General features: G+C 37.2%; 1 protein-coding gene and 1 long non-coding RNA gene across 5 annotated transcripts; one reads left to right on the forward strand and one right to left on the reverse strand.

The window, feature by feature from the left end:
- Positions 1 to 12,984: 12,984 nt before the first annotated feature.
- Positions 12,985 to 27,222, reverse strand: LOC139827145 (uncharacterized). The gene is made up of 4 exons (XR_011737393.1): positions 24,805 to 27,222; positions 20,661 to 20,735; positions 19,955 to 20,017; positions 12,985 to 13,107 (listed from the first exon to the last, which is right to left on the reverse strand). It is a non-coding gene; the product is annotated as an uncharacterized lncRNA (long non-coding RNA).
- Positions 27,223 to 27,489: 267 nt separating this feature from the next.
- Positions 27,490 to 49,020, forward strand: PEX2 (peroxisomal biogenesis factor 2). 4 transcript variants are annotated; one of them, XM_065831200.2, is made up of 2 exons: positions 27,490 to 27,621; positions 44,233 to 49,020. In XM_065831200.2, the coding sequence occupies exon 2, from the start codon at positions 44,252 to 44,254 to the stop codon at positions 45,164 to 45,166; it is 915 nt and encodes a 304-aa protein (XP_065687272.1). In that variant the 5' UTR covers positions 27,490 to 27,621; positions 44,233 to 44,251; the 3' UTR covers positions 45,167 to 49,020. The 4 variants fall into 4 exon arrangements, with proteins under 4 accessions (XP_065687272.1, XP_071660092.1, XP_065687271.1 ...); XM_071803991.1 differs by having other exon boundaries at positions 27,612 to 27,876; XM_065831199.2 differs by having other exon boundaries at positions 27,614 to 27,827.
- Positions 49,021 to 72,089: the final 23,069 nt, after the last annotated feature.

Here is a 72,089-nt window from a genome sequence, read left to right on the forward strand (position 1 = left end):
GAAACACTATGATACAGGTGGATCACTCACCTTTCTTTGTTCTTGACTTGTTTGAGCATTACTGACCAGGAATCACCTTTTGGGTTTATATTCCTGCATTAGCTTTAGAGCAGAAACCTGATCCATTACTACAAATTATTTTATAATAATCCACACCAATAATTTATCGTTTGTTATTCCTAAGAAGAGATGTCCCTTGCTGCTGATCTGGGGAGGATAGGAATTACTTCAGTTCTACTGAAGAGATAAGCTCATTAGCACTATCATTTCTCAGTCCTGTGCTAGGTAATGTCTCCTATCACTCTGATCAAGCTCTCTTGAAAGGATACCATCTTTCTCAGATGGTAGGGAAGTGCTGGTGCACTTTAAAACGACTGTGTTTTTATTGGAAATCCCTACAAACAATGTGGAAATGTTTTAACTAAGAAAGAACAATTACAGTTCATCATAGGTCAAAAGGCCACATATTATAGGTGTTCAATATTCCTATTCATTTAATCCTTTCCAAATCCAGTAAACATCATTGAAGAAAATTATAAATATTTATGCTTTCAACAGTGAAAGGTCAAATTATTTTTTCTGCTTTTCAACTCTCAGTATTAATGCATACTCAAAAGGAAAATATATTAGTTTAAAAATAAAATTTAAAAGAATAAATAAAAGAAACCACCTCAGCAGAAATGGAAACTTGCAGAGAAATTACTCTATGGATTTCTTCACCAAACCATATTAAAATAACTATTTTAACCTTTACAGTAACCACCAGCCATCAACAACTCCAGTAACAGTAAGCAGAGTCTGTCAAAACGTTGTATATTAATCACTTGCAAAGCCACACATGCTCATGTATCCTAAGTCATCATTACTGAAAATCCCAGCAGTCTCTGTAAACACAAGAAATTCTAGTTTCATTTTCATGTTCATCCACTGGAAATTAGACCTATCAAATTCCATCTTTGGAAAAAGATACCAAGATTTACAAAAGTCAACCATGAATGATGTGAACAGCATAGTTATGAAAAAGAGGTGTTGGGCAAATTCTCTCAGGTGAAAAAAGAATTCAACAGAGTTTGATGCAAAATATGATAACTCAATGTGAATATGTGAGAAATGTCTCTTTTTAGCCCATTTGCTCTTCTTAATAACAGAAATATTTAACAGCAGATCACGACCTAAATTATGCAAATGATACAACCACATACCTGAGAATTTTGCCAGACATAAGTTATGAGGATGGAGCAGAGGGATGGGGCTCAAATACACTTCAGCCTCCAGGGTGTGGACTGCAAGGTGCAAACAAACTGATTTCTGGATGCCAGGCTATTCCATATATATGCGTGTGGAACTTTAACACTTCCCTACTAAACCAAAAAGCTAAAAAAAAAGAAAGAAAAAAAGTGGGAGGAGGAGTATAGACATATACTTCAGGGATTTTCTCCCTCTTTGGCCCTCAATTCAGAAAATGTACAAAGATTAACAATATCCAAAGGGTGCTAGATGTGTTATTTGTAGATGTGGAGGGAGGGCATGAGTATGCGGGGCAGTATTTTTGTATGAGTAACAATGAATACCTTGTACTTACAGATTTTAAGTACCAGATATCAAGAATGGAGATTGTGGTTTTCATATAAAAGGTTTATTTGATTTAGTCAAGCACAGGAATCCCTCTAAGACCCCCAACAATCACAGCATCTAAAAGCATTGTATTTGCTGACATGCATAGTCAGAGACATTAACTCTACTGCTCTAATATTTCAGATTATACTATGAAAAGCAAACACATGAGTTTCTCAAATCTCAACGAATTTGACAAACAGCAGAAATAAACATAATACTCTGTTTTATTCACCATGCATTTACACATAATTTATAACCAGTGCTTTTCTCCAGTGTCTAAGACAGGGCACAGAGGAGTTGCAAGGACATGGCTGAATGTAACCTAGAGCAAAAAATTTAGCTAAGTGAGTAATAACACTAATCCAGAGGCAGCTATTGCAAGTAGTAGCTAGTTGGGTATTTTCCCCAAAATCAAAACTGATAAATGCTGTAGGAGGGGACACGCTGAGAATATATACATGGTAGATTAAACCAATCAAAGATATGCTGCCTTAAAACAAACGTAATCCTCATGTTCTAAGTGGTATTCCAGAAAGCCCTTGTGCTGCAGTAGCGAGCATGTGCCAACATGAAGAACACTTATTTTTATTTTCCTGGACTCTTAGCCAAGTAAGCAAGCTTCTCTGCATTACTTTGTAGAAAGGAAAGAAAGAGAACAAGCAATGTTTAAAGCTAACTATGAAATTACACCCTTAAATTGTTTTCCTTATTGTTAAAGAAAATGGTCCTGTTGTTTACAGCAGGCCTGTTTCCTGCAGATGAAGAGAAAAAGGCTATGCATGTGACACAAATATTTTGCACTGGACATCAGTATTCTATACTTAGATGACTGTGTTAAATTGGAAAGGGATGGAACCAGCTCTGTCCTTAAATAAAGCACAAGAAGACTATTATGAAGAATTGTAGTTCATGCAGGACCACAAATCAAGTCCACTATGACATGGAACTTCAAGAAGTGCACCTGAGTGTAATTAAGGACCCTAAGTATAATTAAGGTTAATAATTGTGCCCCATTAAATAAAAATGACAGATAGACAGGCTTTTGCATCAAGAAAAACACCTAGTATTTGAAGCTGGTAGCTTGCTGCTCACTTAGAAGGAACACAGTGGATGTGCGAAGTCAATGTGTCAGAACAGGAAAAGGTAAAATTGCAAAGAAAAACTGCAACAGTTCAAAGCAGGATTGACAGATATGACTGTTGCACCATCAAAGTCTTTTTTAAAACTTGTAGTATAAGAAAGCAATGCATCATACCTGTTCACGGAAACTGTTGGTGGCGAGTCAATTCATTTTTTCTTGATACACCTCTGCAATTTTTACTTCAGAATTCTAAGGGTGGTTCATTGTTTGGGTTTTTTTTTAAATCTTTCAAACAAGACTCACATAACATAGACTTTTCATTTATTTCTCCATATTAAAATGTATATTGCTGGTACATATGGTTGCTCAGGAATTGGGTCTGCCTCAGATAGCCCAGTATTCAATGACTTCCAGCTTGTGGGTGGGTTTGAGATCAGACAGATAGGTAAAATCAAGTCAGTTATGGCGGCACCGGAAATCTAAAGGAATAACACGAAGACCGGGTCCAGAACTGATTGTATGTTTTGGAATAACTGGATACACTTACAGGTCATGCGTCCAACAAGACAAACCAGAATCATGATTTCTAGGAGGCAAAGGAGACAGGAAAGCATCACTGAAGTGATGAAGCTGTATTTTGCATTCGAATGTGCATGGTGCATGCACACATTTCTGACAGAAGAATAATGCCCAATTACTACCAATTGCCATTTAATTAAAAATTACAGAGTAATGGGAGGAGGACATGGACATACAAAATTCTTTGCTGGGTCATTGCACCCTTTTCAGCATCAGGATGCAAGGGAAATTCCAATTATAGTCCAATGTAACCAGAGTACTGAACTGCAGCATGTATTTGGAAGAGAAATTACATACTTAATATTGGCTAAATCACTGAAAATTAGGATGTAATGAGTAATCAGTTTAATAATAATAATAATCTTGCTGTCAACATCAAACAGAAAACTAAGTCCTTTAAACTTAATGAGGACCTTCAAACTTGCTTTCTGTGCCATAACATCCCTTTTTCAAGTAATATCGGTATTATAATGGAGTTCTGGCCTGGAAGATGCAAGGTAACATCCAGGTAAATGTTTACTTGATTTAGGGAAGGCATAGAAAAGACCCGTTCTCCAGCAGCAAAACCCCTCTCTTTTCTGAGGCTTCAGGGGGTAGAAAGAAATTAAACACACACATACACAATCAGTTGCAAAGATGTCATACTGGTCCTGAAAAGGTAACAGATGTATGATAACAGCTACCATTTCCAAGGACATATTCGCCCATGCAGTGAGAACACTCCAGGACATCCAAAGTTCAAGAGAGGTCTTACTTGTTTTTACAGTGTTGCATTACAGGTTTTTTTCATACAGGTTGAGTGAGCTGGTGGCCTTATCTTCATCAGAGATACTGAACACAACCACTGTGACAGCAAATACAGAAGCTATCCTGGAAAGAGTGAAAACCTTCCTGAAGAAGTGCACAACAGCCAATAAAAAGGGGTTTTCTCAATCGGTTTGATGGAGCAGATAGAATATGCTACATGCTGCCAGCATTTTGGTGCTCTGCTAGGTATCTCCTATTTGCACACATGACAAAACCCTTCAAAGTGACTACCATTTCCAGCATGGAAAAAAAGACCCATATTGTGCTGGCTGAAATTATAGTGATTTTAATCTTACTTTTTGGACAGCACAAGCTTCTTCAAGGGCATGAATGGAGCAGAGTCTGATCTAGGTGACTATGAAATGGAGGTCTAGCTAGTATTACCATTAACATCTGCCTCATGATTAACAACTCCTTTTCTAAATAAACACAGCTGAATTTATTTTCTGTTTAACAGGAAGAAGTCAGCAGTAAATACTGTGCTCCAAATTCAGTGGCTACAAAGAGTGTTCAGAAGGCTAATTAGACTGCATGCAAGAAATATACTCTTTGCTGTATCAGAAGCAGTATAATTGTTAGCATGTCTCATACTTACCATCTCCTTCAGGGTAGCCACAGCTATCCAGTGTTCTGGGTCACTTGAGAACTCCAGAGCATGGAATTAAAGGTACACACAGATATTCTTGGTTACCTTCTAAACTTGTGTTTAATAAAAACACCGTCTTATCTCTCCAGTGATGGGCTGGGTATGCTACTCAACATGAACAACAAATTAACTTTTTGCCTTTTTTTTTTTTTAAGGAAAATTGCATGAAATAAGGCTGATATAGCACCATGGTTATTGCTCATGGAATAGTACAATGCACACTGGTAGAGAAGTTCACAAATTATAGTATTTCATTATTGGATTTGGGGTATGATCTTTGAGCAACTTTGTGAATCTAATACCATGTAAACCCTGAATAACATGTATTGGAAAGTGCAGCCATGCTTCATGTTACATCCTGAGGAATGGTCAAATGTGTTGAGTCCTGAATTTCAATAAAGGTTTGTTCCTAGTCAACTAAAAAGACTTCCTCTCAGCTGAAAATCAGACTAAAGACTCCAGTGTTCCCAATTAAATTAGATTAGGCTCTGTACATATGAACTGGAGATATACAAAATTAGTGACTGTCATTTAAACCATATATTTCACTATTTGTGTCATCATTTGTGCCTAGGTGAGAGAATTTAAGATAGCTAACTCACTAATAAAGAATTCACAACGATCAATGACATCAGGTCAGTAGCATCATAGGGTTAATTTAGACTCTCTCTTGAAATACGGGTTTGGTTGGTAGAATCCTTGTAAGCCAACTTTGCACAGCAAGTTCATTTTTTGCACAAAGAATATGAAAACAAGTTTAGTATTAGGATCCTCAATCATATCAAACTCAAACCTGACTAGAGCAAAATGTAAACAACATCTCAATAAACAGAAAACAACTGAGAAATGTAATGCTAAGCTGCATCAAGAAACGAATGTACACAAGGACATCCACCTTTCAGAACAGACTAATGCACAGCTCTGGAAAACAGTTTTGCAAGAACAAAAAGTCCAAGAACTGTTGAAGGAGACAGACCCTTCATTCCTTCTGCCTTCTTGATTTTTAGCTGTTAAATGTGGCAATGAAAGAAGAGAGATTTTTTTATCTGACTTCTGAGAAAAGGTTTCGTAAATCTCAAATTGGCCTGACCACCACTCCCTAATGACACTTCATACCAAAACATTTATACAGTTCTTAATGCCACATAACGGCCAACAGTATTTCAAGAGCCACATAGTAACTGGTCAAACTGCTGATTGAGCCTGAAGAACTAATCACTTGTTCAAATAATAAATGCATGTGGGAATTGGTGTCTCTACTAGTTTAAAGACAAAACACAGCTACCCTCCCTTATGAGTTACTATACTTGACGCCAGCATCACCAAAAAAATGTGGGAAAAGAGCTAATTATCAGGAAACACTCTGACTCACAAATTAGTGCAACAACCTACATCTGTACGCTGTAACCGTAAAGTACCTGAAGCTGTTCAACAAAAAGTCATCTATTTATTCAAGAATTACTTCCACATTGTTTATATATTGTCACAGAGGAATAGCACTAATGTATGCACATGAACAGTCATGACTACTTCTTCTTCCCTTTGTTGCTCTGTTACTATGCACCTTTGAAATAATATGGAAACTCTAATCACAGGTCCATGCCAATGCATCCGAAGTATTTCCTAACATTTCATTTGTTCGCTAGTAAATGGTAAAAGGTTAGCTATGAAGAGGTGTTTACATGCACTGACAAGTGTAAGTAAGTGTACTGAGAAGGCCAATGGAAGGGATTAGAGATCTGGCAATGTTGACATGTAAAGAAAAACACTTGAAAATTAAAAATATACAATTTTACTACAGAGGATTAACAGAAAACATAGACAGCCATGGTGATACTAATAATTACGCATAATATTTATGACTGATTTTTATTAAATAATTATTTTTGAAAAGAAAAATAAATTCCAAGGAGTAATAACAAAAACAAGTAAAGAAAAAACTGCAGCTTAGTATTATGAAAAACTACTTGGCAGTGAGATCTGCAAAGCAGTACAAAAGCATCCCAAGGGAAGTAGTGGAATCTCCATCATTTGGGACATTTAAAACCAAACTGGACAAAATGTTGGAAAATGTTCTGTAGGGAATAGTCCTGAATTGTAAGGAGACAAGCTGGATGACCTAACAGGTCTTTTTCCATCTGCAACGTCTATTACTCTGTAATTGTCTCATGTCCTCAATCCACACATTAAGCAATCCTCACATAGCTCCAGTGCCAAATGGGTTGGTTCCAAAGCTCCCACTCTTTCTTTACTCATCATTTAAGACTAGCAGAGCAAATTCTACTTAGCAACAAAAATGTTCATAGTAAGATCAACAAGGAAAATAAATAATTCTGAGGCCCAACCATGTAATTTCTCTCATACCAGCAGTTTTCAAGATGTGCTAGTGTGTACCATTCATAAAAGGGCACCATTAGGCAAACACAAATGGCTCCAAAATGCTACGCAACTCACCTCAATGCTTCTGCTTTTTAGTATGACTTGTATTTGTCAAATCAGCATTTCTTAAATCCTGTTGCAAACTACGCACATCTCAGAAACTGACAAAAGATAAATCTGTGAAATCTCCAGCCAGTTTTCTCAGGTTGTACACTAATGACAGCTTCTTTCAGCTGCAATAATAATAATAATAATAATAATAATAATCATAATATAGGCAGTACCTACCTCTGTCTTATCCTCATCATCCAATCTGATTCTAGGCTGTTTACCAGTCTTATTTACATATTGCAGGAAGCAACAGGGAAGAGAGAGTATGTTCATTATTACGGACTTTTCCTCTAAAGCTTCATAATCCACAGAATTACTTAAATTTGGAAAAGTCATTATTTGATCAGGGACAGCTATTGAGTTTTCATAATGGAGAAACAGCATCAGGTTGCACATTTTCAAATGCACGTGTTTCTGAGCATTAGTTTGATAAAGTTGGAGAAAGACTTTCAGACATTTCTATCCTGCACACAGAACTCTACAGCTTTAAGAAAATGAGCAGAGTTGTCAGATCAGTCACACATTGCTGAACATGTGCAAGATTCTTGGGTTTTCTTTTTTGTTTATCCAGAGGTGGTACTTCAAATGTTCATTTTTAAGTGCCCTCTTATTCCCCATGATTGCTCTATTTTATTTTTCATCAAAAAGAACACAACAGATTAAGAAAATCTAAAAGCAAGAAATTTACTTGTTTTGAATCACATTTTATTTAATAATCATTCAAATCTATTGATTTTGAATTTATTGATTTCAATTTCCTAAATACAAAGGCTTTACTATGAAAAGGTTTCAAAATATTTAATTATGTACTATAAAATCAAGGCATGATTTTATTGTCTTTTTGCAGACCAGGTAAAATTTAAAAAATAACTGATGCTTTTTGCTTTTTATAGTAATGTTAACATGTTTTTTACATTGTTTTCCACTTTGCTTCCCTTTATATCCACAGAGGGAGAATTAACCTGTTAGCACAGCCCGACTTAGATCCTTTTGTGGTGTAGTGCACAGAAGTTTGTACATGGCACATGTAATTCCAGCTTATTTACGCAATGTAATTTACCAACAGATTTATATCACTAGAAGTTTGTCCATGGCCATGCTTATTCCAGAATAAAAATACTCATACATAGTAATAGTTATAAATTTAGGATATATTTCCCAGTATAGCCACAGTGTTGATCTAAATTCCACATTTCTAAAACAGTGATTTTTCCACACATATCAAGACACCGTGTTTTCACTGTAAGTATGAATTAATGTTATATATTCCTCTCAAAAAGTACAAAGCAGCCCCCCCCCCAAATCTAAACAGTATGGCACACTTAACTAAATACCTAAAACATTCAACTTAATTACATACATATCATATAAATCTAAGTGGAAATAATGAAAACATATTTCCTACTTCCATTTGAAAGCTTGAAAGCACTATGTTAAAAAATGTTTCAAAACGACTGAGAGGTGTGACAACTGAAAAAGATTCAGAACAAAATCTCAAGTTAATATTTAAAAACTGACAAAAGAGGTATACAATGAGGTCGTCTCTACTGTCATGTTTGAAATAAACAGAAACATTAGATCTCCCAAAACAAATCTTCTGATTTTCCTAAAAGAAGAGCAATATAGGTAGAAGAGGTTTTACTATCTGCACAAAAACAAATTTACTAAATCAAACTGAAATGAAAACACCAAATAAACTAAAGTTGAATAAAAAATAAAATCCAAAATAAACTTAATCTATAGTTTCTGTATTACAGTTTTTCAGTGGATGAAGAACTGGCTGAGTGGTCTCACACACAGAATAGTGGTCAATGGCACAATGTCTGGATGGACACCGGTAACAAGCGGTATCCCTCAGGGGTCCATACTGGGACCAGAACTGTTTAATACCTTCATCAATGACATAGACAGTGGGATCGAGTGCACTTTCAGCAGGTTTGTGAATGACACCAAACTGAGTGGTGCAGTTGACACACCTGAGGAACGGGATGCCATCCAGAGGGATCTGGACAAGCTCAAGAAGTGGGCCCATGTGAACCTCATGAGGTTCAGTAAGGCCAAGTGCAAGGCCTTGCATCTGGGTCAGGGCAACCCCTGGTATCAATACAGGCTGGGGGATGAAGGAGTTGAGAGCAGCCCTGCAAAAAAGGACTTGAGGGTACCACTGCATGAAAGACTGGACATGAGCTGGCAATGTGCACTTGCAGCCCAGAAGGACAATTGTATCTTGGGCTGCATCAAAAGAAGTATGGCCAGCAGATCGAGGGAGGTGATTCTGGCCCTCTACTCTGCTCTGGTGAGACCCCACCTGGAGTCCTGTGTCCAGCTCTGGAGCCCTGAGCATAGGAAAGACATGGACCTGTTGGAGAGAAGCCAGAAGTGGCCACCAAGACAACCAGAGGGCTGGAACTCCTCTCCTATGAGGACAGGCTGAGAGAGTTGGGGTTGTTCAGCCTGGAGAAGAGAAGGCTCCAGAGAGACTTTATTGAGGCCTTTCAGCACTTAAAAGGGGCCTATAAGAAAGATGGGGACAGACTTTTTAGAAGGGCCTGTTATGACAGGACAAGGGGTAACAGTTTTAAACTAAAACAGGGGAGATTCAGCCTAGATGTGAGGAAGAAATTTTTTACAATGAGGGTGGTGAAACACTGGCACGGGTTGCCCAGAGAGGTGGTAGATGCCCCATTCCTGAAGACATTCAAAGTCAGGCTGGATAGGGCTCTGAGCAATCTGACCTTGTTGAAAATGTCCCTGCTCATTGCAGGGCAGGTGAACTAGATGAGCTTTGAAGATCCCTTCCAACACAAACTGTTCTATGATTCTATGACCTGTGAAGAGTAAAAGAAAACAAAATAACTGGGATGTTATACTGCTTTTTTAACAGGACTTACACCCAATCACTGCATACTGCTAATTATGTGCCCTGGGAATCATTCTGAGAGAAACATCATGTAATATGGCAATGATGGCTTAAAAAGATGAGTAAAACAAAATAAATAAATATTTAACTACTCACAACATACAGCAACATGTAGCAGAAAGTCCATGGCTTCACAGCCCTTAGCTGAAGTACTTATTGATTTTTTAATCTTATTTTTAGCACATAAGGAAGAATAACAAATGTCATCATTTGAAACACAGAAATTATAATAAATTCACTCCCCGTATCTGGTTTTGACACTAGAGAATAAAAATATAGTGCTGTATAGTGCCTTATTTTCCACTCTTGATTTTGCTTGATAGAAAGAAATACAATCTCTGACAGTATCTCATTGATACATCCTAAATCCCAAGTATAAATCACAGAAATAATGTATTCATATAAGACAATGTATATATGTATGTTACTTATACATGTATAACTTAACTGGTAAATTCAAAATGTATTTAAACGAAAAATTTAACCTTGAGTATTCAAGCTATTTGTCCTTTAAACAGAAGGACATAAAAGAAGTTTGGGTTGGGGTCTTTTTTTTGACACTTTTTACATATTAAATTTTTCCAGACTTCAGGGTTAAAACAGGTGAACTGTTTATTTATGTGGTGCATTATTTTTCTAAATCCACCACCAACACCTCTCCACCTGCCCCAACATTACAACACATTAGTGGCGAAAAGCATCAACAGCTAATATTAGAAGTGCACCTTGTGATTGTGTGGAGAAAATATTAAACAGCACCGAAGGTAAGCACTGGATATCACTAAGTAAACAGTAAATTAAGAACAAGAAAAAATTAACTACCTTGTGACTTCAAAATGTAAGCCATCTCACAAATCCAACTTTAAACACGCAGATCAACACACGTACGCAAGGGCATTAGAGGAGTGTCAGCTGTCCCTATCAGCGCAAAGCCATCTCCTACAGCTCTAGAAAATGGTTCCAGGGGAGAAAAATGAGACATGCCCAAGATTGATGATGCTACTTGTTAGCTCAGCTGGACTTTACACAACACAGAGTTATAGCTAAAGAAAAGTCTCAACAAATGATATGGCACATGAATAGCATACTCTATCTAGTAATTCATAAGCATGATAAAATTTGTTTCAGGTGAAGAACAATTTGCCCATTCATGGTATTTCAGTTACTTTTCAGATGCCTGCTTTTTTAGCTCTTCATTTTGAAAGTTTCATTTGAGAAAATCACATCAGAATTAGATGCAGAGGTAAGCAATACTACCTGCAAACAAATGCATGTCAAGACTTTTTATTCTTTTTGAGAAGACTGTTCTAGAAACACCATTCATCCCCTATTCACTTTCTGTTTTATGCAGGTATACATGGGTTGAGAAACTGCAGGGCTTGGCTGACTTTCAACTCTTGCTGCCTCCAAAAGGAGGAAGCGGTTGTTTCAAAAGATGCTGCTTCTTGCAGCTGACAGCTGCTTCCTCTTCTAGGGCTCGGATGGCTGCCTCTCATCTCTGCTGTCACTGATTTCCATTTCAGGAGAATGAAACAGCTTCCATGGAGGACAGGGGCATTTCTCTCTTTCTCAGTATAGAAGGATGATACAGGATGAAGATGAAGCACTGTTCAACGATGCCAGTACTTAGCACCAACTTCTTTTCCCTTCCTTCACATCTGTTGTTGCACTGTGAACTGACAGACCAGGTTCCCCATTTTTCAATAAGGTGGTCACTTTTCTATGCCTATCCACAGGAAACAAGGCAAAGATTCCATGACACCATGGGAATGCCCTGATAAAAGCAGACACACTCAGACTGCAAATGAAGGATGAAGCAAGTGCTTTCTTTACATCTGTAGCCCATATACTCTGCTTTTTTATTAGAGAAGGACATACTAAAGGGGCTGAAGAGGTACCGAATTGGTCACCTTAGAATTCACAGTCAAACCGTTTCCCTCTAGAAAGAAAATGTATGGTTAGCTACACTGCTGGCCTGTGCATCTACCAGCTGCACACAAGACAAATTATGAGAGGGAAAGTCATAAGAACTAATCTGAGAATCATAGAATAGTTTGGGTTGGAAGGGACCTTTAATAGTCATCTGGTCCAACCCCCCTGCAATAAGCAGGGACATCTTCAACTACATGAGGTTGCTCAGAGCCCCATCCAGCCTTGCCTTGAATGTCTCCAGGGATGGGGCATCTACCACCTCTCTGGGCAACCCGTGCCAGTGTTTCACCACCCTCATTGTAAAAAAAAATTCTTTATTCTGAATCTCCCCTCTTTTAGTTTAGTTTTAGTTACATTATCCCTTGTCCTATCACAAAAGGTCTTTCTTAAAAGTCTGTTCCCACCTTTCTAATAAGCCCCTTTAAAGTATTGAACAATCCCAACTCCCTCAGCCTGTCCTCATAGGAGAGGAGTCCCAGCCCTCTGGTTGTCTTGGTGGCCACTTCTGGCTTCTCTCCAACAGGTCCATGTCTTTCCTATGCTCAGGGCTCCAGAGCTGGACACAGGACTCCAGGTGGGGTCTCACCAGAGCAGAGTAGAGGGCCAGAATCACCTCCCTCGATCTGCTGGCCATACTTCTTTTGATGCAGCCCAAGATACAATTGTCCTTCTGGGCTGCAAGTGCACATTGCCAGCTCATGTCCAGTCTTTCATGCAGTGGTACCCTCAAGTCCTTTTTTGCAGGGCTGCTCTCAACTCCTTCATCCCCCAGCCTGTATTGATACCAGGGGTTGCCCCGACCCAGATGCAAGGCCTTGCACTTGGCCTTACTAAACCTCATGAGGTTCACATGGGCCCACTTCTTGAGCTTGTCCAGATCCCTCTGGATGGCATCCCGTTCCTCAGGTGTGTCAACTGCACCACTCAGTTTGGTGTCTTCTCCTTCATTTTTAGCTGGTTACTCTTTTTTATTGACTTGATGAGCAGTAATTAAAGTGAATTTGTCCATCACAGCCAACATAGGCAGAAAGCCTACTAAGAGATAGATGAATAAAATCCATTAAGAAACTAAACTAATGAACTCTAGTTAAAAGCAAGAATACCCTAGCAAAATAATAATGCAGTTACTCCAAAAGTAATCTAAATGCATTATACATTTAATTGGCATTTCTTCCTTGCATGAACAGGAGAAATTCCTCAAAAATAAAATCCTTCCAAGAAAGCCAACTGCAACTCCAATGGCACAGTGAGGCCATACAATGCAGTGTTAACATTAGACACAACTGAACTAGCACTAAGTCAGCTAGCGTATTTACATGGCAAATTAAAATACTATACAGAAACATTACTTTCACTCTTAACAACAGAAAACTTTATCAGTAGCATGCTGCACATAGGCTAATTACTTTTGCATTGCAAGGTGCAAATAGGCTTTTATAATCCCCACCCACATGCTATTTTGAACGGGAACATTTTCCTCCCATTAGCTAATTGAGCGCCATACCTATGGCACATCATTCTGAGTAGATATCAAATGAATGACAGGTCTTCTGTCACAGTATCATACAAGTTTAGGTTCACTGTGTTCTTCCTTTACCTTCCTTTCTAATCCAACGTTTTGCCCTTTCTCACACAGATAAGAGCTCAAACTGTAGATTTATAGAACCTAAATCGATGAAAAATATTCTGATCACCGATGCTGACCTCCTGAATAACACAGACAACAGAATTATATGATTCCAAATTAAATCTATAAACTTCTGCTTAAGCCACAGTTTATTGTATTAAATGACCTCCAATTCCAATTTAAAAGACTTCAGGCTCTAAAGAGCCCATCATATTCCTATACCATTTGTTCCACTGGTTAAGTACTCTCACTATAAAATTAAACCTTATCTAAATCTGCCTAACTTCACCTACCATGCATTGATCTGCTTAGTCTTCTACCAGACGCAACAGCCTACTATCAGAAATCTCCTCTAGGTTTCTGTAAGTTTTAATTAACTCTTTTCCTAAACTTCTTTCATTAAATCAGCTTTCTAGTTTCTCTCAGTTACGGTGGACTGAAGAAGATAATATTAATCCAATTTAGCAAATATTTCTGAGAATTAGTAAACCCAAAGCCTAGGCAGAAATATAATAGCAAAATAGACACTGCACACAGGACTTGAAAGACAGAAGAACGAGTAACCATAAAGCTGAAAAAAAAAATGCTACAATGAAATTTACATTTATAATAATTCAGTAGTAATGATCTTACATGAGTCACCCAGTCTGCTTTCAAAAAGATATCCTCAGACTAAGCAATTTTATCATTGGATTCTTTCAAAATATTCAGCTCTTTGAAGCAAAGTTCTATTTTGATTACTCAGATCATTTATACAGAACTGAAATAGTCTAATTTGCACATGAATTGAAAAGAAAAGAAAAATTAAGACCATAATATTAAAGAGGGATCACCTCATTCAAAATTTTGGCATTTACCACAGGTTAAAATACTAAGTTGTTCCTCATCTTTCAGTGTTATTTCATCACTTTTTTTTTCCTAATTGTCATAATAAGCATGCCCATGTAAGTTAATATGTATTGAAATAAAAGCAACTAAACAGAATCAAAATGTTTAAAATGTAGCCCCAAGGAACTGCTGCAGGAAAGGGCAAACTTTCTTACTTTCATTAGACGTTTAGACTGAGCTACAGGTTAAAGGTTCTGTAACACACTAACAACACAGTTTCCTTTAGGATATAGCTTTTGGAAGCTTACCAAGACAAATTTCAACTCCTTGTACAATTCTAACTGTGTTTGCTACACAAACTTCTTTGCCTCATTCAACTCCTTTCATAAACTCGTGACTGCCACAAAGACTGGAAAAAGTGAAATTATTTTTCTAACCCACAGTGAAAATATATTTATAATTTTCTGCAGCTCCATCTTTTTCCCCATGTGAGCAGGATTTTGTCTTCTTTGCAAAACACTAACACAGTTTAAACTAAATAATGAATAATTATTACATGAATGCTTTAAAAAGTCAAGGTTCTATACAACATAGAAGTCAATCAATTTACTATAAGTGAGCTAAAACAGTATCATGTTTGATCAAACCAGATTTCACATGAAACTGATAATTATACAGTTATGCTTAAAGATTAAATCACTGAAAAAAATGTTGAAACCTTACAAAAATCAACAGAAAAAAACACTTTCAACGAGGTATGGAACCAGGAAATTCTTTTCCAAAACAAGAAGAAAAATGCTACTAGGATAAAAATATAAAAGCAAAGTGACCTAACCAAATGTAACCAATGTAAAAATGAGACACGCTATTCAGAGAGAGCGAGGACATTTTCTGAAGTGTTGCCATACTCAGAATAAAATAAGCCATTTGAGAGAATGCTGAATGAATAGAAAACCGGAATTTTAATAAGAAAATTCACATGTTGATCAGATCCTCATAATTTTTTATTTCTTTTACCCAATGAGTACAGTTAATTGCTTCATTAACAATTGTAACAGCTGTACTGTAAGGAAGAAGAACCACTAATTAAAAATACAAGAGAGACAGGATCTCAAATCCAATTGCTCTGCTAGTCTTTCCTATATAATACCACTCTAAAAGGAACACCCCTATTAGATGCCCATATAAAACTAAAGTTCACTGAAAAATTCTTCCTTGGTAGTAAGCATCTCATTTATTCCATGAATGAAAATGTGAATATCTTGCCTTCTATGTAAAAAACAGCAGAAGAAAAGTTAGTGCCCTCCTTTTTTTCCTCCATAGTTTTGTATGGAAACAAGAGGTATCTATTATGTTATCTATGTATCCATTAATCTTGTTTTAGTTAGCTGTAAATGAGCATATTTTAAAGGCCTTAAGTAGCAGGAGTTGCAGTGGTAACCTATACAGGAGCAGGTTATGAATTGTCATGTGCCAGTCAAAACTGGCTCCAACCTGTCCCACAAGAGATAAAAATGGTGGAAAAAAACTCCAGTCTACCAGAGGAGCATGCAGCATTCCTCCACAGACATATTTAAGACAGAGGCAGGTGTGAGGGGCTGAAGACACACTTGGTGAGGACGGGACACTCCAAGCCCAAAGGCAGTAGGGACATCCCTAAGAGATTGTGACTGTGGGAAAGACACAGCAGGGCAGGGACCCACCTGAAGGTCTGTAGCCACTAGTGACCCACAGCAGTGCAGGGACACCCCAGGCTTACAGGTGACCCACACAGGAACCACTGACATGGATTAGCAGACAGAAGCCATAACACAGACCACCTCAACCTCCTGGCTGCTCATCACCCTACCAGCAGTGTTTGCGTGGACTGAGTACAACTCAGGGCAAAATACGTGCAGTTGGACTGGGGCAAGGGGGACACAAATGTTTATGTAAATGTGCATCTAATTGTTCGTCATTTTCTTCTCAACACTCAAAACAGTGATCAGAGATTCATGTTGGTTTGCAATAAATTATCTCAAGTAATATTCCCCAGCTCTAGATTGTCTCACTGACTATATTACCTTAAATTTTAATCCAGGGACCTAGTTCTACCAAATTCGAGAGTGACTGAGTTCCTAAAGATACTACAGCTCTTGTGGTACTCAGCAAATGGGGAGGGCCAGGGGACAGAAAGGTGGGAATAACCTCTATTAATTCCCTGACTAATGGTAGAACATGGAGACTTTAGACGTTATTCACTTTGACAACAGTCAGCAGGCCATTCAGCACATGCATTCTTTGGAATAAGCACAAGCTTTGTTTGGAATAAGCCAGACCACATTATGCCTTTTTCCCAGCTAACAGAGGTAAAAGGAAGTTGCAGGTACTACAAGCATATGTTTTCAAAAGGACATGAGAAAGAAATGTGAAAAACTGCAGTGGGATTCAAAGGATATCAGAGGATGAAATGTATAAGGATATTATAAGGGGTATTGTTTTAGAAAGCCATAGGGAAATCCAGAGGCAGCACTAAAAGATGCCAAAGAAAGAGGGAGGTTGATTTTACAGTGACAGGATATAGCGGACATACAACTAAAAAAAAAAAAAAAAAAAAAAACCAAAAAACCACACACACAAAAAACCCCAACCAAAACAAATGAAACTAGTTCATTACTTCTCACTAAACAAAGTATTGCACTATTCCAGCAATACAGCATTAACATGGAAAATGAGAGATACGCGTTATCTTCTCAATGTGAAGACAGGCTTTAATTCCATGTCGCTCTGCCCACCAAGGATGGGTAGAGATCAGGGTACCACTCACCCTTCCTGCAGCTGCTGCTGCAAGTACTCAGGAATGCAAGACACCTGGGGCCCAGTGTGCCACCGTGACAAGTTTGCCTGCATATCCTTGTTCCCAAGAATGCTTACTTTCTCTGAAAGATCCACTCCTACACTTCCAAATTTTGCTGTAAAATGACAGAAAGTTATCTTTGATGCCAGTTATGGCAGCTTCCTTCATCACTCGCTAATTACTTTTTTCTAACAATTCTGATGCTACTTCTCATTTTGCCCTTTTTATTGACAAGATGGTATCTATAAGACTGTGCTACATTTTTAACTTTTACTGGGGGAAAAAAAAAGTATTTGACCAATAGAATATTTTAACAAACTAATTAGTATGAACTCGAAAGCTATTAACTTATTGAAAAAGCTATTAATATATTTTCATTAAGCTATCTTGCAAATTAAATATTATCTACGAGACTCTAGACTCAGGTCTTTATTCTGAGAGGAAATGTCTCTGCTAAGAAAATTAGGGGGTTTTTAATTAGAAAAATAAGGTAACTTGACAAATGTGTGTGTTTCCCCTGCGCATATTTTTAAGTGATGTTCATTGTACAGCAAATATTTACAAACATCAGACTTCACCCAATTATAAAACCTAGTATTTCAGTTCCTCAAGTGACAAATCATTATTTTTGGCTGGCATCTCTTTATGCTTGTCCCAGATGGCACTCTTCATTTTCATTAAACTGGGAAAGAATTACACACATGGATGTCAAGAAAAATGTTGCATCCACTTCAAAAATAAAGTATGAAGGAAGTGCTTTGTCCTTATTGAAAGTGAGGAAATACGTTGCTGAGAAGCATAAACTTCATTACAATTTAACAGCAAGATTTGAAATAGCGCATATGGGATGAATTATCTCAATACCATGCTTTCATAAACCCTGCAGAAATTCTCCCACCTTTGGCCAAGTTGTGAATCTCTGCAAATTATATTTTGCATATGCTCAGCAGAAAGTTCATTCCAAATCAAAAGTCTATTAAAAAAATATCCCTACTGAGTATTCTCCAAGCTAGAGATGAAGGAGCTAATCCAGCCCTTTGTAGTTGCCTCTGTTCCACGCTGTTACAATGCCAAAGACAAGAATAGACAGCAAGGGAACATTTCCTTCTGTCCTTTTTGTTCCTTCACTAATTGAGCACTGAAAGTTCACAGATGAGAGAAGCATAAAAGAGAGAAGACCAAAGACAATTAGGTAGATTAGACAGACAACCGCTACTGGAACAACGATACAAAAGGTCAGAGAGATAAAAAAAAAAAAAAACCCAAACGCACCACCACAGCAAAATGGGGAGAAAAACTAAGATGAGACACTTTTAGACATACATTTGCTCATGGAGAACAACAAGCAAAGTCAGGACAGAAAGTAAGGTTAAGTAAGAAAGAAACATTTTGTTAAACAAGAGGGACACAGACAGATGTGGTCAGCTGAGAGGATTTAGAGTACAATTCTGTACCTATATAACGCATCCTGCTCAGAAACTAGAACACAGAGTTTACAATCTCAACAGTCTCAGTGGTCAGCAAAGCATGTGCTTTAACAATCTCTACAAGTTGGCCCATGTACAGATGATTATCATTAGTATTCTCTCAAATTAAGTAGCAGATGTTTGCATTATCACAATGAACTATGTGAAGATCAATATAATTCCAGATAATGGAATTCTTTTTTAGTTTGCTTCACTTAAAAACTTAGTAGCTTATATTGATAAAACTACAATTTTTTCTGAATGATCGTTTTCTAACTGGATAATATTATTTCCCAAATTACTTTTATCCCTTCCTTCATTTCATAAATCACTACTGGAGAAGCACTGGTATTACATCTAAAACTGACAAAGAGTTAACCTGGCACCACCAGTAACAGGGCAAATATTTTTTAAAGATCTTTTTAGTGCTTTGCAGGAAATATTACTGTCACTGCCCCAAGCTAATAAATAACCCTGTCGTTGGATAAAACATTTACTGAGTTTGTCCTTCCACAGAAAAATAAAATTTTACTGAACAAATCTGAGATACAAAGATTTCTCTGTTTGTACATAATGAGGTGAAAATATTAATCTACTTAATTCCCTTACAAATAGTCATTTAAGAAAAATATCCTTCACAGTAAGGCAGTTAAAAAAACCAAACCAAAATAGAAACACAATATGGCAAAAAGAATCTTTTTATTTATAACATATTTATAATGCCTAGATAATCAGTAAGATAAGAAAGAGGCTTGTTTTGATGAATGTGGCCCCATTTATTTCATTCAATTTTTTTTAATATTATTTTTAATTGGGAGGGTCGTAGAAGAGCATGCTACACTAAACTGAAGTTTGTGGAGAAGTCTAGATTTTAATGTTTATCTTTGTATCATCATCAAATATAATACAGACACACCGTAGGGCCCTTGCTCTCAGGAAAACCTACACAAAGTAGGAGACACCTATGCTCTGAGAATCAAGTTAGTGTATACAGTGCTGCAGAGATCTAAAGGGACAAAGGATGCCAAGAATCTGAAGTGTGGATCTCAAAATGAGAAGGATACTACTAAAAGATGGTTCCCCTAAATGAAAATGATGGAGAGACACAAATAAGAGAAACTGTACCTTCTTTATCTCTGGCTATTGCTCCAAAGAAGAATCTTAGGTCTCGTATCAGAGAAATGTTGACTGTAAAGCACAGAAAGCAAATTTGTTGCATTAATAGGTACCATTTTAAACAGTTACTTTTCAGATTTAAATTGCATTTCGCAGCGATGCAAAGCACTTCAAAGCTAAAAAGAGGGATTATAGAACAGGAAGGGTAGTCTTCAGTTTAAGAAATACTTCTATTGCTCTCCAAGGAGATTTATTTCATCCACCATACAGCATGTGTCAAGAGTTATGCTGATCCTTCACTAGGAGCCAAGTACCCAATAGTTTTTACATTACCATGCACCACAATAGCAATCCTTGACATTGGTTATAAGTGTCAGACTGAGCCTTCACTAATTGTCATCCTCTTTAAGATATAAAAGAAACCCTCTCTTCTTGAACGTTATTACATAAAAAGTGTACAAGTGTACATGTTATATATATTCAGCAAGTGCAAAAATGTTTTGTACTGTAATAATAATCATTTAGAGTATATGGGATAGAAAGTGTACTATTGTTAAACTGTCAGTCAAACCCCTTGTTATACAAGGATAGAACACCACATCCATCTATAACAGCCTTTCCTGTCAGTCAAATGTGTTGTTCTATACAAATCTAACATCAATTTGATTTTTAAATTGGCAGAGGCTGTAAAACATTATTCTGATGTGATACCAACGTGATCTAGGTTGCTCTTGATATCAGCATACAGCACAGGTTTCCTCTCAAATCCAGTTCTCCTGCTTTCAAGCATCTGCATAACATAGATTATTTTGTATATATAAGTACGTGAACAGTCTTTTTTTTTTCATTACAAGGCAAATGACATGTCTGATGATAATAGCCTCCAATTTGAAATAAACCATAGTTTGAAAAGTATACATCATGGTGATGAAATCATCAATAATGTGTTCTGTAAAAAACCTACAACAAATACTCCTGTTTATCTATCATACACCTTCATTTAGAAACAGTTTAGTTCCTTTATCCCAGCTATGAACAACTGTGGCTTACAAAAATGGAGTTAAAGACCACTGAATTCTGCAGTGTTTTTCTGTGGCATTAGCTGCAGAGTTAAACAAATAGGACAAACTCTTCACTCATAAAAGAACGCAGAGTTGAACTCTCCTCTTTGTTCCACTTCAAAACTGAATACAAAGGACCGACAAAATTTAAATTTTATTATTAGAAAAAAAAGAAAAAGTCAAGACAAGCTCTGGCCCTTTTTAGCGTATTTCCATGCACACCCTGATGTCTGCAATTTTTGTACTAATATACCCATTCTTGTACCTGGCTTCAACATGACCTACAGAAACCCTACCAAATCAACCTCTCCATAGACCACTAACAAATTTAACCCTCCATTTTCTTCTTTTCATCCATTTTCCTCTTTTCTTCAATCTTTGAAGTGTGCAAGTAGAGGTAATAAAAAGTGCAGGTTACCAAAAGCAATGCTAGGTTTTAATATTTTTTATTTTATTTTTTCTTTATTAATTTCACATAGGAATAATTAATCTAGAGTGATTTATTAGCATCCTTACAATTATTTGGACATATTCAAGGTTGTAGATAATTGTCATGGATATAATCAGTGACTTTTAATATTCTTGGCATACCCAACAACTTTAGGCAATACTGTCTAATGAACGACAAGATTTCAAAATCCTCAAGTGCTCTGGAGGCAAGTTCAAACAAATTGCTACGGACATGGTATCGCCAACCTGTTTTCCACTTGCACCGTTTCAGTAACCCCTACAATCAAAAGTCAAGGGTGCCAATGCCTAAATCATCCCACTTTTCAGCGCACTAAAGCTTACAGCTGTTAGTGAAGGCACAGCACTATGAAACTGAGAGGCTAAAATTGAAGACCATGCTTTCGTTTACCAGGTCAGCTACCTTTTTACTGAACTGAGGTAAATAGCTGGCTACAGTAAATATTAGTGAATCAGAATTAGAGCTAAGTTATATACATAACTACTCAATAGCAGTTTTCAAAATCAGCTATAACTCAAAAACATCCCACTACCTTGCTTTTGTTCTCAGCTTCAACACCTTAACTTCCCAGTAAAACAACTAATATTTCTATTAGTTAAAACGTAACTATTTTACCTCAAAAAATCTCTTATAAGGTCAAACTAGTTCACTCATGTTAAAACAATGAATATTTAATATAAAATCAATTTGTAAGGTAATCAAGAGTTTACACACAAAAATTAAGCATAGGTAATTAATGCAATTAATATTTATTGCTATACTTACTTAGGTATTTGTCAAGTGAGGCTGAAAAATGGGCAGCTTGCATATTGGTACTGTGTTCAGTCCTTCCATTCTGAGAAAAGTGTAATTTACTCACAGTGCATTGTATATATTCAACCGTCCAGTCTTATGACTTTCCATGTGGCCAATCATGTTATGCTAACTGCTTCTGTTTATGTGCTTTTAACATAGGGGCAAAAACTACTCAATCTCAATTACGATTTTAAATATTTGAACTGGTATTTGAAAACTGGTCTACATTGAAAAGTTCTTGACAAGGTAGCTACACAAATTACAGAATCACAGAGTTGGTTGAGGTTAGGGCAAAACTCTAGAGGTTGCCTTGTCCAAACCCACCACCCAAAGCAGCTTTTTAAGAGCTGTGTCCACTTGAGTTTTAAGTATCTCCAGGAATGGAGACTCCACAACCAGCTCCAGTATTCGATCACCCTTAAAATACAAGGGATAGAATAAATCACTCACTCTCAGTCAATCATTACACTATCAAAAATAATATAAGCAAAGTTATGCTGCAAAAAGAAAAAAAAACTAAATCCTTTTGGAGATGGTGCCTATTCTGCTTAGAAAACTGGTCTATAAATAATAGCAAAAACAGATTTTTTTTTTTCCCAGTAGAAGCTTCCTTCATGAGAGGGCAGGTGCTTGACACTGTAAAAATACATACGACCAAATCCCTGCCTCTGGGAGTCTACAGGATGTAGTCAAAGCAAAATTTAGGACAAAGAAAGTAAAATACATAGAAACTCACCTAAGAATTTGGAAATCAAAGGTATGTAGTTTCTCAGAGCTACAAAATAGGCATATTCCTTCTTTTTTGTGGGGATGAGTATACATATAAAACTGAAATGAGCTAGATTTTTGAGTTAATTTTCAACTTTCTTTAACAACATTCCGCATAGCCTTAATATAAGACTGTTAAGAATAACTATTTCTTCTTTAGAAGGGAAGAGTAATGGAGAAATAATCACAAATTACTAAAAAAGAGGGAAATCAATGTTCAAAACTCACACGAGGAAGAAAGTCTTGATCAAACTATACTATGTATGTTATACATGGGAGTTAAAGATAAGGAAGGATGTTTACAAAACCATTCACAAATTTTTTCCATATATTTTAAATAACAGAGCTAATGATATTACCAGCATAGTCTCAGTGGAAATTTGCTTTCTATTAGAGACTAAGAACCATGTAAGGGCAAAATAAAATAATTAGTATAAAAAACACACAAAAAAGGAAGATCTTTCTGTTACTTCACAAACAGCAAAACTGAATCATTAAATTGAGTTTATATAATACCTTAATCTCATAAAAGAAAAAACAAACAAACATAACCAACAAAGTACTTTAAATATGGTGGTTACCACATAAACCCTTATTTTCCTCCAGAACATAAATATTAAGATTCGTTCTTTCACCAAATTTAGATCTTCAAAGAAGACTACATCATGGTTGATTCTCAAACATATGGAAATAGACATGGAATACAGCACACAAATGTTAACAGCGACAGTCAAATTCTAATCATGATTTTGATTTACAAAATTCTCATGTCTATACAATATAAATTTGCCTATGGTACAATCTTTCCACCAAAAACCATACTGAAGATTTTTCAGTACCAGTGTACTGCCTTATGCATCATAAACTATGGAACAAAATCAGTTTTCTCAGCAGATCTGTATCTCCACTAAGGCTCTGCTAGCTGTATCAGGCAGGTACTGTGATTTTTTTTCCTCTTCCTGTGCTGTCATGATTATGCCAGCAGAATACAGTTGGATGTGTCCAACTTAAAATTTCAAAGCATAGAACAGATATTAATTTATGTCTACAACACTAAGAAGCAAGCAGGTATTTTACATACTGGGAAATCAAAGAAAGGTGAAGCGCTTTGTCTAAAGGCACTTGGAAGAAATGAGTAACAAAGCCATAATTAAAATTCAACATCAAGCTTCATGTTAATCCTCTAGACCTAACTGCCTTTTTCAAAGTGCATGATTTGGAACATCAAAAATAAGAATCAATTCAGTTCCTTTTCTCAATACATGCTTTAATGATAAAATCAAACACCACATTCAGCTTATTCCTCTACATCGTAATGAACAATCATCTTCCTTAGGAATCAAACTCATAAATGATTTTACATTAAAAAAAAATAACAAAAAGGAAGGCAAGACACAGTTAAAATTTAAATTCCACATTTGATTTGTCTTCTACCTCTGTGTACTGAGAGACCCACAGGAAAACACACATACGTGACAGTATGCTAGTATACCAACTTATACAGGACTGATTTAATTTGTTTGCTTTCAATGCAAAGGTGCAGCACCTCAGCAATTATGAGATCGTTAGTACAACACAGTATAACAGCACCTTTAGAGATCTTGTCTAACCTCTAGGCACACATACAACTCCCATTAAGGCTAATGGGAGTCACATGTGTGCATCCAAGAGAGAAGAGACCCATTAAAACTGATACAACGTATCCATTAATCTTCAGGTCACTCTTAAGGTCAAACATTATAAAAATGTTTATGAACAGTACTTACTAGGTATGCACAGTGGCTACTTTGGTTTTAGGACAGACCTGTGAGCAGTTAAGGTCATGGAAAATATCTGCTTTAAAAGCATCACCACGTTTCAAGGAGCAGCATGGAAATTTGAGAGTGCTTTTCTGTAGTCAGAGAGGACGTTTTTCTATCATCTGAAAGAATTAGAAGGATAGAAGTGACAGGGAAGGTTAGACATGAATGAAAACCTTGGACAAAGGTATGGTCTAGCTTCTCAGTTTTCTTCCATCCCCCACTCTTTCTTCATATTTCAGTCCCTTCCTTGTGGTTTTCCGCTTCAGGAAGAACATTAACTGCAGCGAGTAAATTCCTAATTTATGCAGTCTGCTACAAAGGCACTACAAATAAGATTTTGATTATTGAATCACCAGCAAACCACAACAATGCAAGCACTACTTACAGGGAGGAAGGGGTGTTGAAAGTTTTTCAAAGAGAAAGGTAACCTTTGTTTGCTACTTATTTCATTCTGCATATCTGAAAACTCCCTTTTTCATCGCTGTAGTATAGTTTAAGCAAGCATGCTCTATTCCAGTTTAGAAAAAGCTGAGGCTATCCTGCCTGTAAAACCAATCTGATCAGCAATGAATTTGCTATCTTTGCCCACAATGAGTCCTGGAGGAGAAATTTCTCAGCAGCGTCGGGGCCAGATGATCTCCATATGAACAAAAGAAGGAACAGGGGGAAATGTGAGTATCAGATGAGTACAGAAATCAGAACAAAATTCAGACATGAACTACCCCTATTTGTTTATTGTTTATTTCAGTAACTGGAGTGAATGTGGAAAGTGGCTTCATCAAGAGTTACTCATTAATTATTCTGAAACTCATACTCCAAAACTTGTCAAAACTCTTGTTCTGCATGTAAGACTTGTTCAGTACTCCCCAGGTATACTTCCTGCTACAGGGTCTGTAAGTATTCCAAGTATTGACAACTTAACATTGCAAGTTTTTGTTTAGAGACCTCATGTGACAGACACACATGGTCAGCTGCACCTGGAGTGTCAGGTCAAAACACAGGCAAGAGGCTGGAGAACAACCTCTCACCTAGAGAGCATGGTTCCCAGAGACAATCACAACAATACCAGCCCCACCAAGAAACAGCACACTGCTCCAGTCTTGAGTTGCGGGTCCTCTATTGTCTTTCTCTGGTATACTCATGGCACACAGGAGCTCACTTCACAAGATTTTTAAACGGTGATATAGCTCTTTACAGTGCCCTGCACAAGGAAGTGTTTTTTCTTTGTTTCTTATTCGAATCTGCAACAATAAATAAATGATAATAAATTTATTCCATGATTCAATTAAATTAATTACTCCACAGCTGAAATAAATGATTGCACAGTTTTGCTTCAAAAACAAAGCAAAAATCACCCCAAAATACCTTGATGTATATGGTAGACGATCTAAACGTTTACAAGTGATTATTTTTCCTTTATTAGTGGTCATAAGCTTGCCACTACAATGTCTTTCTCTGAAACCAAAGAGCTGTCCCAGCTCAAGAGATAAAGTTACCTCATTTTGCTGAAAATGTAGTTCTCATGTAAAAAGATCTAACCCTTCTTTTGTGAAATCAGCTATGTGAATTAGCCTTATTCACTTCCAACAGTTCTTCTACAAGGGGAATTACTCATTGTTAACAAACTTTTTTTGAAGATGTTTTACCATTGTGAAGAATGACATGTTCAATAAAACTGGCCTTTCACAACCGTAATATTCATAAAGGGCTGTATCCTGTTTTGTGACACCACAAGTAGTCCAGACCGCTACCTAATTTCTTGGCTGTACATTAGAAAAAAAAAAAAAGAAAGTATAGAATCTATCAAAACATGCCCACAGAAGCCTCCCACAGCCTCCTTAGCAGATAATCTCAGCAAGTCATCTGAAGAACTGGGACCCTTTACCACACGTGAATCTGTTTTCTTGAATATGCCAAAACTAAATACAGCTAGTTTGGAAATAAACCACTATTTTAGTGTCTTTTATTTTTTATGTTTAATAAACAATGTAGATACCCCTCAAGCTGTTCCTCACATTTTAGAGAGTTCCCTTTAATTTGTTTTCTAGAACCGTAATAGTCTAATTTCCAATGCAATTTTCCTCACCGAAGTGCATAATGTATTCAAATAATACCTTCTGAGCCACAGCGTTTTAGCACTTTGAGACTCAGGAGGGAGGGCATGGCTGTCACTAATGCCAGTAACCAACTGATCAACCATGCATCAAACAGTACTGGAGTCAAGCTGCTGGAAATATACCCGTCTGCAGTACTTAAAGGCTGTTGCCACATTTCCTCCCTAGTCTGCTCACTTTTTTCCTCTCACAACCCGTGAATCCTGTCAGCAAATGCACCATAAGCCCCCCTCCCGCCACTGGCCGCGCCCGCACCCCAGGCTGCTCTCGACTCCAACTCGTTTGGCCTCAGCACCTCCCCCTCACCGCCCACCGTCCACCCCGCGCCGGGAGCCCCTCCACCGCCGCACGGGCGGTCAGGGCAAACAGAAGCCGCTGCTGGCGCCTGCCCAGCCGAAGATGGCGAAACCGCAGCTCCAGTTCCACTGGGACGCCTGACGCTTACGGAGACCGAGAAAAGCACGTTACCCACCACCCGACCCGCTCCGACCCGCTCGATCCCGCAACCGCCCCGCCTCCTGCTTCTCCCATTGGCTCGTCATGCTAAACTCGAGCCACTGATTTGCTTTTCGGCCTGTCGGTCAAACCGCCCAGCCGTTCACCCTGGCACGGATATCATCCCGGGAGCCCTTCTAGCGCGTCGTCTCGACCTCCCAGAGTACTTCCGGTAAACCCACTCTAGGCCGCTATCTGTGCTGTCTGTTGTTTCTGCCGTAGCCGCTCTACGCAGCGGGAGCTGGCTCTATGACCTGGCGGGGCCTGCTAGTGGGACGGCGCCCGTGGGCCGGGGCCGCAGTCGGGTGGCGGAGAGCAGAGTCCCCGGGGCGGCCCGCGAAGGCTCCAACCCCGTAGGCCTTCACTAGGAAGCTCGAGGTAGGTCCTGTCGCTCCCGTGCCCCTGCAGAGTCCGGGCGGCGGCACAGGTCAGTCGAGGCGCGGGTCGGGTCGAGGTGGGGGCGCCGTCGGCCTTGCTGGCGAGCGGGGCCGCGGCGGGCGGCGCTGCTCGGGGTGGCTCCCCGGGGCAGGCTCCCCGGGCGCTCCTCCTGGCCCTCTATATAAACTTGCGTTTCGCCTCAGTTCCGTAAGTCCTGCTGACGTTCTGTCTCCTGGTGCGTGTCTCAGCATGCAAATAAACTGTACGGTATCCCGCTAGGCCCAGGGTGTAAGGTAAGGAAGGACAGAGCCTGCAACGTGCTCTGTAGAGAGGAAAGGGCATAATGTTCTGGCAGAGGGAAACTTTTATCTAAATTGTTATTCTAATGTCAGTTTAGAGAGTGAACCTTTAAGACCTATAAAAGTCTTTCCTGTGACTGCCTGCTAAAGGTGACAAGATTTCCTATAGGTGCTGCCTGCTAAAGGTGACAGTAACTCCTTTCTGCTTTCTGTTAATCCAAGTTTTGCGCAGCCTGTAAGTGTAAGTAACAAAATTGACAAAAAATTAATGTAGATATACTATGAATGGCCAGTGTTTTATGAATTCCACTTATGATATAGCCCATACTGAAAACCACAGCACTGTATATTTGTTTTGAGTCCATAAGTATGTTTCTTGTATCATCTTTTACCTCTCAGTGGGAGAGAAGTGTTCACCAAAGTCAAAGATGATGTGAGGCCAGTTTGTAGTAAAATCTGATTCCGGAATCTTTAGCCATTTGTTTAATTTTACTGGGAGTCAGTGAATTCATGTCTAACTTCTTTAGAGCCATTATTAATCTGCAGTTCAGCAACCAGTTGCTGTTAAAGTGTTCACTTCAAGGCTATTACTATTTTTATTCTTTATTATGGTCCCTTTCATCAGTACTTTCTTTTACAATTTTTTCTTCCTCTTTGTGCTTCAGTTTCTACTCATTAGCAGTTTTTCACTTCTTGGATGTCCATTATCACTAGTTTATGTAAAGATTAGTAGGAAAACAACTCAAATTATAATTGCTGGGACATGAATTAGGGTAGCAAATAAACTATTCAGGGTAGTAATAATTCCTATCTCTGTATTATGTTGTTTAATTTGTTAATACTCCGTGAAGGCATCCGTTTCTGTTACCTGATATGGAGTTAGAGAGATAACTTCACACTTATAAGATGTGTAACTGAACTCTTTAAAAAGGCTTTTTTCCTTTTCTTTTTTTTCTCCTTTTTTCCCCTTTTGGCAAGTGAATTGGAAAGTGGAATACATTCAAAGCTATTATCTGTGAAGGTTTTGCAAAGATTCTATATTTACATTCTCTTTCTTGGCCACCAATCTGTGTTGTAGTGTGGGAAGGTGAAAGAGGGAGGCTGTTTTGGTATTTTTATAGGTAACAATTTATATACATATATATATGTATATATAAAACAATTTTATGTGTATATGTTTACGTTTTTTAAAGTAATAATTGAGTACGTATATTGAGCACAGAGCGTACTGAATTTGCATTTATCTGGGGACAAGGCATCTGAAATAACTCTCTGCTTAGAATTTTCCTTCTGTTTTTAGCTCTTTTTAGCTTCTCGGCCTACCTTGGTCCAAACTTGTGGTTTTTTCATTTGTTGAAAACATCCTTTTTACCAAATGAAGAAAATCACCTCCCATTAAAGCTTTAGTGAAACTGGCGAGGTATGTCAAAGGCACAAAGTTCTTCTGTAAATACGTCAGTAGCGGAAGGATGACTTGGGAAAATGTGGGCTCACTGCTGAATGGGACAGGGGCTCTGGTGACACAGAGGTCAGTTTAGGTTTATCCTGAGCTGCCTTAGGGTGAGTGTTGTCAGCAGGTTGAAGGAGCAGATTCTTCCCCTCTCCTTAGCCCTAGTAAGGCACATCTGCTCCCCAGTACAAGGGAGACATGAACATACTGGAGAGAGTGTGGCAAAGGGCCACAAAGATGATTAAGGCCCTGGTCTATCTCTCTTAAGAGGGCAGACTGGGAGAGCTGGGAATGTTCAGCCTGGGGAAGCCTCAAGAGGTCTTATCAATGCCTATAAATACCAGAAGAACAGAAGCAGGCTGTTTTCAGTGGTGCCCAGTGACACGACTAGAAGCAATGGGCACCCACTGAAACACAAGACGTGCCATCTGAACATCAGGGAACACTTTTTTACTGTGGGGGTCACCAAACATTGGCACAGGTTGCCCAGGGAAGTTGTGGATGCTCCCTTCTTGGAGATACTCCAAAACCATCTGGACATGGTCCTGTACAACTGGCTCCAGATGGTCCTGCTTAAGCAAGTGGGGATTGGACTTCATAAATTTACAAGAAACACACTGATCCCTTTCTACTTTTGCCTGTTACCACATTTATAAAAAATCAAAAGGGAGGGGCTAACAGTCAACTCTGAACTTTTTTTTTTTTTTTAATCTTAGCTTGCAATAAATACAGAAGCAGTATTTGGCAACTCACCAGTGGACTTTCACAGACATACTTAAGGAAATGCAGAGAGGGAAACTGCTCTTTCCTACTTTAGAGTGGCTGCAAAAAAAACAGTCTGTTGGTCTTTCACATCATAAGTACACTTAACTCTCTACAAATATATTAGCCTTATATGTTTACTTAATATGTACTAAGCTGAACAACTTCTAAGATACATACGAGTACATTCTTTTCATATTTTGTAATGTGTGCAGTTAGAAGATGGTAATATTGTCAATTAAAATCAATCTTTTGTTAGAATAACCTAACGTAAATTCCTCCCTAGCAGGGTCTGCTTTCTGAATGTTAACTTTCCAGGAACAACATCTGAATTCACACAATTTTTAGAGCTTTTAGAGGGTGAATTTAAAAGTTCAGCTTAAATGGTGGTAAGTTGTATATGACTAAAAATAGGAATAGAGTCAAATTAATTGTATTGCTGGTGCAGTTAACGATTACAGACCCTACAACTTGTTGCACCTCTTGGACTGCAGGAGAAGGTTACTTCAGTATGGTGTTTTCAGGCAGGCTGCTTAGGCTGGTTTGGGTTTTTTTTGGTGGCTTTGTTTGGTCTTTTTTTTGGGGGGGGGGGGGATTGTGTTTGGTTTGGGGATTTTCTTGTGTGTTTGATTTGTTTGTTTGTTTGCTTTTGAGATCTAATAGAATATATACTTTTTCACATAGACCAGTGAAGGGGAAAGAGAAAGAGTGCAATGCTATAATTCTCTTTTTAACTAAATAGTGTGCTTTCAAACCCAGCTACTCCACAGCACTCTCTGTGCTCTTTGAGCACTAAGGTTGAAAGCAGCAAATTTTAGGGAGCGTGGAGGGGAGTGAAGTATGTTCTGCTAAAAAGTTGCAGACTCCTGAGTCAGATTGTGCAGTACATGGACAGAGAAGGTAGCAGGCTCTCTGCCCTGCAGATTTTCAGATGAACTAGATGGTTCCTAGAACTAGGCATGCATCTGGCCTACATCTGCAGGTATCATTAGTTCACATCTGAACTTTACAAAAATTTTCAGGAGGAGAACAGAAAAGATGCTGGATTTTTTGTAACATGCCCCTCTCAGAGATTATGGTAGGAATTTTTTTGGTTTGGAGGTGGAATGCAAGAAATTTGGAAGTCTGAGATTGTTTCAGACTGCTTTCAAAAGGAAACTGAATGCAGATTTTATTAGAGGAAGAGAGGGTAAAAACTGAGAGAAATAGCAAACTTTGAGATGGAAGGAAAAGGACAAATACATGATCTGAGAAGAAAGACTAATTATGGCATTGGTGCAGTGTTTGATTCAAAGTTGACTCTGGGTCTGGGCACTTCCTGCTTTCCCTGCAAGAGGGAGCTTGTGGAGGTTTTGTGCCTTTACAGCTAAGTGGAATCATTCCTAATATTCTTTGTGTTTGTATCAGTAGGAACAGTCTGAAAATGCTCTCTGCCACTGGTTATCTCCACCATCTCCATTTTTGCTAATATTGGTAGTACTTGTAAAAGAAAGGAAATAATCCAAATTTAAATTCTAAGAAAACTTGAAAAACAATACTATTCAAAAGTAATATTATTAATTCTGTAAGCAGAGGAGCACATCAGTCTTCCCTCATATACTTAAAGTTACCATAATTACCAAGTAATAAAACTGTCAAGATTTAGGGAAACTGAGCACATCTTATTTTCCCAGCATCCCTGTTGGTCCCTGTGTATGCCAAGCATTTCAAAGTACAATCATATCAAAAAGGTAAGAGTAGGGAGGAATCACATAGTGTTACTTGTTTAAACAGAGTAGCCTCTCACCTGCAAGCCTGTGTGAGTCCTGCAGCTGACTTGTACAAATCATATTTTTTTCTTTTCATTTTTGAAAGAAAACAAAAAGTTTCATTATTCATATTTGCAGTGTTGTGGTGTTATCCTTGCACATCCAGCATGTTGGGTTTGAAGACCGTAGGAACAGTTCTAGACAAATGAAAGGTTTGGTTTTCTGTCTTGCTACTGACTGCTTGCAGATGTAACAGTATGATGCTGAGACTTAAAGGCAGCCAGTTTCCCGACTACCTGTTTTTCCTGGTCCTGGCTCTCTTCCTACTAGTACTGCACGAGTCTTAACCTGATGCTGTGCTGACATGTTTGTGTACTGAATCTGCAGAAAAATATATTTAAACAGGTTTGGTTTCTGCCAGTTTAACGTAAAAGAACAGTTCAGTAGAGGGTCAAATGAGTATTGGCACTAGTCTGTAAGAAAAGGTGGCAATACACAGCTTGAAGGAAGGTGGGAGGAAGCAAGCACAGCTGTCAGAAATTACATCAGCTTGTGTATCTGTAGAACACAAACCTAAAAAATTAGGCTTATACATCAGGTGAATTACCGTTTTTTATCCTTCCGTCAGTTGAGAGATCATGATTATAATTAGATGCAATTATTCATAAATTTTACCATATAATACAAGACCAAAACTTAAAACTGACAGTGAGCAGGCTTGTCTTTTTGCTGATGCAGGGCTTTCTTGGCTTTAATGTGCTGTAAACATATACACTCTGTAGTGGCATTGTTACTTACAAACCTTCTTTTGGTGCAGGTGTAGACAGAGGTTAATTATCAGTTAGCTATGCATTTAGGACAGTTTTTACTTTTCTCATCTAGTAAGTATTTCTAATAAAAGGTTAAAGGATGTTATATTCCTGCAGCACAGTGCTTGGATCAGCATTGTTACACTTGCATGTTGCTGAATATTCATGATGGTGCAGTTGATATGCATATGTATGTAAAAATGAAGGAAGTTGGAATAAAATCTGGGAAATGACTGTTTCATAAATGAGGAGACTGAGGTGGTTCTATCATCTATGGTAAATTGTATCTGAGTATGTAGAATGGACACTGCTTCTGAATCCTTTCTGCGTATCTTCTCAGTCTTCATCCTGGCATCTCCATACTTATCTGGTGATCCTTTTGTATGGATCAGAACAGAAATACAGGGCTGTCAAGTGGGAATTTAAGTTAGATTACTGTTTTTTGTAGGTAGTTTGGAAGAGAAGAAAGGTAAGGAGGGTCATAGAAAAGATGCATAAAATTAGGAGTGATGCTATGCTTCACAAATGAAGCTATGATATGATACAGTGCCGTTGCAAGAGTGTGAAGCAGGTACTATGTATGTCCCAAGGCATAAGGCCGACTTTTCAGGTAAGTAATAGTAACCAGCAAATGAACAGTTGTGGTTGTAACTGCCCACAGTGAGCTCACAACCATGCATTCATGTTCTGTTTTTGAACCGTTCTGAAAAGGAGCTGCATACCTCTGCCACGGTGTGATGTTTCACCCGCTTAACACAAAGGATGGTACATCTACAAAGCTTTATATCCTTTTAACTTTTACACATGCAATGTAAGATAACTTTCAAGTATCCATCCTTATACCAGAACCTCGTATCCCCATCATAACCAAAATCTCTTCAAACACAAGAGTCTCCCTGTCATCTGCTGATGTGATCAACAACAGCTGAGACCTGTATTTGTAGTACAAGGGATCTTTATCTTTGCCATGCACTTATATCTCCTGATATATTAGTCAGAGATTTTTACCTTCAGTGCAAAGGGCTGTTCCTTCCTTGTTAAACATGACAATTGCAGCTGTGTCAAACTTCTCCAACCAAACCCTCCATCGTTTTGGTTTAGCAACAGTAAATGCAAGTCATGTCTCCAGATAATATTCAGTTTCTCTCTGAATATGAGGAGAAACTTCTTTAATTTGAGGGTGCCAGAGCCCTGGAACAGGCTTCTCAGGGAGTTTGTGGAGTCTCCTTCTCTGGAGACATTCAAAACCTTCCTGGACACATTCCACATGCTCCAGGTGGCCCTGGGGCTGGGCTAGATGATCTCTAGAGGTCCCTTCCAACCCCAACCATTCTGTGATAATTCCCATTACGTAGGTCCAAAGAAAGAGGGTCAATATTGCATATTGGGCATTTATTTTGCCTCTTCATCTTGGTGTTCAAGTGTTTTGTTTTTTTTTTCTTTAAATCATGTTTTTTTGAAAGCCTCAAGTTACTATGCAGCTTTGTTTTGTTGAGCTTTTCAGTTTTTATCAGTGATATAATTTGAAGGAACAACAGCTAGGTTTGTCACTGTTTACTGCAAGGCGACACTAAACCGTGGCAGATGCTCTCTGTTAAACCCCACCCTCCCCACAAAGGAAAGGTGATAAGGATGAAAAGGAAGAGAGACTTGCAAGTTGGAAAAAAGTTTTTAAATGCTTTATTAATTCTAGTAATAAGTAGAGAAGATAATAAAAATATACAAAATCAATCTGGAATATCGCGGGGTAGCGCAGTGTTCCCACCAACTCGGTAGAGTTGGTTTCACTCCAGCAGCTGCAGGGCAGGCACCCAGAAGTCCTGTGCTGGACTTCACAGTAAACCGTATCTGGATTCTGGGATGCAGGGTCTGGAACCAGGCCTTGGATCGCAAGCATGACGGGCAGGGTCCTCTTCAGATGCCGGCCATGGTCGAGGAGAGCAAGACGCTCGAGATCTCCCACTTTTGTAGGGTGTAGGACATGTATGGGTTGGAATATTCAGTTGTTCAGTTTTAGTCACCTGCTCTGTCTGCCCCTCCTTGCAAATACACCCCTCTCATGGTGGAGCTGGCGAAATTTTATCAGAAGCCTTTGTTGCTGTAGCAGTAAATCTAAACGTGGGCTTCTTTTGCGTTCTATTGGTTGTCTTATCAGTTCCAGAGCACAGTGTCTCAAAAAACTTGCAGCTAAATTCAGAAAAGTGCAGTTACTTAGAAGAATTTAACTGAAAGGTAAACTTACTAAGAGAGAGCTGGTCTTGTTTTTAACAAAACCAGAACAGTTTAGTACAGCAGAGAGTGGGAATTTACTAGCGCAATTAACAAGTCTTTTTAGAGATGAGTTTGCAATCTGATATACTAAGGAGAGGGATGACAAAAAAGAGGAAATAAGGTGGGGGAAGAAGAGGAATGGCATATGGGATAAAGAAGAATAGTGATTTAACATATGACTTGTTACGCACTTATCTTCCTATTTATTCTAATAAATGAAAATTAGGGCCATATCTGGGAAGTCGGTAGGATGGTTCTTTCCATGGCCATTATGCTACAGGGAGTACAAATGTATTTGAGCTCTTGTAGCCTTAAATTTAACATCACAAATTTTAGAAGGTATTATCTGAAATATTAGTTATGCAGTAATTAGTTTATCAGATCTAGTTGTTTGCATCTATTCATCTGTCTGTTAAGAGTACTGACTGATCACAATTTTTTCTCAAGTCAGTGAGAGCTCCTAGTATTCAGCATATCTTTAATGTTGGCCAATAATAGTCTTGGTTGCTAGCATTCATCGAGAAAGTGTATTACTTTGACATGGGATTTTCAGTTTTCATCAAATGCTGACAGAAATGACTGATGTACGGCTTCTAACAGTGCAGCACTTACCTACTGCTCTTCATTACTGTTGTATCAGTTCTGGCTCTTCTGAGCTGGTTTTGATTTTGTAACTTGAAGCCCTAATATTTTGACTCTGGCAGGTAGTGTGTGGAAGATAAATCAATGAGCTATCGTTATGTTTTCTTGCTGTCTTAAGGCATTCAGCAGTGGTTAATCTCCTGTATCCCATTTTATGAAATCTAAGTTTACTGGGTTAAAGTTGGAAAAGTAACCTGTAATTTGAATGTATCTTTGTCCTGTACTTTGTCTTCTGACACTAAATATAAGTGTAGCATTCAGGATTCTGAGGTATGTTCCTAGTTGCTCACTCAGCCTCATTAGTGAAAAATCTGAATTTCATCTATGGAATTGACTTCTTACAGTCATTGAATGTTTTCTTTTACTTTCTCCATCTTGAAAAATAATCTGCCTCCCAGGATTATAAAAAATAAGATTTGCTGTGATTGCAGTGTTACTGGTTTTTCAATTAGTATTAGTAGTTATTCCAAATGGTTAAATACTCAGTTTATGTTCTTTACGAAATGATAGGTATTTGGCTGAAGTATATGGAAATCCAGACAGTGATACGAAATCAATCTTTCGTAAGGTTATTTGAGGTAATGATATAGTGATAAGTTAATTTTTCAGTGATTAAGAGACAGCTCAGTTGGGGCTCCCAATTAGACTTTGATCTGAGGATATTTCTCTCTACACTTGATGAGCAAGAAAGAGATGAAAATTAATGGTAAAACATGAGATTTTCAGCAGCTGGGGTCCAGGTTCTGTGTTTTATTATGAGGCTTGATGTAAAGGAAGATTGTAAAATTAACTGGATACATATAATTTGATTTTTAATTTTTAAAATTTATTGATTTCAAATTGACATCTAAAATATTCTTTGCTATTGAGAATAACTGAAAAGAACAGTTAAATGGAATACATTTTCACCAAAAAAAAAAAAGGGGGGGGCGGGAAAGAAGAAACCACCTTACATTAACAAAAAAAATCTCAGCATTCTCGTAGTGGGTGGAAAGATAGTTTTCATTGCTATCTGTTGATAGCCTAACTTTGTGAACATAAGGAAGGACAGTAGACCAAGGGTATGGCTTGTTCTCTCTCACACACTCAGTATGGCAGCACTGAAGGCACAATTCTGAATGCATTGTACCAGCACTGGTGTGGTCAGCAGGACTAGGGAAGGGATCATATCTCTGTACTTGGCACTGGTGAGGTCCCACTTCAAATACTGTGTTCAGTTTTGGGCCCCTTGCTACAAGAAAGACATTGAGGTGCTAGAGTGTGTCCAAAGAAAGGGAAATTAAGTTGATGGAGGGTCTAGAGCACAGGTCTTATGAGGAGCGGCTAAGGGAACTGGGGCTGTTCAGCCTGGAGAAAAGGAGGCTGAGTGGAGAACCTTATCGCTGTCTGCAGCTGCCTGAAAGGAGGTTGTAGCATGGAGGGTGTTGGTCTCTTCTTGCAAGTAACAAGCAATAGGATGAGGGGAAGTAGCCTCAAGTTGTGCCAGGGGAGGTTTAGATTGGATATTAGGAAAAATTTCTTTACTGGAAAGATTTTCAGGCATTGGAAGAGGGTGCCCAGGGAAGTGGTTGAGTCACCATCCCTGGAGGTGTTTAAAAGATGTGGTGCTTAGGGACATGGTTTAGTGGTAAACTTAGCAGTGTTAGGTTAAAGGTTGGAGTCAATGACCTTAAAAGTCTTCTCCAGACAGAATTATTCTATAATTAATAAAGAGAAGAGGATCTGTGTGTTAGTGCTGGATTCTCCAAAGAGGGTATGATTCCTAGCGTGCTTACCAGAAGCTCTTTCCGTGGTACCTCGGCCATAGATCTGAATACTGGGACTTGGCAGAATCTAGTCTGTTGAAAAGACTAAAAAAATCTGTTAACTCTAATGTATGTCCTGTTGTTTCTTTGTATTGAGATAGTTTATAATAATAATGAACGTTAAAGCGACTTTATATATGGGGAATTCTTAAGTGGCCTGGAAATTAAAAGAGTTGTCCAGGCAGAAATAATGCAACATGATTAGGGATGAATGTAAAGGAAAAGCATATGAATGTAAGAATAAAATCAATGACTTTAAAGAATAAAGTAACTTTCAATTTGCAAAGCACAAGAAAAGAATCAATGCAGGGCCCGAAAATGTAAGTAAGAGAAGGCACAAAGGGATAGAACCATTACCTAGATCTGTTATTAAATAAGAAAGGAGAACAAGTAGCAGGTTTTCAAAGACTGTTTCTCTACTTCATACTTTATAAGAAAGATATATTGTGACCTGCTACTTCATAAAATTATCTTAGACAGAAAATAAGAGGGGAACCAAAGCACAGAAAGAATAGCCTTAAGGAATCTTAATATAGATGTGCTCAAGTGGCAAATCCTCATAAAATTCATCCCAGAATGATTGAGGAATTAGGCACCACTGATTTTATTTATTTATTTAATTTATTTATTTAATGTCTTGGGGGGTAAAAATAGCCAGTGAGATTAGTTTGTGTATGTGTGGTTTTGTGTCTCTTTATTCTTTTGCTAAGAGAATTATTGAAGCTCTCAGTTTTGTTTCCAAATAAAGATTCAGGACTAAGTAGTTTGCAATGAATTTGTATCCAAAAATATGCAGAAGAGAGGTTATAAAATAGCCAGTATGGTTTAACATGAACTATTAGTAAGAAACCTTGTCTGTTTCTCCCCATAGAAAGGATGAAAAGCAAGGTAAGTAAGAGGAGAACTTTAGGTACAATGTAACTTGATTTTAATAGAGTCTTTTTCTTCATAAGCAAGCTAGGGAAACATAATATCGATACTATCTCCATTAGATGCTGATACTATCAGCATCAAGTTGAAAAATTGCCTTTACAGAGTAATTATCTATAGTACCCTGTCAAGATGAAAAGGCATTAATGAGTTGGATGATCGAAGAGAACATGCACTTACAAAAGTTACTGATGATACTAAGCTGAAGAGGGATTGAAAGTTGTGTGTTGTGTTATATATAGTAGACCTCAAGGTAAATACTAACTATGCCACTGAAAAAAAGTGAAGTGTGGTTGTTGGTTTTTTTTTTTTCCCTTGAGGATCATACTAGGCATGTTGTAGGAAAGAGGATATTGTCTAGTTTGCAGATCTTCTATACATAGCTGGTCCCCTCACATAAGTCACCATTTTTCCCCTTGAGAAGATGTAGACTGGAAATTCTTCTCTGTTGTTATTGTTTTCTCTCGTGGAATGAAAACCATCTTTATTCATAATAAAAATCTTGTAGATTGAATGAAAGACTTTTTAGGGTGATAAAACACTGGAACAGACTACGTAGAGAAAGTGTGGAATCAGCTTTCTTGGTAGTTAAACATCTGGGAAGATATTCTTGAGCTTATGTTCATGCTGAGTCAGGATTAGGTAGTCTCTTGTGGTCCATTCCATCTCTGTACAGTGCTTAGACTGCATGTTTTGGCTGCATGGAAGAGATAATCTAAAATAGTTAAATCGTTAACTCATTGAAGTGAAGGAGTGTGCTACTTCTTGCATCCTCAATGCAGTTTTAAGTTAGAGCAGTAAGGAATAAAATTCATTTTTGACTTAATAAAATACATTTTCATTTGGCTTCCCAGGAAGTATTTTGACAAGTCATGCTTCAAAATACCTTGAGGCTTCTACATGTATGTCTGTCTGTCTTCTAGTCATTATGCTAGAAAAGCAGGGAATGTGTTCGCAGTAGCACTGAACCAGTAGGAACCAGCCTTGATTACTCATCCACGATGGAATAGCCCTGTGGAAAAAATGGCACCTTAGAGATTACTTGGATTTGTATATTTCTGCAGGCAAAGTTTACAGACCTGTAAATTTAAATGTAGAATTTTTGTGGGCAGAATGCATTGACAAATATGCCTGATGGTAATACATCTCATACTGATAGTCCCATAACAGGTCAATAATAATGCTTATATTGATAGCAGCAATGCAGGAAATGTTACTTGGTATTACAGCTAAAATCCATGTTATCCCGTTAATCATAATTACATTAATATTGACAGACTGTTGACAATACTCACATTACTATTGATAGATTTCTGTCAATAACATGTTTCCAAATAAAATATGTTCATTCATAATTTGTACAATGCTCAATAACAGCACTAAGATATACCAGCAGAAATTCCTCTTTCCCTGGTGATATACAATAATTATATTTTATTTTGTTGCACAGCGTACTGTACAAGTAGGATTGTTCATCTTTCTAGTAAAAAAAAAAAAAAAAAAAACAAACAGACAAACTATAGATTATTTAAGAAAGAATTGTTCTGTGGTTTTGTTTTTTCTGGGAGGCAATTTTTTATTGTTTTCTTTGCAGCATTTATGATGGTGTAAAGTCACGGAAAAACTTTTCAAATAGTAGTCTTCAGTGTTTCATCTTCAAGTGTATTTACGTAAAAGTTAATCACGCAGAGCTTATAATGTATCTTTTACCACTATTTGTGAAAATGGTACAAACAGAAAAAACACATTTCTGAAAGGATTTTGTATAGGGGAAGTGATTTGGAAAGGGAAAACTTTATTATCATTTATTTGTTCTTTATCATTATAACTTGAAAAAAATGGACACCATAGATAAATAATATAATGAAAATTCCCTGCTATAGCAAAACAGAGAGATGAGAATTTAGGCTTCTTCTCTCAAAGAAACAGTTGCTGTTATCCAGATCATTAGGAGATTTGCAGATATTTTGCATAGGAGAATACAGATTTCCCTTTTAATATTTGTGTATGGAAGAACCTACCTTATACATGCAATAAAACCTTAAATAAGTTAACATGTAAGCATAGCATATAGCAGAACACTTCAACCTGTGTGTAACAGTAGGCACACTGAAATGTGCTTACACATTAAAATCAAAACTATATGGATATAATCTTTAAGTAACTTGCAGGATCCAGTTAACAGCCATGGCCTACGGCAAACTGTCGTTCTTAGCAACAAAGAACTTCAAAACAATGCTCAGTTTTATTGCTTAAATTGAGAATGCTTACCTAATGGTTCATTAAAAAGAAAGCTTTTCTTACACAGGAATATTATAAGCATACTTTAAATTATTTTAAGTATTTTAAAGTACATCTTTATTATTAGTTGCTTATGTTTTTGTCTGATACTCTTCCTTTTCCATACAGTTTGTATAAAAGTTACTTCGAAGTTCAATCAAACTTCTGGTTGGTAATTCAGGAAGACAAATTAAATATGTTATAGTTAAACAGTATATGTGGTGCTGATTCTCCTTTTGTTTTAAAAAGGAGACTCATTGGAATCTGCAAAATTTTAAAGGTTAACAGTTGTTGGACTTGTTTGTTCACAAGTGGTTCCCTTTTTCTGTATACAATATTCCAGTCCACAATGATAGGTTCACTGAAGTAATTTCCTTCAAATAAAGTTACATAAAGGATCACAGGCTTGGGAAAAAAAATGTATTGTCACAAATCAGATACTACACTCAGGCATGCACAGATTTTTGGGAAGGTCTGGGAAAGATCATTATGAAATCTGGTCCCATCCTCCCATGCAAATTGGGGATAAATTCAGTGCTAGAACAGGTAGCTTAGAGCATCATTTGATCAAGTTTTAAGAACCTCCAGGGATGGAGATTTCACAGTCCCTTTGCACAAACTGTTCCGATTTCCTTATGTGCAGTTGGAATTTCTCGCGTAGCAACTTAACCAGTTGACTCTTTTTTTTCACTGCATCTCACAGAAGGGTTTGACTTAATCTTTTCTGTAACCTTTAGGTAGCTGCCCTATCTTCAAGTTGAACAGTCTGAGTTCCTTCAAGTTCTTATATTTCAGATGTTGTGACTCCTTGATGTTATTAGTGGCTGGACTCTTCTCAGTTTGTTTGACTTTTCTTTTGTACTATTGATAGAAGAGAGGCAAAACTGGACGTAGTATCGCAACTGTAGACTCACCAGTGCCAAATAGAGAGGAATAAGCACACCCTTCAGTCTGCTGGCTATGTGCTTGCTGCCTACCAGAATTCCCAAGTCCTCTTATGCAAAGTATCTTTACAGTCAGTCAGCTCCCAGCCTATAGTGATCCATGGGCTTTCTTTCATATTTCATGACCCATCATAATCCTGTATATTTGACATGTTTTCCTTGAACTTTGAAAGGTTCCTGATGACTTGTTCCTCACTTGCTGAGGTTTCTTTAGACAATCTAGCTATACTGGGGGAAAAAAAAATCTGCACAGATTTTGCTATCTTATATTTTAGAAATCTACAACAGCAGTTTCTCATAGCACCTGAGATAATGGGAGACAGCTGGAAAAGATGGTTGAACTTGGGTTGGATAATAGTAGATGGATCAAGGAAACTGTTTGACAAAATGTCTCTTTCAATGGCTTTAGGGCTTTGAAAAGGGATTTTATGTATTGGTAATTGTATAGAATACTAATAGGAGGGTAACTGAAATGAGTAGAACAGAGTGAAATGAGTAGAAGTGACTTAGGTGTTACCAGAAGTGAAACACTAGGCTTTTAGGGAATATGAGTGTATAGTACTAAACCAGAGTGACAGATTCCAGAGCAGATGGTTATCGGAGGCTGTGGTTCCTAAAATGGCAGCGGGATGAGAAGATGAAGGGTAGGAGGGTGGACAGTCATTGAAACTGCACTTTTTGAAGTGATACGGCAAGGTCCAAGAGGGATTGGATTGACCCTTTGATCGTGATGTGGAGTAGGTAAGTGACTGGCGGGATGCTGAGTAACTCTTCCCAACAACACTTCCCATGCTTTGGTGCTTCCTACAGAGAAGACAGAAATGAGTGAGACAGGCTTGGGGATGCTGCCTTTCTATACCCTTGTATACTGGCCTGGTAGGCCAGTGCAGGTTGAAGCAATGAACCCCATAGCTCTCTGCCCAGAGGAGGTGGCCTTATGCCACCCTCCGCCATATTTTGCTTGCTAATGAGGAAGGAGGAATTTAAAGCAACTAAGTGGAGCTGTTGTATGCCCTACCCACATAGCCAGTCTTAGTTAATTGAAAACTACTGTTGTACAGCATACATTAGGGAAAAAATCATATTTGTTGTCAGCTTTGAATGATACTTTCCTTACAGATGTGACCAACTATAGTAGGAATGCTACAAATAGTGTTTTATATTGGGTTTTAAAACTTTCGGTGCACTCCGTTTCAGTGAACAGTTATTTGTTTGGAGGACTGTTTTTTAGTATTCTTGGCATCATGAGCAACCATTCGTATACAGGATCCTACACGGCATCTTTTATTCAAAGCAGTCATGTGTTATAGCAGGTTTTCCTCTTATAAATAAGGATTTGAAGTACCCTATTCTGTACTTTGTCCAGAAAGCTGTTGACCCTTACTTGTCTGTTATGCAAAGAATCTGGTTTAACAAGTGAAATATGTGAAATATACCACTTCTCCTGCATCACTTTGGCTTTTTTATGTGGACAAAAGGAACCAAAAGTCAGTTACCCCACAATTTTGCATTACTGGGCCATTATCCATATTTTGCTTCTACAATTTACTGCATTTATTTTTTTAGTCACGGAATTCCAGATACAATAACATTTAAACCAAGTAATTGAAAAAAAAAGCTTTTATTTTTCTCTTTAATGCTTGAACAAAAAGAGTATACATTTGTTGAAGTTGCTAGTATACATTAATCATCTTGCCAGGAAATTTGTTATACAACAAGTAGCACAATCCCGCATCTGTCAAAATGCTCTAGAAAATACATGCAGACTTCAGTGATGTACTGTATGATAATTTGTTTGAATGCTAAGTATTCCTTTAATCTCATATAATGATTCTTCTCTAAACTAAACAGATCACTACCTTTATTTAGCAAATTTGATCATTTCCGCCCTAATTTTAATCCATATCTTTCTGTATGCAATCTTTAAATTTGTTAGCATTTCTAAGATTTAACTTTGACCTGCAGCTACTGAAGTATTCATATGGCAAATTTTTTTATCCACCCCACTGTTATGTTCTAGATTTTAGTTACTATATTCATTTTCCTCCTTTTTCCATGAAACACCATGGAGTTTTACAGTTCTTGTTTCTGATCTTCTGTTTTAAGGTCCAACTGGATATTGCAATTATGCCCAGCATTTTTTTTAATTTATATAGTGAAATATTAAATATCTGGAGTTTTCTAAATATCTGGAAAATGCTAAACGCTTCTCTGTAATCAAATACAAATATTACTGTTTGTGAAATCTAGTGCAATGTAACTTCTTTTGAGGTGAAATTTTAGAATGTTAATGTAAAACTTCCTGAAAGGACTTACAACACGTTAATAGCATATTAATATAGCATTCTGAAAATTTTTTTGTTATTTCTTGTTTACTGCTGGTATATTATAACTTTGTTATCTTTAATAAGAAGAATAATGTTAAATACTCCACTATACTAAAATCTATTTATGTTTATTCCTAGAAAGTTTTTTTGTGAAGAAATGGCCACCAGCACTGGAAATGAAAAGAGTGTGAATCCTGTGCTCAGAATAAGTCAACTTGATGCTCTTGAACTAAACAAAGCACTGGAACAACTAGTGTGGTCCCAGTTTACCAGCTGTTTTCATGGATTTAAACCAGGGGTGTTGGCTCATATCGAACCAGAAGTAAAAGCATTTTTATGGCTTATTTTATGGAGATTCACTATCTATTCCAAGAATGCAACTGTGGGACAGGCTATTCTGAATATTCAATACAAGAATAACTTATCTCAGACAGAGAAATACCAACCTCTGAGCAAACACCAGAAGTTATGGTATCTTATTGTCACTGTTGGTGGAAGATGGTTGGAAGAAAGATGTTATGATTTATTTAGCAATCGTCAACTGCAGTCTTTCTGCAAAATTAAGACCTGTATTAGCTTTGGATCTGGACTTCTCAGACTGTGTGGACTTCTAAATTTTCTGATTTTTCTTCAGAAAGGAACATTTGCAACACTAACAGAACGCATTCTAGGAATTAGGTCTGTTTTTTGCAAACCACAAAGTGTTCGTCAGGTAGGATTTGAGTACATGAACAGGGAGCTCTTATGGCATGGCTTTGCTGAATTTCTGATCTATCTGCTACCACTTATTAACGTACAGAAACTAAAACTTAAAATTTCTTCTTGGTGTTTGCCTATTGAAGGTATTTCCAGTAGTGAAAACTCATTAGCAGCTCACTGCAAGGAATGTTCACTATGTGGAGAATGGCCTACCATGCCTCATACCATAGGCTGTTCACATGTTTTTTGTTACTACTGTATTAAAAGTAACTATTTATCTGATGCATATTTTACATGTCCTAAATGTGGCTTAGAGGTACAGAGTCTTCAGCCACTGAAATATAAAATCGAAATGACAGAGCTGCATGCCTGATAAGGGGTTGATTTGGTTTTATACTGTATGTGAAATACTTTGTTGCAGAGATTAATGGAAAAATTTGGAAATTATTGTAAACAGATGGCTTAAAGATGGTTTTGGAGACTCTGTAAGTTGTTGTAACTTATTTCTTTGCTGACATTTTTTTACTGACTAATAGTGCCAACTTGCCTCTCTGAAGGAAAGACAAGGAGTTCACCAGCTCTTCTACTATATCAGGCTACTTGATCGCAATTTGATGCCCCAATGTTGTCAAGTCTTTCCATTTTAGATCCAGAGTCTGCAAGCCTGCCACTTTCTAACTGCATGTTATATACTTCCTTCAAAGATGGAAAAGATGCCCATTAAGCTTTTACCCATTCTGTGGATTTTCTCAATGTTTTTGTAAAAGCTTCTGCCATTACCAACTTAGCTAGTAGATGAATTCAGTGGGAAAGTCATCCTTGTCATGCTTAAAGAATAATTTTAAATTTGAATATTGTGAATTTGAATTCCCAGTGGGATAACCACTGCAAAAAGGAAAGGTGTAAGTTGAATTGCCATCTCTGCAGATTATTAACATTTTTCATCATATTCAGCCACATTCTACCTTGGAATTGCTCTCTTATCAATAGACCATAAGCTTTACATGATCCATCTGACAGACAGACAGCTACTCTGTGGCTAACGTGTACCTACAGGAGATATAACCACTTATTTTGCAAAGACGATGCACCTTCTAGACCTTCGTGAGATGACTGATTTTCTCACTTAGCTATATGTCTGCGATCTTCAGTGATGTATATATGACCACCTCCCACTTCTTCCCTACAAAGCTGAGGGATGCAGTTCATCATCCAGTGGAATGTGGCAGCTCCCCAAGGTAATCCACATTATTCTGAGTAAGAGACACTAGAGAAAACTGTTTACTCGCAAGATGCTGTCTTTGGGACTTACCACGTTTATTTTTTTGGTGTGGTCAAGGCAGGTGCCCAACCTCACAAACACCTCACTACGACACAGAAAAAAGATGAAACACAGTTATGTTCATATAGACATATTTAAAAAAAAATAGGTAACTCTTCCTGGTATTTTATTGTTACTCTCTGCTTTTTTTGTTGGCTTTACAATGTTTTTGTTATTCCCTGTCTTAACAATTTATCCACTTATTCTCTGACCTGGTTTTATAAGATGTTTGTTTGGGATTTGTTTGTTTGTTTCAAAATTGCAGTCCTTTTTAACAGAGAGTCTTACCCAGAAGTGTCTCATTAACACAAAAATACATTGCATCCTTTTTTGGCTCTTAAATTAAATTCTGGAAAATCTACACAGTTGAGCAATCACTTTATGATGGTTGTGTTCTTGATTGGCTATCATCAATAGTCAGTTCCCAAAATAGTATGGTAACAACTGATCCAATATCTTTGATGTACTTTTATGAAATGGTTTATTACATTCTTCAGTGTCTGATTAAAACACCCCACCAGCCTGTTTGTTTGAAGATCTTAAATTCTAGGTTTTGATCTTTAGTGACACACAACGCTTTCATCTAATGCAATTAAATATAGTTAGGAGGTTTGTAAGTATCTTTGGGCAGCCCAAAACTTCATTAATTCTGATGCTGTTCTGTGAGTCAACAGAGACTTCAGAGCAACTGCTCCCAGATATGTGCTGCGATATATTATTTGCCATCAAATGTGTATATCAGCAGCCTGCCAAATTTCTGTTATTTGCAGTTGCAATTTGAACCAGCAGGTACAAATCTGTCTTTATTGTAAATATCAAAACTGTCAAGTCTGTTGGAGAATATCCTGGAGTCGCTTGCTGGTGCTGAAGTGATTCTGTATGAATTGTCCTTCCACTTCACTTAATAGCTGTTCCCAAATAAATATATTAGCAACCCTGACTTTGAGGTGGTCCAATGCCTTTGGAAAGGATCATCAGCATTCCTGCTACCTCTCTCTTTAACTGTCTTAATTAATGAAGATTTGTACACATCTAATGTTCGTATTTTATAAACATGACAGGTGTTTGGTTCTTGTGGGATTTTCATTCCTTCTGAAGTCACAGTGCAGTATTGTGTCAAAAGAGCATGGCTTTTCTATGTTGGACTCTGTCAGGTGCTGTGTTCTTCTTATGTGGGAGTTAACTTCTTTCCTTTTTAGAAATGTTTCTTTTCCCTGAATATTTAAATAATGTTACCTTCCTTTTTTATTGCACTACTCTCTGTCATGCTGTTCGATTTACCTAAGCTGCGTGAATTTGCTGAGGTTTGTTTTATCTCTTGCAGCTCCATGCAGGTGAAATCCTACCAAAACGTATACTCTGTTTTATATCGGTGCTAAAACCTCTTTCCAGAAGTTTTGTCCCTCTACTGTACAGCTATTTTTCTGCTGGCAGTGCTGTATTGTGCTTGGCTTCCCTGTTTTTCTTCTGGGGTCCAGCTTTTGATTCTTATGATGGCTTATTATACTAAAGCACTGGCTTACTGCTGTAGTATCTCATCTTCTGTGTGTTAGGTTTGTAGTTGGTAACACTGACCAAGTTTGTGTAGTCTTTGTCTTATGGCATAAATAAGTAGTTTTTATTACCTTAAGATCCTACATCCTAAGCTGTGGCTTTAATTCTTTTATTTTTCATGCCAATAAGCAGGTACCATGCATCTCACAGAAATAGAAAGTTTGGGAAGAGAGTGGTTCCTTTTGTCAGATACAGATGTTTCTTCTTTTTTTAATCTACCGAGTGTTGAAACCTTCACTTAGTTGTAGTCACAACTTATACTGAGACCGAGGTTTCAACTGACATATTGAAAAAACACTTGCTACCACATTAGCTTTGGAGGACTCTAAAGTCAATATTCAACAGCTTCCTTATAGCACTGTAAAATTAAAAATATACTTTTTTATATTGTAATTCTATTTTGTTACATCTTGTGATATATAAGCTGCAGAAAAGTCTTACTTGAAGATAGTACAGAAAAAAATAATTTGTAGATGAATAATTAATTTTGCATAGTAGTTGCATTGATAATTTCTCCTCATAAGCCTTCTATTTTCAGGTTAAAATTCAACTGTAACAAAGGACTAAGACACATCTGGTGATACTTCCTGCAGTAGAGGGAATAAAATTTAGTTTTGAATGTTAATCTCTTCAGTCATTTTCTCTAAACAAAAAGTTTTTGGTGTTCAGCTACCCAAAGAATGTACTTCTGAGCAGTCATATGTACATTAGTGAAAAGGATAAATGCCTAGAATTTAAGAAAGCTAAAGGACCAGAAGTCTTATCTGATCTGGGATAAGAGTTACAACCCTGTATTAACATTTTTATTTGTGCTCTGTTTTGTGTCTTTGTGTGCTACATGAGCATTTTCATTGTCTCAGGAATCAAAAAATGAAGCCATAACTGAAACAGGCTAATTATATTAATAAACATATTAGAAAACTCGTCATTCGAATGAGAATTACTGTTTTTCACAAGGTGTGATTTTGGGGGCATTCAGATTGAAGGAGTCAGAGAATGTGGATTCCTTGCTTCTACAAACCACCACAGCTCCATCTGTGCTATGTGCTTTAAGAGAGGTTTTGTGAAAGACTTAAAGGCAGGAATTTTAGTATCCTGTAAAAGAAACATTGGAGATAGTATCTGGTTTCTGCATTACCTGGAAATATTTCTTTATTTTTCCATAAGTGTGAGATGTGATGGGCGAGAATGATCTGGGCAAAGTAGTGAACATGTTAAGAAAGATGAAAGAAATGTATTTTCTAAATACAGTCCAATGAATGCTTATTTGAATGTATTACTACCATGGTTATCTGGGATGTATTGAACTTCTGAAAACCAAGTTGACAAATAAAAGATACTTATTAACAGGATGTTCTGAAGTTAGGTTTTTTTTTTTCTCAAGAGACTATTTATTTATTTATTGGAAGGCTAGTCATGCTTACTCAATGGTTTGGCTGTCAGTTGATTTCATATCACAGTATGCATGAGAATAAAATGCAAAGTGGGAAAATAGTTTATAATTACAGTTCACTAAATAAATTCTTCAATTTTAGGTTCCAAAGTAAATTATCTTTTTAATAATTTTGCTCATGAGCAGACTAGTCATAGCAACAAATTGTCAACTCTTACACTTTGCAAAAATATGGTAGCCTGGGCTACTGCAAGTCACAGTGTGTGCAACCAAAACACAAGGGAGCAGTTTCAAAATGGTGCTTCGTACCGTTTGAATGTCAACCAGTTGTGTATTCCCAGGAAAAATATTTGTAGAGTTGTTCAAGTAGATTACAACTACCTGTTTTCACCCTCCTAAGAGGGTTTTCCATGTTGCCATCATCAAACTATCGACCTAAGTTGCTGCTGCAGTCTTAATAGTTTTCACCATTCCAGGGGAGTCCACTTCCAAGGCAGGATCTGATATGAACCTGGCAAGGTGACCAAATAGATCACATTCAAGCAAAAGCCATTCGTGGGAGACATCCCTCTCAGGCTGGGATGCTGGGACCGGATGACTACACAAACATGCACAGAGATACTTGTAGGACATCTGTGAAGGCCAAGCAAATATCTTTTCCATTCTGTAGAGCACACCTGGGGTTTTGTACCTCTGCTCACACTGTCTGTTCACACTGTCTGTTCACTGCACGCATATTACAGACCCATTTCAGATAGGGGCTTTTGGCAAACTTATTGTGCAACAGCAAGTACAGGTAGTTCTAGAACTTCCCTCTGATCCTGAGTCTACTTAGAGAACAGACTGATACAAAGTACAATCAAGTTGGCCAAGGTGATGCCTTACATCTCAAAGGAATCAGTCTACTTTCAGGCAGATATTTCAAGGATATTTCAGGGAACAGAAGTTTGTGAATCTGGTAACCACTGGAAATGGTTGGAAGAGTTGTAACGGAGAACTAATCATAGCGTGTTGGAGTAGCCCAGGAGAGGGAGAGACACCGACTCTCCTGCTGTTCTTTGTATTCATTACAACCCTGTGTCTAACCTGACTGTAGAGCTGCCAAGTTTGATTAAACTGACCAAAGTGTCCTGTGATGTTCTCTAGTCTTTAGGCACTTGCCAATAGCTGGTGTGCCATGCCTTTTAGAGATCTTACCTAACTAGTCTTTTCAGGACACAGTCTTCCAAGGAAGTAGCCTGACCTTGGATCTCCAAGTGGTTTGTGTATTTGGGAAGGATACCTCTGTGCAATAACTCTGTCAAGGATCTTCCTCGAAGATGTATTGTCTCCATGGAAACAAAAGTCATGGCTTATAGGTTCAGTAGAAGTCTTCAGGTTAAGATACCTGATTTTCTAACAAGATAGCCTGCCCTCTGCAGTTAGTTCTCACGTTGTTTGGGACCTAAAGACAGGGTGAGGAAAGGATTAGGTTTCTCTGCCAAGAGGCAGGACAGTCACTGGGTCTGGGTGACTGGTAGGGAGCCTCTTGCAGCAGGCAAAGACAGTAAGTAGTGCTTGTGGTGGTATTGACTCTTATGTTGGAATCTGTATTAGCACTAAAGGCTTGAAAAGAGTTTTGAAACTTACTGTGCCTTAAATTGGGTCTACAGCCTGTTACGTGATTACTCTGAAGGAATCCTATCATTATATGCGGTCTTGATGCGAGGTTTTCAGTCATGGTTGTGGATGATGCAGTAAGGTACAACAATGGGCTTGGCATTCTGAATGCTGATACCCAATTTGTCACTGGTGATCTCCATCTTACTCTCAGATGCATTAAACCACAACAGGAGCTAAACATCTGACTGAACATACTATGTGAGACCCAGTTATCTGTATAGAGATGCATGGCTCATGACTAGGCATAAGAAACAATGTTCACAATGCGGACCCAGAGGCTAATTAAGCTTTTTTGAAAATAGGTTTGCATTGATGAAGAGAAGGCTTAAGTCTGTTTGTACTTAAGGAAGTGAGTTTCTCATATGAGTGACTACCATAGCCAGTTATAATATCCACAAAACTGTCTCTTTAATTAGCAAAGACCTCTATGATGTAAGCGCAGTATTTATTGATAACTCCGAATTCCAGCCCCCTTTGATGTAGACTCCTACCAGAGATTGTGGATCCCATGGATTGCCCCACAGAATAAGGTCACATAGTTTGAAGATAGATTCAAAGAGCAAATGATTACCATCGCTTCAGGGTACCTTTCACAACAGGCTCTAACATCTCTATGACTGGTACACTCTCAGTAATAATGATGCATCCCTGATTTGTTCCATATTAACCCAGCGGATCAGAATAGGACCAGACTAGGGGCAGTGAGTGGTGCTGTACACAGGAATCAGAGCTCTAGAGGATCATGGCTTCAGGGTAAGCAGCGTGAGAGTTTTGAAGAAGGCCTTTTCCATGCAAAAGACTTGTGCTTGCTGTTGTTCATTCCATATACACAGGGCAAAATGGTCGCATGTGGTGAGTAGTATTTCTTCTCCAAAAGCAATGTTTGAATGGTCAGAGCATGCTTCAAATGCAAGCATTGAGATGGGCAATTCACGAAGTGGCACAGCTTCTGTGACACGCATTGTGGAAAACAGGGTAACAGTTAAGTCGTGCTTGGCCAGCTGTCTCCAGGTTTAAGCAAACATGGCCACTGCAGAGCATCTAGATGGACCAGCAGCAGGCCTACTCAGTTACATCCTTTTCACAATCCATGTGACTGATAGTAGCAACAGCAGGCACCATATAACAATTTCAAAGGTGGTAAATGTGTGGCAAGGCACAAAGCAATGCAGATTGCTCATTGTGTCATTGCTTAGTGCCACAAAACCTCATCATCATAAAAATATATGTATAAATTGATCCAAGAAAGACTGGTACATTAGCAGTGCTTGCAGAACCAATGTAGATGTCAGGACAAGGAGATAACAAGTATGAAGAAAATAGCACCTGAAGTTTTTCACATACACAGCAAAACAGCTTTTGCTAAAGAAATGCAAAATGCTTTAGTCATTAAAAAACATATGCCTGTACATTTCCAATCACCTACAGCTATTCCTGGAAATATTTGGCAGGATCCATTCAAGCAGTGACATATTTTGCAGAAGTATCTCAAGATACTGAACAAAATGAAAATATTACAACAATCACACTCAACTCTTGTTCCCATCCCCCAATGTAAGAATAAAACAATTCTTTCAGTTAAATTCTCAAAACCAGCTCCACTAATTAATTTGCAGACATAAAACTGCCTTAAGACATATTTGATTGTGAAAAGTTATTTTTCACATTCAAATGGTCAGTTCTTAACCCTGAGCTACCAGTTTAACTCTTGCTTAGAAGAGATTGTTGGTAAAGGTGCATGCAAGGAAGAACACGTACTTGGTTGTCCATGATTACAGAAGGACATTGCTTGCTTTTTCAGAAATGGCTCATGAGCATGACTTTCTTCTATACTATGTTTCAGAACTACTTTTTGAAGCACAAGACGTATTTTTTGATAAAAGTATTCATTTTATTTCAAGATATTTTAGCAAAGAAACCAGTGTTAATATTATCCCTGTTATTTTTTTTCCCCTGTAAAACCTTAGAGAATGGACAGAAAATTTAATTCTATCATAGAAGTAAAAGCACTTTTTTGGCATTTTGTAAGCAGATGATATTCTGGTAGTGACTGTCTTTTCAGTAATGCGTTGATCTAAATTCTGAATCCTATTATTTTACATCTACAGCAACTGAAAGTATATTTTTTATAAACAGCAAACTTCACCTCATAAAAATTCATTACATAAGGGCATAAACAAGTACTTTTCCTTCCAGTCATTGGCAGTAAGTGATTCATCAGTTTTCCACAGAAAACCAATTTCTTTGCAGATGTTCTGTAATTTCCAGACTCCCTGAATTGTAGAATCATATCATCCAATCCCAGAGCAAGGAATGTAGGATTTTTTTAAATAAGGGGGGAAAAAAGACTGTGCTTAGTCTTTTTAATAGGATTGAATATCATTTGCTGTCTCATCAGTTTTGTGAAATAACCATAAAGTAATCAGCTTGCCATTCTTTCCTTTCCTGTACAGGCTATCAACTTACCCACAATGCTGATTCCATAGCAAGTGCATAAGTGAATAACTTTCAGGAGAGAAAAATCTTCCTTTGAGGTTAAACAAAATGTAACTAGTTTACACAGTTGTCTCTCTTTCCTTCATTCTTTCTTTTCTCCTTCCTCCTCTTCTCTTCTCTTCTCTTCTCTTCTCTTCTCTTCTCTTCTCTTCTCTTCTCTTCTCTTCTCTTCTCTTCTCTTCTCTTCTCTTCTCTTCTCTTCTCTTCTCTTCTCTTCTCTTCTCTTCTCTTCTCTTTTCTCTCCTCCCTGCCCCTCTCCTCTCCTCTCCTCTCCTCTCCTCTCCTCTCCTCTCCTCTCCTCTCCTCTCCTCTCCTCTCCTCTCCTCTCCTCTCCTCTCCTCTCCTCTCCTCTCCTCTCCTCTCCTCCTCCTCACCTCTTCTCCTCTCCTTTCTTCTTCTCCCTCCCTTCTTCCCTTCTTTCTTAATACATCAAAATACAGAAATGTCCCACAGTTTTTAGCCACTAATTTTCATTGTCTAATAAGCTTGCCTTTAAAAAATAATAAAAAACAAAATAAAACTTAAAAAATAAGTAAAGTCAGGTTTACTTTTATAAGAACAAATGATTAGCTATTAATTTAATTCTGTTTTTTCCCAGTGAGCCACAAATAAAGGATGGGTCTAAAAGCTACTTTTTGCAAGTGTATGCAGTTTTGTTTAATTCTATTCTGTATAGCATGTGGAATGCCCCCCACTATATTTCCGTTGCATTAAGTTATGTAGATACCAAATTTAATTCTGATAGCTGAAGGAGGGAAAAGAGGCAAAGGAAAGAACATATTCAGGTGAAAATGAAAAGTGATGGAGAAAGTTTGAAGCAGAGACGCCAGAACAATACCTGGCAAGCCAGCAGGAACCAGAAACAAGAATTATTTTCCAGTAGGAAGAATGAATTACATTGACAACTCCAAAATGGGATTGAATTTAGCCCTTAGAAAAGAAACAGTTATGCACAGATTAAGTCAGCAAGTAAATGTTGACTTACACAGCTTTAAGTCTGGCTGTTAGTGTTCCGTTTCCCATTTTGTTTTCTCCACCACTATTCTTAACATAGCATGATGAGAGAACATTTCTCCAAACCCGTGTGAATCACTGAACTAAGAGGAAGATCCATCTTGTATCTGTATCCACAAAAACAGTATGTCATTTGACACTGAAAAATTGGTGAAAGTCCTAAAGGAGCAAACATTACTCAAAGACTGAGAAAACATCAAAATCCAGATCCAACTGAGTTTTGTTGACCTGCTCAGATTCAGATTTTCACTAGATTTAACAGTTACACTATGTCTATACTAGAAAACCAAACCCACCAGGACCTGTTTTGTTTTGGTTCGGTTTGTTTTTTTTTCTATGTCAGTGCCCATCTATGTCAGTAATCTCACTACCCATCAGAACATGAAGACTTTGAATGCTTGGGTTCAGCTGAGCACAATATATTTATATGCATGGCTAGAAACAAGAGATTTAATTTTAATTTCTAAGCCATTTCACATGGAAAGCACATCCCATGTATTGCAACTCTGCTCACAAATTATGCAGTGTAACTGATCTCAGTAATAGGTAAAAACAAAACAGAGGATGAATGCTGCCTTCTTATACTAACCTCCACAGAAAATGGACATCAATAGAAATCAGCAAGCATCAACTCCAACTTTGACATCACTGATTCTGCAGAAAGATCTGTGAGTACCTCCAGAGCATTCTCTGCTTCTTTATTGCTTCTCCCATTCACTTCTTGCCAGGGCAGAATCTCTACATCGTTTCTCTCCTGTGACTGCTACAATAAACAAAAGAGCTCAGACTGCTGGTGTCCACGTTTCCAAGTTAAGATCCATGATTTGTGAAGAACATTGCTACAGAGATCACTTTCCCATGCCCACTGAAATTCTTGCTGTGCAAGGACACTGGGGCAAAGCCTAGCCTGGGTTAAGCATGACCATCTCCTAAGCTCTTTCTTTCCAACCTTATTTCTGGCTCCAAACCACGCAGGACCAGGATGTTGACTGTGTGTGAACAAAGAAAAGCTGAATTTGGCATGCTTACTAGATGACAGTGCATTTGAGCTACCTGTATTTGTCCTTTGCCAGTTATAAAAACAAAAACTTGAGCCTATGTTAAAGCCCTGAGCATATCCAGTCTCTTAACCCTCCAGAGAGTTACGGCATTTATCCTGTATGTTTGTATTTAACTGTGTTGTAAACAACATGAGTAACTAACAAACCTAAATTCAGGAACAGACTCAGATACTTTAATTGATAGCTTCAGTATGCATAGAAATTATGAACACTGATGGTGTCGGCAGTCAATGCCTTCTATGTGTACCCATGAAGATGGAGCTATGGAGGAAATGCCAACCAACACAAAGAAATCTATTCAGTCCTAAATTCAGGTGTGGTGAAGAATGAGAAATTGCACGCTGATAGTGAGGAAGAATGGATTTCTTCATATATAAGTATACACATATATAAATATTTATATACAAGTTTATATTGTCATTAAGTATTCTTTTTAGGATCGACTGTTGTAGCATTATAAACTTCCTTCTGAAATCAGTGCAACTGTCCCCCAGTGTGCGAGAGATTGTAAGATCAGCCACCTAAGGAGAAGAGTTTACACAGTTTTGTAAGAATAAGCTGCGACAAGACAGAAAAATTTGGTCTGGGAGAAAAAAGCTATAGACATTTGGACAGAAATAAAAAGAAGAGGAATGATTTCAGAGAAAAGCTTAAGAAGGACTCGAAAAAGGAGAAGGCGCTTGGCAACTGGGGACAAGAAAATTTACCTCATGCAGCCTGGCGGAGTTGAGGAGAGCAGCACATAAATGAAGAAAAGTTGATTCTTACTGAGGTATTGAAAAATCCTATTCAATTAAGTTTTTCGTTCAAGATGCCTTGCTGGAGCTTTCTGTCTGAAAAACAATCAGCCTGCTAACTGCAGGCTCCAAGTGAGTATGTGGGAAAAGCTTTTTCTTTTTGTGGTATAGGTTATGCTGACATGTAGAATGGAAGCTTAATACTGTACTTTATCATTAGTCCAATGAAATTACAGATATCAACTCCTTTAATAAATTAAAGTTATACCACATGGAGAAAAGGATTAAACCACGTACAGAATTAAGGCTATCTTCATTCTTTTCTGGTCTTAGACCCATTGAAATAAAAAGGGTTGGTTTGAGAAAGTTGCTAGGAGACCATAATCGCAAGTGTCAGAATAATACATTTTTATTTAAAATAGGAAATGTTGATTAATGAACATACTTAACAGATAATGACTAAGGTATTGAAAGCATCTGTGTTCTATGAAATTTCAGGTGAAACATTTAATTTATATGTTGAAAAGCCAATGAGAATTGAAAGTCTTCAAGGTAAAGCCAACCAACATACGCAGTTAAAACTGAAGAACACAATAGTTTCCTAAGTACTTGATTAGAAGCCCCTGGATACTGAGAAGCAAGAGAAAATGTTTCCACTTTCCAAGTCAAATCAGACTAAAAACAAATAATAAAAAAGGAAATGATTTAGCTATTAGTCTCAGGTGGACATGTTGTTGAAACTAAAGTAAGATGAGCAAATTTCTTTGGAAGTAATGAATTGATTTAAAGGTGAGATACTGGAAAAGATGCTGTGTATATAGTACATTAAAATTAGAGGAAACTAAGCAATAAATTAAATTTGTAGTAAAGAAACTTCAGCCTAAATGAAAAGTTAACTTATTAAACCCAAAACAGAAAGATCCTAAGATTTATTAAATCAAATCCTCCAACACTGTCTACAACAATCGCCACTTTAATTTTTGTCATGACAATTTAAACAGGTGTTATGCTCTGAAAACACTAGCATGATATTTTGCATGCAAGATTTATAGTCCTTATGTTCCGGGAACCAGGAGTCCAAGAATGTTACGTAGCTATCAGTAGGAATCTGAAACTACAAGACATTGACTCTCCTTTCTCACATTTATATGTAAGCGGTGATGTACAAGACACAGCTCACTGTGATGACCACCTCGGCTTCATGTGATTGTGTTCTTCTTGATTCATGCCAGTTTCTTGGTAAGGAAAGAAATCAACAAGACTGTCCATCCAAATCAAGTAAAATAATTTAAATGCTATGGAAAAAAAAATACTTCCTATATGCTAATAGACACCTACAAAAGACAAAAAAGGAGATACTGGTCCAGTGTCTGGCTGCTGATCACTCCTCCTACTTGTGACAACAAAAGCTTATCATAGCTACAAATCTTGCTAAGTCTTCTAGGGAAAAACCATCTGTAATCACAGAAAGGGAATCACAAACTGGTCTTGAAATAATGGTAGTTTGACATACACTGATAATTCCATTTTAAATGTGGAATCATCATAAAAGCATAATCTATTTCTGTAGTGGTTTTACTTGATAAATGATAAAGCCAGGTATACCTTTTACTAAGCCATCAGTTAGCTAATTGTAATTTAAATATTTCTAATAAAGTATTATATGCATAGGTTTATTTCTACATACATCACATATAATTTCCAATAAGAAAGTGTAGTTGCATGCAATCAGAAAACAGCCATGCCCGAAGCAATTACAGTGTAGGAAAAATACATTGTTGGTGATGTTAGCTGAAATGACAGCTACTTACACAGAGAAAGTACAACCTGAAGTAGTGCTTCACTTAAAAGCAAAATAGATTAATGTTATTTTAATAGTTGGCTCAAATTTGTAAAATCTTATAAGAAGCACAATGGACAATGGATAGTTTTCCACTATACAGTAAAATAATGAAATTAGGAAAAAATGTTTTGGTAACTTGTAACTGAGAACAGCAAGTGTCCCTTCTGTGTAAGAAAAAGACTGAGATATCACTAATTTGGAAATAATTTGCTCTTCCAAATTTTCTAGTTACTTCCATTAACAGTTCCAACAACCTTTTTATTTTAGATCTGAAGAAAGCTTTCCTGGCAAATTGGAAAGAACTGGCACTATAGATTCCTTTCTTGAATGGTGCCTTTATCATCTACCTAAAAGAAAACTAAATAAGAAAATATTACTGTTTATCATTTCTTGATATAAATTACAAACTCTGACAGAAATATATTTGTTCGGACTTTTATAGGATCATTATTTAGTCATCTTTATATGGTATGATATTATTCTGAGATTGCTTATTTCATTTATATTCTGATTTAATTTAACACCAGGTCTTGAATACTTATATTAGTTAATTAATCCAAACTCACCAGAAATATGACAGGACTAATCAGCCAATAATTAGCAACATTCATTCATTTATGTTGTGTAAAGAAAAAAACAAAGTAATGCTCTGTATAAATTCATACACACAAGAAAGACTAAATAGTAGATAAAATAAATGTAATTAGTTCTTAAACAGAAATGGTCAGGCTCTAAGAACATATTCAAGAAAGTGTTTCAGCACCTAAGTCCAAGAGAGTGATTCACAACCCCCATGAAATATTTAGGCACCTCGCTTTCTACCAGTAACTTTATTGCTACAGCAAATTTCTTAGAGATATATCACTCTGGCACTATCGAGGCCCCAAAGTACAGCTCTTTTGGGAGAGCAGAGCATGTCAATGGCCATCTTGTGCCTAAGACAACTTAGTATATATATAAACAGCTATCCTTCTACCTATGTCTCCTGAAAGGCCTGTTTCAGCAGTCATGCACCAGGATTTCCAAACATGCATTGGCAATTGTGAGTCATACATAAAGATAGAAAGAGATGGTGAGAGGTGCACCTGCTTATATCCGTATTTTTTTTAATGTAACAATGGGTAGAAGTAAGAGATTTGATTTCTGTGATTCCCACCTGTTGGAAGTTCAACTCATACATGCCTGCGAGGAGTTAAACCATCTGTAGATTAGAAACAGCAGTCAAATATGTGAGCATTTATAGCATCTAGATGTGTCTTTATAATGATCTATTTCTTTATTTTCTGTCTTAGGTTCATTGTTGTGCTTTCCGCTGGGAGAAAATTATCCCTTATTTTCAATTGAAAAGTTAATAAAGTACTATGTTGGCAGAAATATTTTGCCAATTTTGTCAATATCTCCTCTTCTGACCTCTGTTGATTGCTAATTCTCTATCTCTTCTTGGAATTCAGCACCTGGGAGATACTAAAGATCAACTTCCATAAATATCAATGGCATCTCAGTCTTTCAACATTAAGACCTGATGGCATTTAATGCATCCTTGAATGTAATAGTTTCTGCATTTGTCTTTTTTTTTTCTTTGTCGTCTTTATCTACTGGACCTAAATTATATTCAGTTGCATCATCTCCAAATGATTTTTTTTTTCTGTAAGAGGTTCACCTCAAACAGTAAAACTTCATTTTACTGTGTGCTGATAAAAATTAGAAATTCTTGTGCTCTTATGTTCAATTTTGAGAAGTGACGGAAGGCAAAGTACTTCGTACTATCTTTTTTTGGTAACAGCAAAAATACTTCCATTTTATCTTAAAATATAACACTTTACTCACTTTTTATGCTTGAGCCCAGAAAATGCTTTGAGATTGTAGGCCTTAACATACTGTCTAAGAAAAAAGTCTTCTACTCTTCTTGAAAAACAAAATTTTCTATTTTGCCTAATACCAGTTTTAGCAACTTATATAATTTTTCTTACTTATTTGCCTTATAGTTTGGACAATCACATAGCAAAAAATAGGTCTTTCATGAAGAGTGCTTTTCATATTGAAATCTTCTGTATATATACCTACCATACAGTAGAAGAGTCATGATTATACATACACACAGGAACTTTGGCTTTAAGATTTGTAAGCTGAGGACGAAGATTTGGTGTTGTGCAGTTCTTCCTCCATGCAGTGAATTTACTCTTGAGTGTTTATTTCCACTTGCATCAAAACACCCACAAGTGCATTCAGATTCCCTCTGAATGGCATTGGGAGTTACATTTCCTTCATTTCAGCTGAGCAGTGAGACAGTATAATCAAAGTAAGTGTGGCTTTACCTTTCCTTCCCACCTTCAAGGCTGTTAATAGTGTTCAACTTTTATCTTAAACAGCATTTAATTTTACCCTCCAAACACTGCATGAATTTCATGCATAAAAATAAGATGTGTAAGCTGATGCTTGTGAGGCACAGAAGGACTGGCATAAGGAGCAGTTGAGTGGGCTTAGCCCGTGTACGATGCCACTGATACAATTTTGCATAGACCACCAGAAGAAGAGTGGCGTTATTAAGTATACAGACCCATTCCAAGTCCTGTTCGGACATTTAATTTTGGTGCTGCCATTTGCAAGCATATACATATCTATTAGGGGCAGAAGAGAGAACGAAAAGAATCTAACACAGATTACCAGTTCAAACCAGAATTTATTTGTAGTGACAAACTTCTTTTGCAGATTCCCTAGGACTTATTTCACCTGGTGAACTAAAAGGGAAAGGCAATTTCAAAGTAGATGTAGCATCCCTTCTATGCATCAATTTTTTTTGGACAAAACTTACAGATTTGCACATTTATCCACAAATTTTGTTTGTTCTTACCATCTGTACTACCAGAAGAGCAAAAACCATACCCAATAGCTCATCTAAACTGTTTCCAATGACAACTGATAATTGTCCATTTATTTTTTTTTGCTCCTGTGTTCCAAATCCTTTTACACAGGCTTCTAATTCAAGGAAGATGAGCAAGACTGAAGAACAGAGAGACTGGCATATTCAATCTCCATTTTTATGCAGTTGACAATATTTTTGAAAAGAACAATTTTAAAATTCCTCTCTCATGAAGCATTTTGTCCACATTGCTATTTTCCCTCTACAATAGCCAAATGCAGGTATTAGATAAGCTTTTAGATGTTACACAGAGGTTCTGTAAGGATCTACTTTTGAATTAATGAAGACAATAGGAAAGGTTCAAATAGCGGCAGAAGAAAAATCGAGACTCATATTTAACTATTTTTCGTGTTCTTACTATTATCTGCTACTATGTTATGAACATTTAATTTATGGTCACGTTCATTTGTAACACGTTAAGACATTTTCTATTTTCAATACTATTTTTAAGTCTTTTCTTTCATAAACAACTAAATCAATGAAATAGTACTGAGAGAAAAGAGAATTCAGAATTTAAGAAAGGTGAGATAAAGTTTCATTCTCTTGTTTTTTTTGCTCTAAAAAATGCAACAGTGATAAATGCCCAGAATCTTTCCAACTCTCTTATTCTGCAAAAGACAAAATTGCATATAGAGCATTTTCCAGGTTTTCCTAAAAATTGGATCTATCATAGTAATCATGGTCTATATGTCAAGGTAAAGTGTATTTTAGAAATCTCCCTGTTGCCCCCGTCGTCCACACCAGTGTCCCTCTCACCCTCTCACTTTGGTTTTCTTCTGTTGGGAACCAAACGGTGGTAAGATGGAGTAGAGTGCTCAGGTTCAATTCCAACACCAAATCAAAACATCATTTGAGCTTTCAAAGGGATTTGGGAAGTACCCCTGAACCTCACAACACAGTTGTAAGCTATAGTTATGAACCTGCCTTAGCGCCTTAGCTGCACTGAGTGGATTGTCTGATGCTGTCAGATACCAGATGATTTTTCAGCACCAGAGGAGGAAAAATGTCTTCATTCTTCCTTCCTCTGCCTGAAACTCAGCATCTAAGCCCCAAACAACAGGACTGACTTATTTACAAATCCCAGATAAATTCTCCAAGTGCCATTTTCTCATGTATTACTTACTATTGTTTAGGAAAGAAAACCAATGAAACTTAACTTAAACACTCATTAAATTTCTAAATGAAACTGCAAAGCAATAGTGATGAAGGAGGAACTGTAAGGCTCAGTTTTTGCCTATCAGTATTACGAATAAATGCTTTATACACAAAAAAATAAGGAAGGACCTGAGTGGCTATAATCCACCTTTTTAAAGAAAATTTATATCCCGTCATCTGTGATACATAGCATGTCTAACCAACAATGTAATTTAAAGAGCAGTCTTGCTTTTTATGTTTGGTTTGTTTTGTTTTTTGTTTTGTTTTGTTTTGTCTAGATAGTCTTCTCAAAAATGTATTATAGATTTTTAGGTTGGAGAAATGAAAGACTTTCTAAAGTGGAATTATCTTCAAAAGCTGTCAAATATCAGGAGTCTGAAAAATCCCTCATAGCAGGGGACCCAAGGCAAGACACATGGATCCTATGGTCACTTTTGAAAATCTTGGCAATGTAATTTTAAAATTTTAATCTAATTTCCTGTGCTTATTTATAGAACAGTGCAAGCTAAGCCCTTTGTTGAACTGTAGCCATTCTGTGAGTTTATGTTATCAGTTATAAAAATGTATGCTGCCCCAATTTCACAAGTCCTTAATTGCTCATCTCCTCCCACAGAAACCATTAGCAAGGGATATATGATATGTATTTCTTAAAATATAACATGGAATGCAATGCAAATTGTCAGGCTATTCAGAAGCTATGCATATTTTGGTGACTCAGAACAATGCACAGCAGTATAAGGAGATTAATAAAATTAAGAGTTCATATTCATTCCCAGGTCCAATTGATCTTTACTTAAATGCTGGGCTGTCCTAAGGTTAAAATAAGCCCTTCTAGTTTTACGCTTTTAAATTGTAGCTATAATCCTTTGTGTCATTTAAATTTGATAGACTATATTCAAAGCATATGGATTATAAATATTAATTAATATTTTATTTATTTATTTTGTTAATGTCACCCATTACAAACCAGAGAGGTTATCAAAATGCAACTTTCCACTGATTGTTGAAATGTATTTTCTGCATGACCACAAAAAATGTTGTTTAATTTTAATATTTGAATTCAATATTTCCTCACAGAATAGTACTCTGGTTGAAAGCATTATGAAGGAGTCCATCAGACTGTGAGTCATATTGCATTTGGTGCAGGAAAACAAACATCTTGCATATATTTAAGGAAGGGAGAGATGTGATCTGGATAATTACAGGCACAACAATCTGGCCTCCTGAATATTTTAGAGCAAATTTGGATCAAAGTATATTTAATTATATAAATTGGAAGTGAAATAAAATTCTAGGAAGTTTCAGAAAAGGTAGGTCATGCCGGGGTAATGCTGGACCTTTTTTGGTTGAAGTAACAGGTTTTCTAGGCAAACAAAATCTAGTAGCTAAAATATATCTGGATATCAGATTTACTACAAAGTAGTTCCCATAGGAAAATATTTATTAAGTTAATGAAGATAGATTAGCGCAAGAATTGTAATATGGGTAGGGGAAAGAGTGCAAGTGATACTGTTAGGGGAAACTGTTAGTATGAAAAGTAAAATAGTTTACAATGACACTAAGTTGGGATTAGTACAGAAGAGGTACAGACTATTAGACAGAAGAAAATGGAGAAGTGAATGTTGGAGTAGAAGGGATGACATACAACAGTAGGAAGTGTGAGGTTTAGGACTAATAGCAAGACTTCGGTGATTACAGAGTGGAAATAATAGGGGAAAAAAAGATAATGCTTGGTACTATTAACCAGTCACATAAAATGTCTAAACCACCATGTGAAGAGGCTACCAAAATAACAAATATGATCTGAGGTTGTAGCAAGCAAGGCATTTGCAGTAGAGACAGGAAAGTAGTAATACTACTATAGAAGACACTGGTGAGATCTCACCTGGAGTACTATTTAAAGTTTCTGACATCTGTTTACTAGAAAGATGTATAGAAATTAAAAGAAGTATGAAGAGTTGGACTTGAAATATCCACCTACAGATGACAGAGAGTATGTTCAGCTGCAGGTTTTACGTGCAGAATAGCTCCCTTGCCTTAGCTCATATGCTGAGTTTACAGTCTTGTAACTGTGCTAGAGAAGTACTTGGTTTGAGCTGATACAGTGTACTTCTGACATGTGTGGTCTTTTAGAATACCTTAGCTAAGAAAAATAATGTAGGTGTAGACAGAAAATGTGGTTCTCACAAACGTGGTCTTTAGTCTGGAAGGCTAATATTTCTTTTTCCTGTAGTCTTGTGACAGTTTGCGAAAAAAAAGTGTTCTCCAAGGAATGATTCAGTACGCATAAAATAAAGATACTACTCCAAACTGATTGAAGTTGATGAAGTTGATGTTTCTGTGTAGTCATTTTTATTTTGCAGAATCCAGACAATTGTATGTTTAATATAAATAACTATGAGAACTTAGAAGAACAGAAAATTGCACTTCTCAGTGGAAGATTCTAGTATATTTTACTGCCCATCTACTTGGGGAATGCAAGGACCAAAGACATAGACGTAGCTAGATTTTTCAGAAGACAAAGTGTATCAAGTTGTTCTATCAGTGCACTCATTTACAGTAAACCTTTGACCTGATTCATGGGTGGACTGCATGAAATGTGAGCTGTTGGAATCAGGGCAATGGTTTTCTTCCAGAAGAAGAGGGAAGATGGGTTTGTCTACCACTGTAACCTACATCGAAGTGGAAAATATGAAGATGCATGTAGAAGTTGAGACAGATTCAGATCAACCATGCTAACCTATATCCCTGCCTTCTAAAGATCAGGGGGTGCATCCAAGTGAAGCTCAACCACCATTTTGAATTTGATAGTGAAAAATATTTTTAAAAAATTTAAAATTTATATGTAATAAATTAGATAGAATAATATAGTATTGAATTGAAAATGTGTATTTATTAATCTAATCTATCATTCTATCTTCCATAAATATTTAGAAAATAATTTATGTTGCAGGCTTCATCAGTGGAATTTCTGTTAAACACAGTTTAGCAGTCCAGCAAATATCTGAGATCACTAGTTTGAAGTGTTTTATTTTAGAGCATGTTTTTATCAGGAAATACGTAAAAAAAACCAAATAATCCTCAGGCCGAAACTTTTTATACTCTTGAGCTTTTTCTCCCATGAATCCATGAGAGATATGCCTTGATAGCTCCTATTAACACAAGTGGGAGTTGCAAGCGAATCCCCTATGCATTATTTGAAGAACTTATCTCAAAGCATTGCCCAAAGCAAATTTTTATGATAGTTTGGCACCTCTGGGAACAGGGATTTATAATGACAACAACTGAAAAAGACCATAATCTATAGTTCAGTGATAGGAATAAGAGTACTGTTATAGGTTTTCAGTTATTATGCAGCTGAACTTGAACTCCAAATTGTTTCCTTCTTGAAGAAATATTTTAAGTAGTTTTATTGAAATAACTATTATAATGCTTTAAATCTTCTAAAGTATTTTAGCATTATCTCAGATTTCAACCTTTTTTCCATTCCTCAGTCAAATCTTACAATATGTAAAAACATGCATTATTAACAAAACCTATATAAAACCCCTTGAAAACCATCATGTAAAGCAACAAACACTCTTGTATGTATGCCTTTAAAGTAATGTTTTCCTAATATCTATACATCTAATCGATTGCTGGCAATTTTTGCTATGATAAAGGATCAGAGTTGTTCTTTGGGTAATCATCTATGTTTTTAAAACTTCTAAAAGGAAATAAGAAACAGTAAAGACTTGAAGCTAAATGGCATGAGTAATGCACTGCAAATTATCTTGTCAATAATGCAGCCCAACATTTAAAAAAACAAGGTTGATAAAAGCATCTAAATTAGAACCCTGTTTAAGTTTGGGATTTTTTAAAAATCTTTTGACATGGCAAATTTTGCCACTTTGTAACTTTAGAATTCTTGCTAGGTTTCAAAAAATACTAATGAAAAGTTAACTCAGACTGGCAGGCTGATATTAGGTATTTCCTGATTATGTTTTTGGATCTTATGGAGAGGAAAAAAAAAGCTTTCTTAAATAATAGTGAAGTATTTTGTTTTCCAAATCAACTGAGAATTTTTATTTATAAAGACAGGTTTTGAAGAACCTTGAAAAAATGGTCAGATTTTGACGTAGTCTAGTTCTCTTTGAGCCCATGGATAGTGATGTAGTTTGTAGCCGGAGAAATGCTCTTTCACTTAAGAGAATTCCTTTCACTCAGAGTCACAGAAACACAGTATGGCTGAGGTTGGAAAGTATCTCTGGAGGTCACCTGATCAGAGGTCCTGCTCAAGCATAGCTCCCTACAGCTATTTATCTGGGACCATGTCCAGATGGCTTTTGAATATCTCCAAGAAGGGAGGATCCACAACTTCCCTGGGCAACCTGTGCCAGTGTTTGGTTGCCCCCACAGTAAAAAAGCGTTTCCAGATGTTCATATGGCACTTCCTGTTCTTCAGTGGCTGCCCATTGCCTCTAGTCGTGTCACTGGGCACCACTGAAAACAGCCTACCTCTGTCCTTCTGGTATTTATAGGCATTGATAAGACTGAGGCTTCTCTTTTCCAGGCTGAACATTCCCAGCTCTCTCAGCCTTTCTTCAGGGCCTTAATCATCCTTGTGGCCCTTTGCTGGATTCTCTCCAGTATGTTCATGTCTCTCCTGTACTGGGCAGCCCATAACTGCATGCACTATTCCAGATGTGTCTTACTAGGGCTGAGAAGAGGGGAAGAATCTACTCCCTCAACCTGCTGACAGCACTCCCAATGGAGCCCAGAATAACATTATCCTTCGTTGCCACAAGGCATGTTACTGCCTCACAGAAGACCCTCAGGGTCCTTTCCTGCCAAGCTGCTTTCCAGCTGAGTGGCCCCCAGCATCTACAGATACCTGGAGTTCTTCCTCTCCTGCTGCAGGACGTTGCACTTCCATGTCTTGAACTTCATGAAGTTCTCATCAGCCCATTTCTCCAACCTGTTAATGTCCCTCTGGAGCTGGGTCTCTTTATCTTGGAGGAGACTGAGGGGTGACCTCATTAATGTTTACAAATATATGAAGGGTGAGTGTCACGAGGATGGAGTCAGGTTCTTCTTGGTGACAACCAATGATAGGACAAGGGGCAATGGGTTCAAACTGGAACACAAGAGGTTCCACTTAAATTTGACAAGAAACTTTTTCTCAGCGAGGGTGATAGAACACTGGAACAGGCTGCCCAGGGGGGTTGTGGAGTCTCCTACTCTGGAGACATTCAAAACTCACCTGGATGCCTTCCTGTGTAACCTCATCTAGGTGTTCCTGCTCCGGCAGGGGGATTGGACTAGATTATCTTTTGAGACCCCTTCCAATCCCGAACATTCTGTGATTCTGTGATTCTGTGGATGGCAACATGACCTTCTGTCATATTAGCCACCCCTCCCAGTTTTGTGTCATCAGAGAATGTTCTCAGGGCACATTCTACTCCATGATCCAGATTGTTAATGAAAATGTTCTGAGTTATTTTCTTTCATTGTTTCCAAGCAATGCTTCCCTTATTCTCTTCATCTTTTTTACTAGCCCTTTTGTGCTTCCAACAACAGGAAATTATTTAGGCATGCTGACTGGTATGAATACTCAGAAATCAAAGTGAACTCTAAATCGTGTAAGAAGTAACAGAAAATCTAAAGTGAGTAGGAAATGCAATCTAGCTCATACTGCAATGGCAGAGAAAGATATAACGGAAAGACTAAGCAGTCAGCTCATTAACTGCTGTCATTTTGTATGTGTTCACGCATAATACTCCAAACTGCACTATTCTTGTTGATGTCAGGGACTTTTTAAGAACTAAAACTCGGAGTGAGAAGAACTGTGCTCCCTTGCATTTATAAATGCTTACACCATTCAAATGGATACTGTGTTACAAATAACTTCCTCTCTGAACCACTCCTAGTAGAAAACAGGTTTAATTTAAAAAAAAAAAAAAGTGTACACTCCTCATAAAAATATATTGGGATGAATCCAAGACTGATAAATATGTTGTGATGACTGTACAGTTACAACAATGACAACTTTGTCATGTTTGTCTGTAATCACATGTTAATGGGACATCAGAAAAGATAAGTTCTTACAGGTATAAATTATTTTGGTCCATTATTTTGAAATGTCAATTTTATAAGAATTGGATGCCTTAAAGTGTCTGGAATAATTAGGCTGCATTAATGTATTGTTCAATTGACTTTCACTTGTAGGAATATTGATACAGTTGACCTGTTATTTCCTGCCAGTTGTTATTCTTCAATGATTTTAATCCAGCTTACTTATCTGTGCCAGAAGGTTGTGTTTTGAACTATGCTAAAAGCTAAATAATTTGATTTTGTTTCAATAAATTACTCCCTGACTTCTCTGTCAAACTATTAGCTCTCCACATGTGAGCTCTACATCTTCTGATATATGCATAAAATTCCACATATGCTCATCCTATATATGGATATCTATATATCTCAGTTCCCTTCCCTGCTTCATATAGTAGTAACTTACAATGCTTAATCTTTCTAACAAGAAACTAACAAATTCCAGGGCTTTTCTTTAATAAAAAACATACCTTTTTTTCTCTCCTTCTAACAGTTGGCAGTCAGATGAATGATTCAAATTGTTTTGTCTGAATGAAGATGACCAGTCTCTTTATCTGTGAAGTGTTTGCACCTATACAAAATGTGCCACACACATCCTTTTGTGCTGTTTGAATTATTATATTTGCCTGAAATAGGTTATACCACTTTCATTTTTCTTGGTATACACGTTGAGGTAGTATACCACATAAACAGAAAAATCCCATTGACCCTGAATATATTTGCAACACTATTTCATACTATGGACATATTCTGATTTCATTTAGACTGACATCCACCTAGAGAAGTTGCTCACAAAGGGAATAAATTGAGAAAGAAACCTGGATCACTGTAATGAAAATCAATGTTTATATGTATCACACACTTTCTGGCAATAGAATGCAAACAGGTTGCTATCTATTTTGAATATCTGCATAAAAATGTTACATACAAAAGAATCTGCCATGAGCTTTCTATATCCAAAACAAATATTTCTGAATTGTTTTAAACCTAGTTTCATTATTCCTTATACCACTAGGAATCCAGCTTATTTATTAAAACCTGAGGGCCCATCACATGATAGGTTGTAATCAATAAAACTTGTGCCAACTGATGTTATTCTGCATGTCAAGTCATATTGCTACAGTGCTGTCTCTAAGATGTTACAAAGCACTAGCTTGTTTGCGGTGTTCTTTTCTACCTTCATAGTACTGACTCAGGAATTGTTTCTCATAGCTATAGCAACAGGAAAAAAATAAATCATATTCCATCAATTTCTAAGAAGATAAAAACAGACCAACAAGAGCAATAGAAAATTCTGCTCTAATGCACCGTTACTGCATTGCCTCAGATACATTATGCAAACTAAACAAATTACCTTCTGGTAAGAAACTTGCATGATCACTCAGTCATGTCAGCTTATTGCCAAACCTGACTAATTTAAGCAAGCAAACCAAACACGCAATCAACCCACAAACTATACTTGACATTGTCAGATCATCTCAAAGACTACAGCATTCATCCAGATTAGCTTGGTGGGTATATTTTAAGGAATAAGGTAGATTTTATTTATAAGAATTTGTCCTCTACATTGAGGAAGTTAGGGGAGAGAGGGCCTTTTTGAATGAAGAAGATGTAAGAACAGAATCGTCAATGATACTGTGGTAAGCTTTATGGTAGAAATTCACAAGGGATCGATGAGACCGAGATAAGCACTGTCTTTAATACGCACTACAGAAGCCAATTGTATGACTCTTCAGGGATCAGCTGTTTAAACCTGGGGTTTTTAATCTAATATGTATTTACATATATCCAGAGACAGGAAGGGATTTCTGTTGCCATTTGTTTTTTGACAACTGGTCTGCTATTTAGTTCTCATACATTCCTTCATTAATGTCTTGGACATTGCAGGAAAAGAAGACAAGACACCAGGAATGTGGTTTAAGTAGGCCGTGACTTCATAAATAACACATCTGGGAACCATCTGGCAATGACTCGTCCAGTGCAGGTCATACTTCCTTTGTAATCCATACCACGTGGTGGCAAACTGCCATCAGCCCTCCACCCTGCTAACACAGCCTTAGCATCACTCCTGGGATCTGTGGGCCCCCTTCCCGCTGAAGAGGACTGAAAATAGAAAAAGGAGGCTGTATCTCAACTCGAACATAGCCCCAGCCTTCTCTGCAGTCTTCTGTTCCCTTCTCACTTCTGATTACAGCTTATAATAAAATGGACTTCTTAGTCAATAATCATCTTCACTGGACATTTGCTACAGTGAGGCAACAACTTCTCTACCCTAGCCAGGTTCTCACATTGTCAATAATTGCTTCCATTAGAGCAGCCAGTGTCATATTCCCTTTCAAGTCAGAAATTTGAACATAACGTAGAATTCAACTGAACACATACTCCAAATGAATAGTTACCTGTTTTTTTTTTTTCTTTTCAGATAATTTATAAATCAGCTAAATTACTCTTGTGATCACCTAAACCTTCTAGTGTAGTGTCCTGAGATCATAGTCATTTTGTTGTAATATGATCTGGCTGTACTTGTGACCTCTTGTCCTGATCTTAATTCTGCCATTATTTTTTTTCCTCCATTGGTTTTATCATGATTTATCTTCATCCATTCATACAGCCTCTCCCTCATCCTGAATGAATCAGAGCTATCTTCTGACCCCCTGCTATGCCTTTTCAGTTGGGTAATGCTTACCTGCAAGCTAACAGATCATCTTCCAGAAAAACTAGCTTCCTGATGCAAGCCAAATGCACACTACTAGCCACACAATGTACTTACTGTCTAACACATCATTCTGAAAAATAGGTTGAATATTGATGCTACTGAAACTGTCCCCTCAATAAACATGTGGTCTCAGATATTATCAGGCACAACCAGTCTTTTGGGTTCCTGCTGGTGTGTCTGCTTGAGATACTATCAGTTTCATTTGGAAAGAAGAACTCAGTTTATGATGATAATATCTGTAGTACATATTCTTTGACGTTATCATTAACTTAAATATTCTTTTTGAATTAACTGCCTTCCATGGGAAGCAACAGTGACATGGCATCAGTTGACCTCTATCCTTTTGACATCTAAATAGTTTAACTGAGAAAATCTTACATTATTGTAATACAGAAATTTACTCCATCATCCTTATTTTTCAAAAGAACATTCTCAGAAGCAGAGGAATTTTAAGACATAAGGGCAGCTCTTCTTCATTTTTCAAATGACTGATTTGTAGATACCTAAGCCAAGGCTACACCAGAATTGTATTTTGCAAATTCTTGAGAAACTCTACAACTATTCAACCCTCAAATCTACTTAAATCTACCATAAAGTTTCACTTAAGCTGATATACTCCCAGAATAATGCTGATCAATACTAATGCATGAGAAAACAATAACAGATTGCATCGTACCCCTAACAAATAAAGATGAGAAATGGATATTTGTAATATTTTATGGCAGATTATCTTTTTCCACCTAGGTGAGTAAAATTATTTATGCTTACACATTTCTAGATGTTTTGCACGTTGGCAAAATTTCTACCAGAAATCAAGACTCCAGAGGCTAACAGCACCTGACTAGGTTCCTTGGTGGCCCCCAGCAAATTCTATCAATCTCTCCCTCTTTTCCTCTTTCATTAATTTGAAAAAAAATATTGATCTTGTTTTTCACTATTCCCTAAAAATAAAATTAGTACCATTCATGTAAATTGGAAACTTTACTTGACCCATAAGATACCAATCTATCTTACATGTCTGTTATGGCTGACAGTAGTCCTATACTTCTATTTAAAGTTTTTTAAAGAAAATTAAAAAAAATAAGGACCTCTCCAAAATTAAGTCCCCCATTTCTTGGTTTGCCTTTAAGAAGAAAGTGGATCAGGTCATTACTTAAAACAATAGCTGATAAGATAGTATCAATTTCAAAGTGACTTTCCAGAATAATAATGGTACCATAACTGTAGTTAATTTTTTTTAGTATCACAGTTGTCTTAGTATTTTCACAATACTAACAGCTTTAATGAGGATTTAATCTAGTCTCTACCTGAACTCACTAAATGTAGCCATGAAT

Source organism: Patagioenas fasciata, chromosome 2 (assembly GCF_037038585.1).
Source record: "Patagioenas fasciata isolate bPatFas1 chromosome 2, bPatFas1.hap1, whole genome shotgun sequence".
Classification (NCBI taxonomy): Eukaryota; Metazoa; Chordata; class Aves; order Columbiformes; family Columbidae; genus Patagioenas; species Patagioenas fasciata.

Excerpts from the sequence above, each read along its gene's own strand:
- PEX2 (XM_065831200.2), top strand. The coding sequence starts at position 44,252 with ATGGCCACCAGCACTGGAAATGAAAAGAGTGTGAATCCTGTGCTCAGA.